We start from the raw sequence: 72,089 nt of genomic DNA, 5'->3' as shown, positions 1-72,089 counted from the left end.
GCTGTGGATTTAACCTGGGATCTGCGGCATGCAAAGCAGATGCTCTACCACTGAATAGTAGCCCTTCCCCTGTTCGTATCTGAAACAATGCCAGATCCAGAGGTTTCCTTTCAGGTACTCTGCAGGTCATACCCCACATGGAATAATAACTACTGACAAACAAATAATCGGGCAAAGAGGTGGCCAGGAGAACCTCCTAAGAAGCTACCCGTACATCACCTGAGGGATGCGGGTGGCGCTGTGGTCTAAACCACTGAGCCTAGGGCTTGCTGATCAGAAGGTTGGTGATTCGAATCCCCGTGATGGGGTGAGCTCCTGTTGCTCGGTCCCAGCTCCTGCCAACCTAGCAGTTCGAAAGCACGTCAAAGTGCAAGTAGATAAATAGGTCAACGGGAAGGTCAACGGCGTTTCCGTGTGCTGCTCTGGTTTCGCCAGAAGCGGCTTAGTCATGCTGGCCACATGACCCGGAAAAACTGTCTGTGGACAAACCTCAGCTCCCTCAGCCAGTAAAGTGAGATGAGCACTGCAACCCCAGAGTCATCCGCAATTGGACTTAACTGTCAGGGGTCCTTTACCTTTTTACCTTTACATCACCTGCAATCACATCTTCAGTGGTGGCAAAGCACAGAGCAGGGCATTGCCAAAAAAATAATGCAGCGTTGGTTTATAGAAGAGGATATGGGCCTTTAAATATCTTGCTGGCCCCAAACTGGTCAGAGCTTTAAAGATCTAGACTGAGAGTTTGAACAGGGCTCCAGAAGGTGGAAAAAATCACCCTGTTGTCTCTCTCCCTACCACCATCTAAGTTGTCCTAACTAACAAGGAATCTATCATTGCATGAGGACCAATATGTTCATAAATTATAGCTGTGGCAAAATCTTTGATCTCAGAAGTAAATCCCATAGTCTCCAAGATTCCATAAGTTGCTTTAGATGATATCCATGAGTTGCTAGCTGTTGCTGAACCAAATACAGTGTGGTGACTTTGTATTCCATAAATATATATCTATTTCTTCTCCTAGTCCTAGTGCTGATTTACTGTTTGTAATAGGAACATCTGCATTCTTTACACTTTTACTGTAGGTCAAACATTAGCAATTCACATAGGACCAGGACCTAGTATCACCAGCTGTTGTCAGAGAGCATGACTGCACACTGCAAAGTAACCTTATTGTTCTGGCAAAAAAGAAAAGAAAGAAAGGCAGATGCCAGGTACTTTGCTAGAGTGAACTGGGAAAAGATCAAATTTAGATATGGGTGAATTCTGTGATTTATAGATTTATTCTCTATAAAAAATAGCAACTTATAAAAATGCAAACAATACTGTAACTTCAAACAAAAGGCTTTAAACACACAGGCTTATATTTTCTAGATCTGTGATGCACTATTTTTTTGAGAATTAATATACTGTCTTTCTTCAGATACATTTTCCATGCTTGGTTAAAATAAAAGAATAGACACTAATGGCTTTTCTTTACAATATCAATGCAAAACAAAACTATAAAATTAGCAGCAGGAGCTCTGCACTTAATGGACAGAGATAAATCACATTAGAAGCATGTAAATTATCTGGGCGACATGTGGAGCAGTCATTTCATGCCAGAAATCCTAGTAACCAAATCTCAGGTCTCGTGAATACTTTTTTGACAACACTAACTATTTAAGTACAGTATATTATATGTTCAGCCATTCACAGGCCTGGTTTCCATTCACATGCCCTGAGATAGCATAACTTTTGAGAGCCTATTCAGATTCTGACTACAGAAGAGAAAGCATCCTGGACTATAATCAGCACTGCTTCTCCTTTCTTCAAAATGAAGCTTTGACTCACTTTTAATAGGCACAAATGTGGCTCAGCGGTGAGTCTCCCCCCTTTCCAAACTCCTACATTCATTGAGTTCTGCAAAATGGTACCATGTGATTGGAACCCTGTGCCCATTCTATTGAAGTAATTAAGCTTTTGTACATGTGTAGGCGACCGCCTCTGTGGATCATCTTTCAAAACTGGAAGCTAATGAATCTCAGCATCATGAAAGATGGGCTAAGTTTAGGTTATTGAGCCAGTATGAGGAAACTGACAGTTGAATGAGTTTATATTCAGATAAGCACTACAGGCACTGGCTCTCATTCTAATATCAAAGCACTGGTTGCTCATTCTTCCCGCTGGAAGATTTTTGTTCTCCTAACTATAAAGAAGCACCAGTACAGAAGTATTACACTGTAGTAAATCACCACTTTGTAAAGCTGCATTGTAGCTGATCTGCGCTTTCCACATATAGCCTGTATCCTGTACTCTCCTGCATTAATTTGTAACAGGTCTGTACAGTCATACCTCATGTTACGTTTGCTTCATGTTATGTTCTTTCAGGTTGCGTCCTGCGGTGACCCGGAAGTACCGGAAAGGGTTACTTCTGGGTTTCGCCGCTCGCGCATGCACAGAAGCGAAAAATGACATCACACGCATCCGCAGAAGAGGCAAATGGCAACCCGCGCATGCGCAAACACACAGCTGCGGGTTGCGCTCTTTTCATGTTGTGAACAGGCCTCTGGAATGGATCCAACCAGAAGTACCACTGTAATGCGCAATTAATCTTTGTTACTGAAACCAACACTAACTAAGACTCAACCAGTATATACCGTATTTTCCATGTATAAGATATTTCCCCCCAATTTTTTTAAGTTTCAAATTAGGGTCATCTTATACATGGAATGTTGCAATTAAATATATAAATACATGCCACCATCCATATTCTTTCTCCCCACCCCAATATTGGCCTCACGACAAACCCTGGTCTGGTACTCCCCCCCCAGCAGCCCCCACTCTGGACATTGTCCCTTCCACCTGATTCCCTCAGTCATCCCCTGGCTACCCAGACCCCCCCCCCCAATTCCTCACGTGCACTCACTCAGGCAGCTCTGGCAGTCGCAGTTCCTCACAGCAGTAGAGGCATACGCTCCGATGCCTGGGGCGGTGTGCGCCGCCCATAGGGCGCTGGGTGGGGGGAGGCAGCTCGGGGAGGAAGGCAGTGGGCAGACCGTTTGGGCCCAAGGGGCAGAGTGCAGTTCGCTCCCCTGGATGTTTGGAGCAGAAAAAAGCAATTTGACTTCTGCAGCTTATGAATTCCCTCTTAAAAGGTTCACTAGCTATGATTCTTGCATTGCGGTGCTGACCAGTTCCCGGCCGTCAGGGACACGCTCTCATTCCAGTTCAGCTGTCCGTCTCCATGCCAGCGCCGCCGCTGCTCCAGTTCTTATACTGCATGTTATAGTAATGCTGACTAACCCCCCAATTTTTTAATTTTTAAAAAAATTACCTGCTGTAATTACGACACTCAATATATTGGTAAAGTTGTTCTGTTTGATGTCTAAATATACAGTACTAAATATACCGGTGTTTTGAATAGTTAATAAAATATCAAAGTTGTTCTGTTTGGTGTTTAAAATATTTATTTCTTAATTTTGGGCTCAAAAAATAGGGGTCATCACATGGGGGCGTCTTAGACTCGGAAAAATATGGTACTTTGCCACTCCTATTGCACCCTTGATCCATGTGACTGGATCTGCCCTAAGTAAGGGACTCTTTGGGTGAGTCACTGTTGGTGGGGCTCCATGGCACAGTTGCACGGCTTGAATCCATCAGGAGCCTTATGTTCAAAATTGTGGGTCCAGTTTTACGGAACTTCTTTCAAGTTGAGGACAGACAGGCCCCCTCCCTGTTGAATTTCCAGTGCCTACTGATCTGTGATTTCAGTGCACATTTTGGATGAATTCTGATTTTTTAAAAACAATTTTAATGTTCATTATATTCCATTCCCTGAACACTGCTTAGAGATGATTGTAATTAAGATGTATACACTTCCAATAAATGAACTGAATCCATAAAATACATTTAAATCTATCCTCACAGTGCAGTTCTAATACGTACATGTCAACTCAGAAGAAACTCCCACTGAGTTCAATGGAACTTACTCCTGGTTGTGTGTACAGCATCACAGCATGCCTGATATTTACTGAATCAAGTACAGTTTTTATTTTCTTTGGGATTTGTTCATTTGACTGATAATAAACAAATGAAAAAAATGAACCCATGTGCCATGTTAATTCTGTTGAATCAAAAAGCAGCCTAAGAATGACTATTTTGCTCTTTTGAAAATAATAAATAGTTACTATAATTATTAGATGTTCCTCATAGGCCATCTGATCCAGAAAAGTTTTTGCTTCAAAAGCTGGAGAGCAATATTTGTTATGAAGGCACAGTGGCTCTCTGCTAGGAGCATGTAGCCAAATAAAAGTTAAACTATATGTGACCTCAATAGTAATTGCATTGTGAGAATCTGAGGCCTTCAGGGTAAAGGATATTTCTATGTCTTCTGAGGCAGAGTATACATTTATTGGTTTGTATATATGCATAACAGTAACAATTGTCTATGCCTTTGGGCGTATGACCTTGTAATTTAATCTTAACATTAAGCAGTGCTGCATCTCTGAAGTTGCCATTCTTCCTCATAAGAGGCAGTTTTTAAAATCTGATTTAATGGCTTGCCTTCAAAATATCCTCAAGCTATGTTTTTAAAGCTTTTGAATAATAAAAAAGAGAGATAAAGAAATCACATCCCAGAATAAAATTAAGAATTAAGGAGCATTTCTGAAACTGTTAATAAAGCTTCAACTCCCTTCCGGTACAGTAGAAAATGCGCTACACCTGCCCTGTTCCACAGATCCTTACACACGGTCAGAGGCCCCTGTTGTTGCACAGAATGGCATCCTTGACAATCTGAGTCATTTGCCCCAGCTTTTGGGGGCACTTCGGGAGGAGAAAATGTCTCTGAAGATTGGAGGGGGAAAGTAAACAAATTTTGCCAAAATCTTCAGGTGGGAGGAAACCTAACTTACTGTAATGGGTATGAGTTACTTGTGCGTAAACTGGTGCCTTTCTCGGTTAATTTGCCTTGTTAAACCTTTCTGACTGCACAGCCCCTTCTCATCGTGGCTGTCTCAGTCACTGGCAGAATCCGTCAGTGGGCGTTTCTTGAACCTCTTCCAACATAAAAGTTGTTTGACACCCAGTCTCCTCCTCCTCTCACTGCGCAGGAGTCTTCTGCACAGGGAAGGCGTGGGTAGCGGAGGACCTGGGCTCTCCTCACTGATGTCCAGTGAAGAGTCCTGGAGCCCTTTCTCCACTTCCCCCGTCTGCCTCCCTTTATCCCCGGCATTGCGCTGATTGGCTTCCCCCTCTACTGAGCTGTTTCTCCCCCTGCTGCTGGGTCCTTTGCCAGCATCGTCTGGGAGCCTCCCCTTCGCCTCTCGCTCCGATGTCAGTTCCCTGACACTTACCTTACTTTGGACAAGATGGCTAGGATTTTAAAGAATATTTTAAAAGCTCTGCAGCTAGCCATGTTTGCGGGATCAGAATGTCTACAGCCCTCAGGAATAATTCTGTGTCATTGTACGCCATCATTACTTGGGGCGTCCTAACCCAGGAAATGCAGCCAGCCGGGAAATGGAGAAACTCAGGCCTAGCTTCCAAATATGGCTGCTCATGCTTTTCTAACTGGTTTTCTGGACCCCTCCTGGGTGCACAACTCACCAGTTCTACTCCGCACCCTCTTTGAATGCTTTTGCCTGGCTGGGATATGAATTTGACCTGTGATAATGCCTCTTGCTTGAATGAATGGAAGATAGACTAATACAAGAGAGCAAGTAGAAACCTCGGACCATTTGGCAGCTGGAATATAATCTACTGTAGAAAAGTAATGGTCCCATCCATTGCTCCATCTATTTTTGGCTCTTGTGTCAACCACTTTTTATTTCTTTTCCTAGCCACCACTGGCATGCAGTCCCTAGAAGCTTGTCCATAAGGGGACATGGATCTCAGGCTAAAAAAGGGTATCCAGTCTTGGCTCATTTGATTATGTGTGCATGGACTCAATCTACAAAGGAGCACTTGAAGGGACATCCTTCCTGGATTTGAGCCCTGTACACCTCAGTGTATATGGATTGAATTCAGCATTTTGGAAGTGTGTGCAAAACATGTCAGAAATCTGCACACACACACCCAACTTAGCCTGTAATATTAAGCTTCTCTGGGTGCAAATAGAGGAGTTTGAAATTTCATAGAAGTGCTCGAGGCTAAAATTTGCCACTTTCACAGAAATATCTAATCATATTTGCATTAAAGTTACAGCTTTTGCCTGTGGAAATTGCCTTTTATTTTCAGATGAAAACATGTCACTTGAGAAGAAAAAAACATGTTCATTTTCACAAATGAGAAATTGTCGTTCATGTACAATACTTTCCCCCCAACAGTGATATTTCTCCACAAAGTCCTGTTCAAGAGCTTACAACATTCTTTTTCTAACCCATTAGAGTAGAATCCCTGGCCATCATTTATTATGTGAGAGAAAGCAAAGTTATCATGCACAGGAAATTAAATAGGGTAGTTGTATATTAGATGAAGCAAAATCTTCAGAGCTTTTGAGCGAACCAGGGGACAAAGAGAGCTGTGATCTTCTTTATCTTAAGAATGTGAGATATATACAAGGATTCGTCAGCATAGCAAATTCTCTTCTTGCGCTTGCAGCTAGCTTGAGCAGAGTGATATCTTGAGCTATCTTGTTCGACAGAAAGGCTATTCTGGGCAGGGGCGTGCGAAGTGGGGAGCGGAGGGGGCATAGCTGTCAACTGTCCCTTATTTGGTGGGAAAATCCCTTATCCCAGCGCCGTGTCCTGCTGCTGTCCCTTATTGATGATGTCCCTTAAATTGCCCGGGTTTCAAAGGAAGCAGCTCCTCTCCCTCCCTCCCTCCCTGCTGACCAAGGAGGAGGGAGGCTCCAACTGTGCTGCTTGGCTGCGTTGCTCACCCAATAAGGAGTCTAAGAATGAGTGGGGGGTGGAGCTTGCATGCCTTGTGCCGATCAAATGGGGACTCGCCTTTGCTCAGTGCTTCCCAGCGGAGAGGTGACAGTGGTTTTCCTTGCTGCATCCCCTTTGCCGGGTTGCTGTGCTGTGGGAACCACCGCTTGAGACTTCGTTTGGCTGCTGGCTGGGCTTTCTGCCTTTGGCTTGGAGGGGCTCAGAAGTTGAACATACTTGTGCTTAGAAAATCCCTTATTTTGGCTGCTGATCCCTTATTTTCAAGGCTGCTAGTCCCTTATTTTCAAATCTGTAAGTTGACAGCTATGGGAGGGGGTGGGCCACCCCAGGTGCCACTCTGGGGTGTGTGTGACAAGATGATACCTGTTTTCCCCCAGCTGTAGAGCGGCCAAGGGCATGCGCAATCAGTATGGGCGCCGCTCGTGTGGCGTCTGTACAGGCTGCCGCTTGTGCGTGCCATCCATACGAGCATCTGTACAGGCTGCCTCTCACACAGCAACTGTATGGGCTGCCGCTCTCACACGCCATCTGGGATGCCACACATATGCAGCCCATACAGGAAGCCACACATGCTCGGTCCGTACGGGATGCCGCTCGCTCAGTACAGGATGCCACACATGTGCAGTCCGTACGGGATGCTGCTTGCGTGGCAGCCCATACGGCCACCATAGAGAAGCAGCAGCCCATACGGACGCCGCATCCGCAGCAGCCTGTACAGTCGTCGGGTGTGCACACTCCGTACGGGATGACACAAATGCGTACTCCGTATAGGATGCTGCACATGTGCACTCCGTATGGACATCGCACATGTGTCACTGGGTGGTTCACCCTGCCCCTCGGCGCCCCGCCCTGGGTGCCGGATAGAGTTCCTCCACCACTGATTTCAGGTGTTGCCAATCTTTTGGGATTAGTGAGTGCATTTGAAATTTTGAGAAAGGAGCATGGGTGCCATGAGGATATAGCATATCACAAAATGTTTGCTGGTGCAAAATGTGCTGATGTGGACACATAGCCAGCAACAGGTGACACTATTGTTAAAGCATCTACACTGGCTGCTTAGCTACTGCCAAGTAGATTGTATTAATTTACAAAGCCCTGAACAGCTTAGGTCCAGGGCACCTTCAAGAGCACCTGGACTCTTCTATCCCTGGACTAGGATCATGTCCAGGAGCATCGTTGGTCATCCCTCGAGTTGGTGAGGCTCACCTGATAGTGACACAAACAGAGCCTTTATCTCATTGGCCCAGACCTGTGGAATTCTGTGGCAGAAAACCTTGCATCCTGATCATGAGAATTTCACCATTCATCTCTCTCCTCTTCTTTCTAGTGCAATTTCTTTTTTATTAATTGATAGAGAAAGGTAGCGGGGGGAACATAGGTCAGAGAATTTTTCATCACGGCACTGTTAATAATGTAAGAAAGGGGGAAATATGGGAAAATCACACATTGAAAATGTTGGCTGTAAGAATAAAAGAAAATTATTATAAATTAGTTTGGAGATGGTATTTAACACCAGTCAGATTAAATCAAATAAGGAATATTTGGTGTTATGTTGGAGGGGGTGCCAGGAAACTAGGAATTATGTTCGCATGTGGTAGGGGTGTAAATATGTACAATTTTTCTGGCAAAGTTTGTTTAAGGAGATAACAGAAACTACTCGGTTAAAGCTGACCGAAAGTCCAGAGGTAGCATTACAGTGGTACCTCGGGTATCAGACGCTTCAGGTTACAGACGCTTCAGGTTACAGTCTCTGCTAACCCAGAAATAGTACCTCTGGTTAAGAACTTTGCTTCAGGATGAGAACAGAAATTGGGCGGCGGCAGGAGGCCCCATTAGCGAAAGTGATACCTCAGGTTACGAATAGTTTCAGGTTAAGAACAGACCTCCAGAACGAATTAAGTTCTTAACCTGAGGTACCACTATATTATCAATTTACGATGAGGTGGAAGGTTTGCTCAGAAATTTATTGACAGCTGCACAAATTATGATAGCTAGGAAGTGGAAGGGGCAAGCAGAATATAAAATAGAAGAATGGTTTAAAGAGGCGTGGGATATAGCTATTAATGATAATTTAACATGTGGCATTAAGATGGGGAATACACAGGAGAAATGATTTTGAGGAGATACGGAAGGTGTAGAATTTGTACTGTTAAAACGGAAAGGGGTCATGCCATCACAATTTTGGGTGGTTGAATAGTTGTAATTGAATGGTCTCTGTGGTGGGGTGCACATTTTTATTCTTATTAATTTATGATTATTACTTTGTCAAAATCAAAATAAAATAGAAAAAAAGAATGTAAGAAAAACCCTGCAGGATTAGGCCAAAGGCCCAGCTAGTCCAATGTCCTGTTCTCATAGTGGCTAACAATATTCCTCTAGGAAGCCCACAAGCAGGATCTGAGTGCAGCAACACTCTCCTCATATGTGATTATCAGCAGCTGGTATTCAGAGGCATACTGCCTCCAACAGAGGAGGTAGGCATAACCATTGTGAATAGAACTCATGGCCACTTCCATTGCCTGTCTGTTCAGGACCAAGAGCAATGGTAGTTTCAGAAGTGCTTCCAAACTGCAGTGCAACTGGCCCATTGCACATCCAACTAATTCCTGGGCAAGGATGGTAGGATTTATTACTTCCTAGGAGGACCCCATCCCTCATTTGCACATCTCTGAAAGGAACATGAATGTGGTTAAGAGAGAGGTACCTATTATCTGGTGTTGGAGGAGACTCTTCAGAGTCCCATGGACTGCAAGAAGATCAAACCTCTCCATTCTTAAGGAAATCAGCCCTGAGTGCTCACTGGAGGGACAGATTCTGAAGCTGAGGCTCCAATACTTTGGCCACCTCATGAGAAGAGAAGACTCCCTGGAAAAGACCCTGATGTTGGGAAAGATGGAGGGCACAAGAAGAAGGGGACAACAGAGGACAAGATGGTTGGACAGTGTTCTCAAAGCTACCAACATGAGTCGGACCAAACTGCGGGAGGCAGTGGAAGACAGGAGTGCCTGGCGTGCTCTGGTCCATGGGGTCACGAAGAGTCGGACAAGACTAAACGACTAAACAACAACAACAACCTATTATCTTCAATGTTACCTTAAGAATACATCGAAATCAGGGGGAAATGGGGTGAGGAAAGAATAAAAGAAACAGGTCCTCAGAATCTGTTCTTGGTTGAGCAAACAAGGCAACATTCCACCACCACCCCTTTAAGTTCTACTTTCCCAGTTGGGAAAGCTGTTAAACTTTTCTCTCTTTTTTTGTCTGTGATGGCGTTAGAAGAACAGATGGCATTCAATTTGACTAGAGTGTTTATATGCTTGTTGAAAAGGGATTAGATTTAAGAGCTTACTAGCGTGTGCGAAAGATTATTCATAGTGTTCTGCTAAAATAATGCATGTGTTATGAAAGCAGAAAATATAGTTTTCATGCACTTTGGAATTGGCAGCCTCATCCTTTTCTAAATAGTTTTTTTGCGGGGAAGGGAGGGGGAACTGATACTTACATGAGCTCACTTGACTTGCTTGCTTCCTTAATTAAGACTGTGATTTTAAAACCACTTGTACTCAAATAGCCAAAAGTAAATTGCACCAAAATTTATTTATATATATTTAAAATGTTTATATACTACTATATCATAAAATATCAAAGCATTGATATACAGTCATGCCTCTTGTTACGTTTGCTTCAGGTTACGTTCTTTCAGGTTACGTCCTGTGGCGACCTGGAAGTTCCAGAAAGGGTTACTTCTGGGTTTCACCGCTTGCGCATGCGCAGAGGTGCAAAATGACACCACGTGCATGCGCAGAAGCGGCAAATCGCAACCTGCGTGTGCGTTGACGCGCCACTGCGGGTTGCGCTCTTTTCATGTTGCAAATGGGCCTCCAGAACGGATCCCATTCGCAACCAGAGGTACCACTGTACAATAAAAACTGAGTAAAAAAATAAAACCAGCGATCATCAACTAATTACTACAGAAGGATGTTTTACCAATTGCCTGCAGAAGCTTGCTGGATCAGAAAACTTTTCAGCCGACACTTAAAGCCTAAAACAGAAGGCACCTGCTGAATTTCTTACTTTTGCAGTGGCTGAGGGGTGTCTGTGAGTGACCTTGTTGTTGTTTAGTTGTTTAGTCCTGTCCGACTCTTCATGACCCCATGGACCAGAGCACGCCAGGCACTCCCGTCTTCCACTGCCGCCCGCAGTTTAGTCAAACTCATGCTGGTAGCTTTGAGAACACTATCCAAACATCTCATCCTCTGTCGTCCCCTTCTCCTTGTGCCCTCAATCTTTCCCAACATCAGGGTCTTTCCCAGGGAGTCTTCTCTTCTCATGAGGTGGCCAAAGTATTGGAGCCTCGTAGGATTTGTGGAAATAAATTTGGGAATTGGGATGCAGAAAGGGGAGGTATGGGGAAGTCGGTGAAGTAAGGTTTAAGAAAAAAGGATTTGAAATTATACATGTTTGTTTATGTGTGTGTTTGTTTGTTTTGTATTGTGTTATGTTTGTGTTTATAAAAATTGTGAAAAACTAATAAAAAATTTATATATATATAAAAAACAAAGTATTGGAGCCTCAACTTCACGATCTGTCCTTCCAGTGAGCACTCAGGGCTGATTTCCTTAAGACATCAATCTGGTGAAGAAAAACACAACCCACACTTGGCCACCTCACAAGGATAAGCTAAGCTCAAAACTCTACACTTACTAAAATTCTAAAGGAATTCTGAAGTGTTCTGAGAAGGAAGCAGAAAAATGGAAACTTATATTGCATGGGAAGAAAACTTTGGAGAATTTGAAGGGAAAATTTCAGCACAGCACTTAAGCTGGGGTACCTTCACATAGATGGAAATAAACTCAGATATTGCCATTGCCATACTTGCCTTGGTTACACCCAGACTGGATTACTGTAGCATAACAGTGTAACATACTGAATGTTGCTTTTGAAAGGATCTAGAACAGGTATAGGCAAACTCTGGCCCTCCAGATGTATGGGACTACAATTCCCACCATCCCTAGCTAACAGGACCAGTGGTCAGGGATGATGGGAATTGTAGTCCCAAACATCTGGAGGGCCGGAATTTGCCTATGCCTGGTCTAGAAAATCCCATTGGTACAAAATGCAATACTGTTTCACTAAACAAAGAAAAAAGGAAGGATAATAATTCTATCAAACTAAAACACCGTAAGGCAAACTAATGGCCTCCCTGAAATGTTTCAATGTGGTTGGGATTCAAACGGGAGCATCATAAGAGACTCCCTGGTGCTGTGAATAAAACAATGAAGTGCTCGCATTCTTAGAGAGCTGTGAACTATGACTATAATCTACACATCCCTCACTAACCCCACCACATATCTATTCATCAATCACCTCATGTGCCTTAAGTGCACATCTGAAAAGTAGAACATAATTGAGAGGAAGGGGGAAATAAGTAGTCCATTGAAATCCTCCCTCTGTTTGAGCATTTGTCTCCCTCTGAAGCAAACCTGGCCTTTCTAAGTGGGAGAAGAGAGCTGCAGAGGGAAGCAAAGGCTGTTCCCAACTGGATTGACGTAGTTGCTATACAACACTTGTCCTGCATCGTCATGGTTTCGTTAGTCACTGATTGCATTATTATCTATGAATTGTATTTTGTCAAATGCTGTGACCTTCCCTGGGGCTTTAGGGAGAAGTGGGAGGCAAAAATCAAATAAATACATAAATAAATTAAAAAAATATAATGTCTAAACCCATTTTTACGTCAAACCAGTTAGTGGTGATTACTACATCTCATGGTAGGGTATTCTTCAGTTTAAATGTGTGCCATGTGAAGAGCTGCTTACCTTTGTCTGCCTTCATTCTTCCAGACTTCACCTTCATTAGACGATCCCAGGTTCTAATATTATGTGACATAATATTTTTTTAGAAAAAAATCTCTCAGAAAGTTCTTCTATATACATAATAATCTGAAGAAGTGTGCATGCACACGAAAGCTCATACCAAGAACTAACTTAGTTGGTCTTTAAGGTGCTACTGGAAGGAATTTTTTTATTTAAATTCCTGAATGCCTCCCCAACTCCTCCCCTCCAATCCATTAAAAATAATAATAATGTTTCATTGGCAACTTTCCAGTGCTTGAGTATGGAAGTTAGAGACAAGTTAGAGACAAGCTATATATTTGTGTTAGATCAGTAATTTCACTTTTGAGTTCTTTAAGAACTCTTTGGCGGGTGCCACCTAGACCTCAATTTCCCTCAGTTCTTCAGACTGCCTTTACATTTTCTTTAGTGAAGACAGATGCAAGGAATTTCCTGCAACCACCTTTGCCTCCTTTAGCACACCTTTGACCCCCTTGTTGCCCAAAGGTCCAACCGGCTCCCTAGCCAGTTTCCTGCCTCTACTGTATTTAAAGGGTATCTCTATTGTTAGTCCTACTGTTTTTAGCATTGTGCTCCTTGAATTCTTTTATTGCATCTCATATTGTCTATTTCCATTCCTTTCACCAAAATCTGTGTTCTTTTTGTCCTCATTTGGAATAGAATTCCATTTTCTAAAGCAAACCTCCTGTTCTATTATTGTGGTTTGGTGGGGTATGGGACCCCAAGCATTGTGGAGACATTTGAGCCTCTTGACTTTCCTTTTCAGTTTTCTTTTTAAAATTAATCTCCCCATTTTTCCCTCTTATAAAGTAAAATGTGCCTTTTTCAACTTCCTTAGCAATTGTTGACTCACATATATGTTGTATGAATTAGCACTGTGTTCACTGATCCATCATTTCAATAATACATCTCACATCAGGATCTAGGCCAGTGTTTCCCAACCTTTTTTGGGCAAAGGCACACTTGTTTCATGAAAAAAATCTCGAGGCACACCACCATTACAGCCCTGTGACGTCAGCGCGCAGCGTCACGCCGGGAGGGACATGAATTGCTAGCAAATTACATAATCACCTCCTTGAGGGCTGGCTCATCTTCTCCAAAGGCAGAACCCCATTAATTAACAGCACAGACTCACACCATAGCCAAGACGAGGGGGGAAAACCTCAGTCATGCACAGTCATGCACATGTGGGGGCTAAATGAGGACGAAGACCGGGCAGAGAGCAGGGTTCAAATCACCCCACCTGGCCAGGACAATCCCTGGGTGCTCCCTTGGGCCACTCGCCTGACCCACCTCGCAGGGCTGTTGTTGCGAGGATAACACGGGGAGAACCACGCGCGCCCCCGGGAGCTCCTTGGAGGAGAAAGCGGGCGATGAATGCAATGCACGAAATATATGAGAGGCGACCAGGTTTTGCAGGTGAGGGGCCCCCGCCAGCCTCCACTTCCAACACCCGGCGCAACAACGCCGAAGTTTTCCCCCGGGCTCGGCTCGGGGAGCAGCGCTGCTCCCCCCCGGCTCCCCTTCGCCCTCCCGGCTCTCTCTGCCGCCCACTGGGGACCCCCCTCACCTGCCAAGTCCGGAGCGGCGGTGATCTAGTGACGGCGCCCCAATCGAAAATTTGACTTAAAAAAAAAATCTTTCAAATTTTTTAATTTTTCCCGCGGCACACCAGGCAACATCTCGCGGCACACTAGTGTGCCGCGGAACAGTGGTTGGGAAACACTGATCTAGGCAACACTTAAGATTAAATCCAAGGTCAGCTATCCTCTGATCAGTTCCATGATCAACTGTTTGAGGGCATTTTCATTTAGCGTATCTAGATTTTTTACCTCTTTTAATGACAAGAACATGACTATGTTAAGGTAACTGATCTATTAACACAGCATTTATTTCTTTGGATGCCTCCTTGACTTCATTCTCTATTTCAAGACTACCCTGCGCATTTTGATCAGGAGGGCAAAAGAGAATTTCCAGTACTAAAATACTCTTGGAGCTCACAGCAACCCTGTAATTTCTAGCTTGTTGGAAGCTCTTTGATGTACAGAATGACAGCACCTCCAATACACCTTCCCTTTCCTTCCTATAGGGCTTGTATTCAAAAATAACGGTGTCCCATTGGTTCTCTTCAAGTTTCCATTCTGCTATAATGATGTTCTCCTTTAAAACTAAGCTCTCCAGCTCACCATCTTGGTTTGGAGGCTTCAACATATAAATACCTATACTAATTCCTTAGGGATGATATATCCCAAACCAGATATTGCTCCAGTCCTGTTGGCTTTGCCCCAGTGATCAACTTGAAAACTGCTATGCCACACCACATTCTTTATTTTAAGGAAAAGCTGTCTGGTTCCATACTGGTTCAAGTAGCACATTTGGAAGGTCACTTTCGTTGAATAGGTTATTTGCAGTGCTACTCATCTCCCACACTCTCATGTTTCCCTGCCAGAAGCATTGTAACCCCTCCTTCCTATCCTGCAGCCATCTTCTTTCCACTACATGTTTGGTTCACTATTCTGCTTAGTTAGGTGGCCAACCTCCCAGACTTCTCTTGGGTTAAACAAAGTGTTTCTTGATGGAGTTTCTCATCATCATCATCATCATTTTATTTTTTTATACCCTGCTCATCTGGCTGGAACACATAACATAATTGTAAAACATTAGACATAAAAAAATTCCCAATACAGGGTTGCCTTCAGATGTCTTCTAAAAGGTAGTTCTTTATTTCCCTGACATGGTGGGCGGGCGCCACTACTGAGAAGGCCCTCTGCCTGGTTCCCTGTAACTTCACTTCTCACAGTGCGGGGACCACCAGAAGGCCCCCAAGTTGGACCTCAGTATCCAGGCCGAACGATGGAGGTGGAGACACTCCTTCAGGTAGAGAAATGCACCCCAGAGGACTTAGAAGCCACTCTCTAGTTCAGCTGGGACCACATACAAAGGAATCCTTGGGTGTGATAGTACAGAGAATGCAGCTCAATACACCATCATTTTTCTAAATCTGTTCTTGATGGTAGGGCGCTTTGCCTTTGATTTGCTGCTGCTGTCACAACACTTCACACTCGTATTAACAACATTAACAAATTCAAAGCTCCATAGGAACTCTCCAGTACTCTCAGTGAAGAGAGCAGCAATACACATTCATCACTTGGGGGATAGATGTGCATTTGGGAGGAGTTTCTCATTGCACAAGAAGCCACTGGACTGGAGTGTGGGAATGGCAATGTAGACAGGCTTCCTGTCCCTGCTGTTACTGCGCTTGCCGTATCACTGAAGCCTAGAAGGTATGCAAGGAACTTGCTCGAAAACTCTAAAGGACCTCTCAGTAATTAATATAATTGCACCCAAAATTGTTCATAATTGTTGAACTGCTCAGAAATGTGCATTTCAGAGGAAATCCTGCTAGTGTTATTGCATTACTGCCTCGCAGGATCAATATTATATTAGTTCCTGCACATGGTTGCCCTGGGCAGAACAGCAAGCTATTAGCATTTTATTAACATTATTCCACAGCTCATGAGTTTCACTCTAGTGATTGATGACCCAGCCAGTACACATACTAAAATGTTTATAAAGACACTGGCTGCAGACTGAGAGTATTGAAGACCCACAGAAAAAGGGAAGTCAATGGAAGCAAGAAGGGACATCACCCCAGGCTAGTCTGATTTAGTGTGTCTTAGGAACAGAGTCCATTTTTGTCACATCCAATTTTTGCATGTAATAATCTAATTTTTGTCACATCCAATTTTTGCATGTAATAATCTACCACACTTTTTGCCCGTGTTGAAACTTTATTTCTCCCCTGCCCCTTGATGGTGCTCCTGAACCAGATGAGGGTTTTTTAACTTGGTGTGTAAATGGCCAAGTGACAGTCACTGACACTAGCATTAATTTCTGAAGGGGTGAAGAAGGGCACGGCAAAGTGGTGGCGCCTGTATGGAGCACAGGTTGGCTGCTGACACAAAAATCAAAGGAAGAGGATGAAAGAAGTCATGAATTTGCATAAAAGTTCCAAAATTGCTTGTTTATATGAATAGGTGCATATCTAGAAATAAGTACTGCAATTTAAAGAGAAAAGAAATCATGGAGAAGGCTGTGAAGAAGTAAACAAGGTGCTTCCTCAGTTTGCTTTCCAGGTACTAACTGTTGAGCCCCTGCTTCCCCTTCTTATGTTTCTTTATCTTCATCTAGAGGGCTGTCTCTTGTGAAGAAGGGTGCAAGGTCACCCTAGCAGAAGACTTCTACATGCGTACATTGGTACATACATAGGGACTCTTCTCATGCTTGCCAAATATGTGGCTGGCCCTGGTGGGTTATGACTAAGCCCCCACAGCACCCTTGTGCCTGCGTTGAATGCACAAAAGGATTGGTTTGAACCCTGCCATGCTGTTTCCCAAATGGAGCCAATATTCAATTTCATATCTTTCCCCACTCTGCATTTGGTAGAAGCAGATGTGCAACATCCTGCACACTGAGAATGCAACTGCTTTGGGGGGGGGGGGCGTGTGTGGTTTTTTTGGGGGGGGCATCTCTCCTCCTTCCCCAGTCTGGCTGCATGGCTCTACAGTAACTGTCTGGAACTGTTATTTCGTTAACTTTGCTTATCACTAGCTGCAAATCTGCTACAGTGGTACCTCAGGTTACAGACGCTTCAGGTTACAGACTCCACTAACCCAGAAATAGTGCTTCGGATTAAGAACTTTGCTTCAGGATGAGAAAAGAAATTGTGCCGCCGCAGCGTGGCAGCAGCGGAAGGTCCCATTAGCTAAAGTGGTACCTCGGGTTAAGAACAGTTTCAGGTTAAGAACGGACCTCCAGAACGAATTAAGTTCTTAAACCAAGGTACCACTGTATTTTTGTTTCAGGTTCTAAAAACACACACAAAAACCAACCCTAATGGGTTGGATCTAGTGCTGCACCCATGGGGTTCTGCTGGTGTAATGTGACTTCAATCCACTCCCCTCCTCCCATACTCCCACAGAAACTGCTGTGGTGGGTCCTCCTCCCCTCCTATGTTGATTTTGATGGTTTGTGGGAGCTGGGGGGAACCAAAGAGGAAGGGGAAGGCCAATTGTGCTGTAGCACCAGAGAAGCCACAACATTGGATCCAGCCCTCTTATCCACAAACAACCACATGGGAACTGCTATGATGTGTAAATCAGTCCTAGGTCAGAATGACTTCCAAGTATTGATGATAAAATGTTGGCTTCACAACAGCTTCCAGCAAGGATTCTTTTCAGTTCCTACGGGTTTACTAGTTCATTAGTGCTCCACACTCTACAGGTTTCCCGATTACTATCTGGAGCTTAAAACTTTCTGTTCCAATTTGACTATTCATAGCATGCTTTAAAAGCTCAGGACATATGGATCAGGTTAGAGATTAAAGTCATATTTTCTCCCTAGGGACATTGGAGCCCAGGAGGTTAATGTAAACTGTGATGCAGCTGCTATAGCTCAGTTTTCTTCATTTTACAACTGGAGATAATAAAGCTTTATAATGCATTGCGTGTTCCTGCTTTATGCAGATATTTAAAATAGCCTGGAGTTACCAGAAAAGGAAGTTTTATATATATATAAAAGTTGTTAAAGTTTCCTTATTTAGGAATGGAGGAAAAATCATATGAGTAAGAATGGAGAAAGGCCATGGCTCAATGGCAGAGCATCTGCTTTGCATACAGAGGTCCCGGGTTCAATCCTCAGCGCCACTGCCTGTCAGTGTAGGCAATATTCAGCTACATGGACTAGTGGTCTGACTCAGAATAAGACAGCTTCCTATGTTCAATTATTTTTAAAGGATTAATATGTAGAACTTGCAGTTCCACCTTGACCAAACTTTGCTTGCATTGGACCCCCATTGCATTAAGCACTCACTTATTGCTCAGCCACTTGTGTGTTGTCAGATTCTTTTTAAAAGAACTTGACTAATCATGTGGAGAATTATTGGTGGAACCCCTATATTATATGAATAATACATCTCCATTTTTACTTGTGATATACCAGAAACACCAGAGTTAGTTAACTCATTTTGCTTCGTATTTATATACTTGAAGCTATATTGGTAATATTTTTTTGTAATATTGTAATATTGAATTTATTTTGTGTTTGTTAAATTGTTAACTTTTGTCATTTTTTAATTTACTGACATGCTCTGTACTTTGTATATTTGTATTTCCAATGTTCTGTATTTTGATGTTTTGAATGTTTACCTGAAGCCCCTTTGGGCGCAGCTCATTGTGCAAAAGTGGCACAGTATATACCACTGTAAGTAAACTGATCAATCAATCAATCATCATTGTCCTTTGTTTTTATCATTGGTTTTAGTGTCTGGTGTATGTATGTGTGTGTGTATATATATATATATATATATATATATTTGCTTTCGTAGATTTTCACGGGTATAGGAATGCAGGTTTTGGTGTCTTCGGGTGTCTTCCCGTGTAAGAGTCGGGGTGTCTGTGCGACGTTTCGACGAGGTCTCACTCGTCATCTTCAGGCTGGTGCTTTCGGCTTCTTGTTACTGGAACGTTCCAGTAACAAGAAGCCGAAAGCACCAGCCTGAAGATGACGAGTGAGACCTCGTCGAAACGTCGCACAGACACCCCGACTCTTACACGGGAAGACACCCGAAGACACCAAAACCTGCATATATATATATATATATATATATATATATATATATATATATATGAATACAGCTGTAAAGTCAATAAGAATTAAATGAATCAAAGAGAGGAAATTAAAAAATTGTAACTGTAACCATGACTGTAATCCTTTCTTGCAGGAAACTCTCAGAATTACAACTCTGTGAGAAGACTAGGAATCTCCTAACCACACTCAGCACCCTTAACACCAGCTCCCATAATTCTTTGTGGGAAGCCATGACTGTTTAAAATGGCATCATAGTGCTTTAAATGTATAGTGTGAATGTAGTCAATGCCTTGTCTGCATGTATGAAGAATCAATTTTAATTCCCCCCAAGATTTCCCTCTGACCCACCACAGTGGTTCTCCAACCACTGACCATTGGCAGTCCTCATTGAGCTGTTTTGAGGGGTGGTTTCCAAAAACTTTTCTTTTGTGTGTACTTCTGTAAACCTTGAGATTCCCCTGGCTTTTGATACCTCCTTTCAGAGGCAAATTTAGGGGAGGACGACCAGCTTGGTCATTCTGGGCACAGAGCCTCCGGGGTGCTGTAGGGGATTCCACAACTATGATCAAGATTGGAACATGAGAGCTGGGTGTGTGTGTGTGTGTGCCAAATTTTGGCATCACACAGGGCGCTGCTGAAATTTGAAACCCCAAAGTCTGCCACTGCTCCTTTTTTGTGTGGATAGAAGTTGTATCCCAGCATCTGGAGAAAACTGACACCAGTTGACAGGCAATGGCCAATATTATTCCTTTTGAGGCTGAGAACAAACTAACAGAAGTCCAAAACTCCTGGTTTTTTACACCTGGAGCAGATGTCACTCAAATCCTATATGTTTCTAGGATGACTGTATTTGAAAGGAAGGAGGACATTCCAGATAGCATTTTAGAACTCTGCAGGACAACATTACAAAAAGCAATTAATGTAGCCTAGAGCCAAACACCTTTATGATGCATTTTATGCAAATAGCTTGCAGCTAATTATATTGCTGGAAATTCATACATGCTGTGAACTTCTCTTCCATCAGTGAAGCTATCCAGAAAAATGATAGCTATGATAAAGTGTTTACATGACCAATGGTTTTTAAATCCCACTTAGTACTGTTTGTTAATCACGGCTTTAGATCTTGTAAAAATATATATAAATAATCAGGAATTATTAAGATAAAATTACCCACAACAATTAAACAAAATGCATTATTAAGTATAGGCTGGACTGATTTTGAAAGGAATGATTCAATACTAACAGTTTTCAAGTTTGCCGTGTGTTTACTGCTTTTTGATGGTCTTTTGTTTATCATATGAGCACCTTTCACTTCCAGCTGTCCTTTCTCTTCTTCCTCTTGATTTTGTTTGCTTCCCCGCACTTTCCTTGTTCTTCATCTCTTTCTCAGACATCAGTAGTAATGTGTGTGGTTTACTTGCTCTTAAGAAAATATATTCAGGACAAGGCTGGCACACAGATATATTGAGCTTGAATAAAATATTGATAGGAGTGTTTTAATGGTCTTTCTCTCTCTCTCCAAGTGGGTAATAGAAGTAGAGATGAAAGGCCACAATATTAATCATCAAGGTACTTCTGTTAATGCTAGATGTACCATAAGCCTAGAGTTTAATCTTTCATTGGTGCATAAGGGTACCCAGTTGTGTGAGAGTCACTTTTAACGTGTCTTCATCTCACAGCATTGCTACATTTAAACATGACATGCTGCATGGACAGGAGCAATTGAGCAGAGCCTCCCAACTTGGTCACCACCCCCAGTTCCAGATGGGCACGATCACATGGTAAGTATAAAGAAAGAGGGGTGGTCAGGAGAGCCTTCACTTCTTGGCCTCACTGCTGCACAACAACCCTGCAGTGTTTTTCTATCTAGTATAGTGCTACCTCAGGTTACAGACTACACAAACCCAGAAATAGTGCTTCAGGTTAAGAACTTTGCTTCAGGATGAGAACAGAAATCGTGTTCCGGTGGCGCAGCAGCAGCAGGAGGCCCCATTAGCTAAAGTGGTGCTTCAGGTTAAGAACAGTTTCAGGTTAAATATGGACCTCCGGAACGAATTAAGTACTTAACCTGAGGGACCACTGTAGTTTCTGTCACCACCCAAGAAAGGACAGAAGGGGAGATCCTGGACCAGCACATTTCCAGCCAATCCCTTGCATAAAGCCAGCTCTCCAGAGCATAAAGCCAGCTCTCCAGCTCTTGGCTTCTCCCCAAGAATACAGAAAATTTATACCTTTAGCAACTCTAGTTTTAGACTTCCAATAGCATGAAGCGCCAAGCAATGTAGAGGCATGGGGATTTCTGAATCCTGAGACTGGCAAACGTACACAGACTTCAACAGTCTGAACTTACTGAAACTCTAGCATGCAAACTTTGATTTATTTATTTTTATTTTCACTCACATATTTTACATATCTCACCTATGATGCTATTCCACTTCTTCCGGTAAGAGAGTCACACACCTGTCAAGGGTGGGTTTTTTATTATTGCAAAAAGGAGGGGGGAAAACATAAATCATTAAGAAAGTTGGAGTTGATAATTATTTAAGTCTGTGACCTTTTGCTTTCTTCTTCTGACAGGGAAAGTCTCTAATGTATATCATCAGGATATTTGGCGTGAAGTGAAAATGGCCACAGATTTAATTAAAATGTAAGTTATTGTTAGCAAGAAAGGTCATGGTTTTGAAAAGAAAGAAAAAAGATGTAATTTCAGGAGTATATTAGCAGCCACCCTCCAGAGTTATTTGCATGTAAAATATATATTTTGTACTTGACATTTAGAAAGGAAATTGGAACTGTTTATAATGGATGCTTGAAACACTTTTGTGTTCTCCTGCTCCTTTTGTCCGCATTTGGTATAATTGGTTAGATGGTACATACAGCAGTTGTTACATTTCATTCTTTATGCCTGAGTGCCTAACTGAGCTGGGAATTAGTCCACAAAGATTTCTGCAGCACTGAATGAAAGGCACAGTGCCCAATATTTCTTACAGAGCTGGAGAGAATAAATATCCACAGGGAATCCTTAGCTGGAGGGCTGCTGATTGCACATGACAGATGCATTTTGGGGGGCATTCGCTTTCTGAAACTTCGCAAATGGCCAAGGGATGAGCCCATTATTATAAGGGAAACACAGAAGGATCCCCACAAAATTTCTGTACCACTTTGCATGAGGGTGGTAAAATATGGGTGGGCATTTAGAGGCTCTCCAGACAAACAGTTTATCAGGTAGCAAAACTGTTCCTGAACAGGCTGTATTCAGACTGTAAGATCATAAGAGTCTGCTGGATGAAGCCAGTGGCCCATCTAGTCCATCATCCTGTTCTCATAGGTGCCTATGAGAAGCCTATATCCATCAGGGTTAATAGTCCCTGATAGCCTCCATGCATGTGTGCCATCCACTTTTAAAGCCACCCACAGTGTCTGCATTTCTGTGCTTTTGTTGTTGTTTGTCATTTACATGGACTTGAATATCACCTCACTCCTTTCCTCTAAGAGAGAGGCATTGATTATTACAGGCATCAATATTGTAGACTGTTTGTGAAATATACTCAGAGTCGCAAAGTGATTTCATGCTCTTTATTCAGCTCATAGTGGTGAGGAGGAATGAATGAAAGTCCCCTCACAGTATCTGCTTTATATACATTATTTACACAATGGGTTGCACATGATTGGCTAATTCCGGAATTCTACTGTAAGCCAATCAGGTTGTGGATTCACTTCAATCTGGAGCAGGATTGGGTGGTTCCTGCCAACCAATCATACTGCTGCATTGTTCTAGGACCAATCAGACTGCTGCATTCTGAATCCTATTGTTCTAGGACTAATCAGACTGCTGCAATTTGGATCCTATTGTTCTCAGTACATAACACCCCTCCCCTCTAAGTTCCAGTCCTGCCCGGGAGGTCGCATTCATAGTCCTCAAGGTATGCCGGCGGCCTACGTGTGCGTTGCGGCCTGGGGTGTTCCCTGGTCCGGGCTCCAGGTTCTGGCTCGTGTTCCAAGGATGCTGGCTGTGATGGGGTTGTTTGGTCTGGCGCAACAGGCTCGCTCAGTCGTGGTTCTGGTTCTGGTGTCCTTTCGGCCTCACGGGTCCTCTCTGTATTTACTGATTCTGCCTCTCCTGCTGGCCCCTCCTGCTCTATGGGCCTCACTGCCCCGCTGTTCCCTTGGGACTCCTCTGACCTGTCCTCCTCCTGGGTTTCTCCCGGGAATCGTCGCCGTATCTGGTCGCAGTGGCGGCGCCAGCATTGCCCCCCATCCGTTAGCACCTCGTACGACACTGGGCCAGTGACCCTGGTGACCGTGGCGGGTACCCATGCTGGGCCTGCCCCAAAATTCTTTGCATACACTGGGTCCTGGGCTTCGAAGGTCCGGGGGTTCCTGCCTTCCCCCACCACTACCTCATCCTGAGCTCTATCGGGGTGAAGGCGGTCCAATCTGATTGCAAGGCGCCGACCCATTAGTAGTTCAGCGGGGCTCCGGCCAGTCGTTGAGCTGGGGGTGCTGTGCTGTGCTAGCAGGAATGTGGCAAGGCGGTACTCCCAGTCCCCTTGCGTCATGCGGCGAAGGGTGTCCTTGGTGGTCCGCACCATGCGTTCTGCTTGGCCATTGGTGGCAGGGTGGAATGGCGCCGAACGGATGTGGCGGATGGCGTTCTGTGCTGTGAAGGTTTGGAATTCTCCTGACGTAAATGCAGTCCCGTTGTCTGAGACGAGAGTGTCAGGGAGCCCGTGGGTTGCAAACAGCCTGCGTAGTACCCGGATGGCTGCGGACGTGGAAGTGGACGGTACCAGTGCGACTTCCAGCCATTTGGTGTAGGAGTCCACCACTATGAAGAATGTTTTCCCCTGAAAGGGGCCAGCGAAATCCACATGCAGGCGTGACCATGGTGCTCGGGCGGACTCCCAGGTCTGGACTGGGGCCCTTGGGGGATCTGGGCGGGATTCTTGGCAGGCCTGGCAGTGTTTGACCCAGGCCTCTATCTCTCCGTCGATCCCTGGCCACCACACATAACTCCTGGCAAGGGCCTTCATTCTTACTACCCCTGGGTGTGTCTCATGTAGGGCTGTGAGGACCCTTTTGCGGAGGGGCTGGGGAACAACGACTCTGCTTCCCCATAACAGGCACCCCTTGTGGGCCGACAGTTCATGTTTGCGGGTTGTGTAGCCGGCGAATTCTGGCCCGGGGCTGCTGCTGGGCCATCCCCTCCACACCCAGTCCAGGACCCGGGAGATGACCCTATCCTTCTTGGAATGGTGTGCAACTTCTTGTGCCTGAATGGGGCGGTCGGGAAGCAGCTCCAGGCTCATAACCTCTTGTGCAGGTGCTGGGTCAGGGCCTGTTTCCGGTAGTGGTAGCCTGCTGAGGGCGTCCGCATGGCCCATCGCCTTCCCAGGTCGGTGAATCAGTGCATACTGGTAGCTGGCAAGGAAAATTGACCACCTGAGGACGCGAGGAGACAGCACTTGGGGGGTCTGCTTTTCGGGGGCAAACAAGCCAAGCAACGGCTTGTGGTCAGTCACCACGGTGAAGGGCCGCCCGTACAAGAAATCATGGAATTTTTTTACTCCCTTCACGATTGCCAGACCCTCCTTGTCAATTTGCGAGTAGTTCCGCTCGGTTGCGTTGAGTGTCTGGGAAAAGTACGCCACCGGCACCTCTCTTCCATCCGGGAGTTGGTGCCCCAGGACAGCGCCAATGCCATAGGGTGAGGCGTCGCATGCTAGCACCACCGGCAGCCTCTCGTCGAAGTGTGCCAAGACAGAGTTTGAGACAAGCAAGTCCTTGACTGCCTGGAATGCGGCCTCCTGGCGCTGGCCCCACACCCAAGGGGCCCGCTTGTCTAGGAGTCTGTGTAGGGGCTCCGCTACCGCCGCCTTGTGGGGAAGGAAGGAATGGTAAAAGTTCAATAGTCCTAAGAAGGCCTGAAGTTCAGTCTTGCTCTTGGGCGCTGGGGCATCACAAATAGCCCGTACCTTGTCCCCAGTCGGGTGGACCCCTTCTGCGTCCACCATAAATCCCAGAAAGTCCACCTGAGGCACTCCTAGTAGACATTTTTCCCGCTTCACCTTGAGACCCGCCGTCTGGAAACGGTGTAGAACAGTGCAGAGGCGGTCCTCAAACTCCTCTGGTGTGGGCCCAGCAATCAACACATCATCGAAGAAGGGGGTGACACCAGGAATCCCTTTAAGGAGAGAGTCCATTAGATTCTGGAATATGCCTGGTGCCACGCTGACCCCGAATTGCAGCCGCTTTACCCTGAACGCTCCTCTGTGCGTCACAATCGTCTGTGCCTCTGCTGTGGCCTCATCTACTGGCAGCTGTTGATATGCTTGGGCCAAGTCCAGCTTGCCAAAAATTTTCGACCCAGCCAGGGTGGCAAGGACATGGCTGACCACTGGCACTGGGTATGCGTGGGCCGTGAGGGCCTTGTTTATGGTACATTTGTAGTCTGCGCAGATGCGGACCGAACCATTAGGCTTGACGGGTGTAACGATTGGAGTTTCCCAGGGGGCATTAGGCACCGGCTCCAGCACTCCTTGCTCCACGAGTCGGTCCAATTCCTCGTCTATACGGGGTTTCAAGGCGAACGGGACCCGGCGGGCCTTGAGCCTGACCGGTCGTACTGCGGGGTCAAGCTGTAGCGCAATGGGGGGCCCCGTATACTGTCCCAATTTCCCATCGAAAACGCCTGGAAATTCCTTGCATATGGCGTCCACGTCCACTTGTAAGCTAGTGTGGTTCACCCCGGTGACAGCTAGCCCCAGTGGTCCAAACCATGCCAATCCCAGTAAGCTAATGTAGGGGCCCTTGACCACAAGCAAGTCCAGTTGCCGCGTCCGCCCTCGGTATTGCACCCTGAAGGTCCCCACCCCCATTGTGGGGACCTTACGTTTCTGGAAGTCCCATAGGGTGAATGGGGCCGGCCTGAGTTTGGGACCCCCAGTAGGACACAGTCCCCTTAAGGTCTTTGCCGAGATTATGGATAGAGTTGAACCCGTGTCAAGCTCCATGCGGCATGGGGCCCCCTCTATCTGTACCTCTACATAAATTTTCTCTACGTTGGGGTGGGGCAACTGGTATACCTGGCAGTCCGTGAGCTCCGTCGAGTTGCCTTGGTGCGTTGGGCCCCGGGACCTGGGGCTCTTGGGTTGGTCATCTGATGCCTGGTGTCGGGTGGGCCGAGCCCGACACACCCGGGCGATGTGTCCCGATTTTCTGCACTGCCTGCACTCTGCGTTGCGGAAACGGCAGGTCCTCCTCTCGTGACTCTCCCCGCAGCTTGCGCAGTTTCCTCCTTCTCGCTGAGGCAGCTGTGGTCTGTGCGCTGCTTGAGTGCGCTGCTGTACTCGGTGCACCTCCTCCCTGTCGGATCCTGAGTCGTCAGTGAGGTCTTCGTGGTGGACCCTCGGTTGGGATGGCAGGCTCGGCCGTGCCTCTTGCGTCGACCTCTCGGCAGCTTCCGTTGCCAGGGCCTCCTCCAGAGCGACCTGGAACGTTAGGTCCTTCTTAGTGTAGAGGCGTCGTTGCAGCTTCTCATCCTTCAGGCCACCGACGAGGCGGTCACGAAGCATGTTCTCCAGCTCTGAGAAGTTGCAGAACCGGGCGGCTTGGCGGAGAGAGGTCACAAACCCAGTTATGGTTTCCCCAGGGGCTTGTCGCTTTGCGTAGAAGGCATTTCGACGAGCCACCACTGAGGGCTGCGGCGAAAAGTGCCCCTTCAGCTGTTCCATTATTGTTTTGTATGGAACAGTAGCAACATCTTCAGGCGCAAGGAGAGCCCGGGCGATTTCAAACGTCTCCTCTCCGCAGACGCTGAAGAATATCGCCCTCTTCTTGGCGTCTTCTTCGTCGGTGACCCCTTTGGCTTCTAGGAGGAAGGTGAAACGGGAGGCGTATGCTTCCCAGTCTCCAGATGCTGGGTTGAATGGCGAGAAGCTGCTGTTGGCTGCCATTCTGAGTTCCTTGTGTCCCGGAGCTGAAGCCTGGATACACGGTGCGAGGCAGCGGTGCGGCAGGTGGCGGTGCTGCGGTGCTGTGTGTGGCAGTCAGCTCAGCGGGATCCCACCTTCGTCGCCAGTGAAATATACTCAGAGTCGCAAAGTGATTTCATGCTCTTTATTCAGCTCATAGTGGTGAGGAGGAATGAATGAAAGTCCCCTCACAGTATCTGCTTTATATACATTATTTACACAATGGGTTGCACATGATTGGCTAATTCCGGAATTCTACTGTAAGCCAATCAGGTTGTGGATTCACTTCAATCTGGAGCAGGATTGGGTGGTTCCTGCCAACCAATCATACTGCTGCATTGTTCTAGGACCAATCAGACTGCTGCATTCTGAATCCTATTGTTCTAGGACTAATCAGACTGCTGCAATTTGGATCCTATTGTTCTCAGTACATAACAGTTTGGCAGCATATAAAATGAAGCCAAACGCTTGGCAATTATCGGCTATATTGCTTTTTATGTGTGGAGTTCCAAATTTAGTCTGAGCAACTTCTCAGGCAGTGCAATCCAATTCTCACGTTAACCCATGCAGGGAAGAGCTTGGGATACGCTAAAGTTGTATCCAAAGCACGCTCGGTCCAGGAAGGGAGAAACGTGAATAAAAAAATAGTAATGGCATTAAATGGCAGACATGTCCCCAGCATACCTAAAAACTCTGGTAACCACCACCATCCCTGCACAATCAGGAACCATGTAAGTGACTTTCCCCACATGCCACAAAGACACATTCAGACATGGGGAATATTGTTTTAGTTCTGTTTTTAACTGGATCTGCCAATTAGGAACCAAGTGATAGGTCAGTGATACTAACCAATAAGCAAGGCATGACCAAAAGACAAACCAGGAGCAAGTCAAGCCCTGGTAACAAGCGAGAAGTCAGGACTAAAGAACAGCCAAATATAAGGTACATGCCAGTGCTTAAGAAAATCTCATTGCTTGGGTAAGAGTCAGCAAGAAAAGGAAGCCCCCAATATTCCACCCTGCCCAGAAAATCCAGTGATGAACCTGGGGTGGACAGGTTCAAACTGGAAGGATCTGCAGTGGTAGAGCTGTAACATTCCGGTCAACAAATAACAATGATGAAAGATTAAAAAAACATTATTGAAAGATGTTCCAGTAGCCCCTAAAAGACCAACTTTCTAGGTATGAGCTTTTGTGTATATACACACTTCTTCAGATACTCTGAAGCAGAGGTCACTACAACCTTATGGCTGTTGATGACTGTTAATGATGGCAGTTGGTTCCACAGGGAAGGGCAAGGGATTTTTAAAGGCATAGATGACCATGCTTTAGCATGTATAATGGGACATGAATCCAATATCTCTATTCAGACCAGGTCTCTCCATAGTTTTTAGTTTGGTAATGAGTTGTAATTCTCTTTCAAGGAATCAGGGGCTAACTATTGCTTGTCCACCCTGTCAAGGGGGCCCGGGCCATTTCAAGAGCTCCTGGTTGCATTTGGGGAGGGCTGAGGGCAGGTTCCCTGCTCTGTCACTACCCCCAAGTGTATTCCCCTTTTCTGACTTTTGCAGGCGTGCGGAATGTCAGTCTGTCCCCCATGGGGGGGGGCAGATAGTCGCAACCAATGCCTAAGCAACCACTCACATTTTTGTATTTCAATAAAGTTGTGGCCAAAATTGTGCCAAAAACCTTAAACAAAAATTTCTGTGTGATGTGTGAGTTATTGGGGTGGCCCTGGGGACCTCGACACGCAATGTCATTTTGGACTGAACTAGGCACCATATTCTGAAACAGAAGATATTAATTAAATAAGTAGTATCAGAGGGTGGAACTCAAAATATAACTCAGTACTCATATTTGGAACTATGGTTGGCATTAGACTTAGTCATACTCAGAGTACGACTAATTTAACTCACATTCAATGGACTTTGAATATAACTTCATCAGATACTATTCTATAGTTTGTTAATTAAAACAAACTGTTGGTGAATATGACACACATAAATCTACAAGGATTTTTTGATAGCACCACTCAGAGTACTGTACTGCAACAAATGCAATTTAGATGTCTTTTGCAGAAACTTTTTCTTCTGTGGGTTTTAACAGCAGAATGCAACACATATTAGCCATGAGACTTCTTCTGTGCAAGACTCCCTGAGATGAGAGGGATTTTGGCCACAATACAGGTGGGCACTTGCTCAATTTCACTTCCCACTCATTTCAATTGCACAAAAGTTCCCAGTGGCTTTCTGTCCAATGACTTATAATACCATGGATGTACCTGCAAAGTGAAAATCTTCTTGCTGTGAAGCTTATTTGAGAGCAGCAGGAACAGAAGCATCCTGTAAATCTAACAGCATTCCATTTGTGCTATTTAATACTACAGCAAGATTCTCAGAGAAGAATATTACCTAGTGAGAAAAGATTAGTTGGGGCCTTGGATCTGGATACCCAGGGAGCATATTCCAATTTAGAGACTTCAAGTATATTGAACTCAGTAATTGTTAGACGTATTGGCATTTACTCTTTTGAGGGAAATTGGCTGGCTTCTTTGCTTGTTATGCAAAATGTTATAGTTTGAGCCAGCGTTGAGCACAATGAAATCTCAAATCTGCCAGCCATGCAAATAGCTGCAAACATTCTTCAAGAAGTAACTGGTAGTTTTTCCAATGACTTTAAGGCAGTAGGTTGCAAGCCCTGATAATGGATAGGTACATGCATTACTGAGGGGGGTGGGGAGTCTAGCTTAGATCACCTCGGCAGAATGGTTATAAAATGTATACATTACTGTAGTCTAATTAAATTTTATCACCAGTCAATATTTGGTATGCAGCCATTTTGCTACAGCGATCTAAGATATACATGCTTGGAGATTCTTTGCCTCTCAGGGAGGTTTTCATACACAAAATTCTCCAAATAATCAGAAATATTATTTACAGAACAATCCTTAGGAAAACAGAAAGATGGTCACTTACATGTGCTCACCAAGTTAGTTGCAAGTTTAGCAACTATGGACCAGTTCAAGGCAAACTAAGCTCTACGTACCCCACAGTTGTCCACAACTCACATTCCCTTTCCTCTAGAAGGACACATAGTCTGACCTGCAAGTGTCCACAGTTCCTATGGAGACAGGTCCAAGAGGAAATGTTAAATCAATTCTGGATTTGATCCAGCTTCTTGAAGACCCATTAGGGAAATGATCTGTTTCAACAGGATACAGCAACAGACTGCTCACAGGAACAGGTTAACCTCTGCTAAAAAAAACACCCTCTAAGGACTCTCCTTCCTTGGAGGTTTATAAGCAGAGGTTGACTGGCCAACCGATCTTGTATGATCTAGCTGAGATTCCTGCATTGCCGACTCTACAATTCTACGTTAGTCCTCTGCTGAGAGAGCTAAACAGGTTGCTTATTTGCTACCAGGTCAAGTTCAAGGTTATTGTGTAAATTCTTGTGGGCCACAAGTACCTTAAGAGCTACCTTATACTATGATCCTCTGACTACATGGTTCCTTATGCTCCACCTCAATCACTGAGATTTTCTAATCAGCCACTTTGGATGGTCAAGCACGCTCCTAGGGTTAAAGTAGTCTTTATTAGGGACTGAGCCTTTAGTATGGTGGATCCTGCCCTGTAAAACTCCTTGCCAATACAATGCCAGTAGGAGTTGTCCCTGCTTTCTTTTAGACATCTTTGGATGTCTTTGGATGATTTGAACCAACAGTTTTTATTGATATCCCATTGAGGTGTTTACTGAGGTTAAACAAGCTACTCTGAGCATCTGTTCTTTTTCAATAACCAGGTAAACTTACTTGCTACTTATAGAAGGGAAACCTTGGGACCAGGGAAACTTTCTTGTAGTTAAAACATGACTGCACAAACCCCATAAGCCTTTGCCTGACTTTTGTTTCAGCGGCTGGCCAACAATTCCTTACCATTTCAGGATGGTGATGTTTCATCAGCAGAAACTAGATTAAATGTGCCATGTTCAAGAACTCAGGCTTTATTCAGTTTGGGGGTTGACTTTAAGTTTCCATTTAAGAGTAGTAGTAGTAGTAGTAGTAGTAGTTACACCTACTATAAAAGGTGGGGTTAAGAAAACATTAAATAAATGAATTTAAATGAATAGACTAACAGGAGATGATATCTTAATAACTGGGGATCTCTCTTGAATACTCTGGCTGAGATGCTGAAAGCCACATCCTTCTCCATTGAGTGGAGATAGTGAGACAGTAGAAAGATCAGTCAGTTGTTTTGAGATTATCAGCTGAATTTCTAGATAGAAGAAGGGCCACAGTCTTAGGAGGCTGTATAGGTGGTTGTCTGGAGACCTGCTGTAAGAGTGTTTATTTGCTTCCACTATGTTCTGTTCGTAGAGTCATAAATAAAACAAATATTTAAAAGGCACCATGAGTCTCCAGAGCTTTCTCATCTAAAAGAAACTAACCCTATAGCACTGTCCCTGGAACTTCTTACTAATCGGGAAAGTGGGAAGCACATAACAAGCAAATTGCTTCCTCTATCCACCCACCACTGACTTTTCATCCATAGAGAATCCTTGAATTCACCTTTACACTAAAGGGAGGGAACTGCTTTAAGCCATTATTATGGAAAGAGAACTGATTAACTGATTAACATTCTGGGCTAGAAGGTTAGAAAGTGAATTTTCCGTTATAGAGCGATTGCTATTGAGAAGAAACCCTGTTTATTAACTGTGCTTTTATCTTCTCTAGAGGTTTGCTTGACATAAGATAATGGAATTTTTTCCCCTTTTTATTGTTTAAAACTATAATCATATCAAGAAAAGTAAGCATTTACTGTACCATTACATGAAGGCAGGGAGGGATGACTTGAAAAGATCTGCATATCCTATAAACTATTTTATCATTTCAATTAGCATTGGCAAATGTCTTGTTTTATATTACAGTCATAAATGTAGTTTTACAGTCCTTCTAGGTGTGTTTATATCCTAATTAATTTGAGTAATTGTGATTAGTAACAGAACAAGGTTGTGCAGGGAGAACAATTACAAAAAAGCCATTCCTCAAGCAGGAACGCTTCGAATGCAGAGTCGATAGGAGTGCCACAGAGTCAAAAGGTCAGTGGCAACATCCAGTGAAAACACACATTACACCAATCATAAATTTATAATTCTCAAATATTGATTTGGAGATGGATTTACTCTCCTTTTTGTCCTTTGGAAACAAACACAGAAACTACTTTCAAGGCACTGTTCTGATTTCCTGTATGACACGGATAGTGAATTATGTCACATCAATAAGTTATGCTAGCTCAGTGAGTTATGGCCTATCAACATCTCCTCCACCAGATGGATCTGCCGGCCATATGGCAAATGTTCTCCTTGAACTGGTCTGTGAAGCATCAAACCTGCAAGATGGCATATATCTAACCTAGGGAGAATGTGATGACACTTCTCCACTTTTGCCTCTCAATCTATCCAAAAGCCTTTCAGCAATTAACGTTTAACAGTTATGATCATCAACATGGATCTGCAATTGCAATGCAGTACTTTACATGTATATCCTGAAGTAAATTTTATTTTAATTCATTGGGACTTACTCCTTAGTAAGTGTTAGAATTGCAGCCTTAATGTGGAAACTTTTTACACTGAAGCATTGAGAACTAGATCCATATATGCCCTTGAAAGTAACACAGCTTTGCATAGCCCATTTTTTTCCACTAGAAGATAAATGTAAAAAAAATAATATTAACACTGGATTCTGAATTTTTTATTTTCCCTTCCCCTCCAAAAATATAAATTTTAGTTACTAGTTTCCAAAAGGAATTCCTGTATTTCAACTGTACATTCTTAGACATACCTAATGCATGTCTATAGAAATACCTAAAATCATATAAATATTGTAAATTATATAAAACTACACATATGCTAATACTATATATATGCTAATACTATATATATATGCTACTTACATATATGCTACTATATATTCACTGTATATTATATAAAAAAGTGAAAATACTACATGCTGCAAATCCTCCAAACAGCCCCCTCTTTTCTTATGTTTCTTATAAGACCTAGAGCTGACTGTAAGAAATTTATCAGTGGCTGTAGCTCAGTTGCAGAGAAGGCCTAGCATTTTTGAAGTCAGTGAAGTAATATACACTTTAATGCAAGGGCATTAAGACTACAATCTAAAACAGAGGTGGATTTGGGGCAGCACGGCTGGTTCTGCTTATGGTAAAGGTAAAGGACCTCTAGATGGTTAAGTCCAATCAAAGGCGACTCTTGGGTTGCGGCGCTCATTTCACTTTCAGGCTGAGGGAGCTGGCGTTTGTCCACAGACATCTTTCCGGGTCATGTGGCCAGCATGAGTAAACCACTTCTGGAGCACCATGATGCAAGCCAGAGCACATGGAAACGCCATTTACCTTCCCGCCACCACAGTACCTATTTACTTGCACCGGCGTGCTTTCAAACCACTAGGTTGGCAGAAGCTGGGACAGAGCAACAGGAGCTCACTCCATCACATGGATTTGAACCACTAACCTTCCTATCAGCAAGTCCAAGAAGCTCTGTGGTTTAGGCCACAGCACCACCCATGTCCCTATGGTTCTGCCATACTGGACGCCAAGCTAGGGAGTGCCACAGAGTGTTGCAACTATGATGTAGTGAACTGAGCAGAACAGAATTTGAGGTGCCAAATGTTGGCCTCACACGGGGCACCATTGAAATTTGGAAGACCAAAGTTTGTCTCTGTCTAAAGTGACCTGGCTAAATCACTCCTCAATCCTAGCCCATTCCAGCTGCAAAACTTGCTGTTTCTCACACATAGCCTGCTGGCAGATCCCATTCAGGGAACACACACAGCCATCCATTAAAGAACATTTGTTACTTTTGCTTAAAATCCCTTGCTTCCATCTGGAGTCACTGTAGTGACAGAGCCATTGGCAGTAAACAGGCAGCCCAAAGGAATGTCGCTATTTTGGGGGTGGGATTTGATCCTATGCTGGCAAATTCAGGTTGCACAATTAAAGTTGATTAGGCATCCTTGTGCAACGAAACTGTTTCTCCCCAAACATGTCCTTTTTCCAGTGAGAAAGTGGCAGGAAAAATGTTAGAGAACACCTCTTTGATGCAGCATCCTCTAACCTCCCCACAAAGAAACCTCAATAAAGAGCTGACGTCATCTAACCTCCCTGAAAACTTTGCACAAACAAATCACAATGAATGCATCTGGAAGCAACCCTTGGCACTGTTCTAAATCTGTTCTACTTCATCCTGCTACAGCTTTATTCTGCTTTGTACACTGGCTTGAAGGCGGGAGGGTGCTCTGCATATATTGCATTAGTAGGTTTGATTGTTTGGATTTAAGTTCAGTCTGAAAAAGAAGGGTGATTGATCTTAACATATTGGTAAGCCCTGGCTTTGGGCTAGGAATACAAACAGTATTTCTCAAGTCAGGCATTATTACTTCTCATTTGTTGCTCATTGATTAGCTGTCAACGATAAGATCTTGGGTTTTTCAGACTGTGGCAGCTGCTGGTGGTCATTTTAATTTATTTATTTCTTTGCTAGAGTCTAGCCTACAGAAACTAGAAAACACAGCAGCAAAATAGAAAGTGCAGCAGCACCGGGTAAAATTTTGAAAACTCCTTCAACAGCATAGGAATTGGACTGGATTAACAGACATGAGCAACAACACAACTCAGAAAACTTCTTGAAAAGCATAGGGCTAGGGCTGGATTAAAAGACAACAATTCAGAAAGCAATTCTGTCCAGGAGCAAACCAAGGGCACTCAGTCGCCCACACAAGACCTCTTGGTTTTGTTTGTTTTCTTTAAATGGCAGCTCCTATGATCTTAAACATGGTGCAAAGCCAGTTTTCATAGGCAATGGGTGTTGTAGTCCAGCAACATCAGGAGAGCATTGTGGTGCTTACCCCTGCATTACACAGGGTGCGAGTCTTTATTTCTTATATCAATAATAATAATAATAATATTCTGGAAGAAAATTCCCACTGGAGTTCAGTACGGAGGTTCACAAGTTCCTGTCTTCCACTGCCTCCCGCAGTTTGGTCAAGTCCATGTTTGCAGCTTCGAGAACCCTGTCCAACCATCTCATCCTCTGTCGTCCCCTTCTCCTTGTGCCCTCAATCTTTCCCAACATCAGGGTCTTTTCCAGGGAGTCTTCTCTTCTCATGAGGTGGCCAACGTATTGGAGCCTCAGCCTCAGGATCTGTCCTTCCAGTGAGCACTCAGGGCTGATTTCCTTAATAATAGAGAGGTTTGATCTTCTTGCAGTCCATGGGACTCTCAAGAGTCTCCTCCAGCACCATAATTCAAAAGCATCAATTCTTCGGCGATCAGCCTTCTTTATGGTCCAGCTCTCACTTCCATACATCACTACTGGGAAAACCATAACTTTTACTATACGGACCTTTTTTGGCAAGGTGATGTCTCTGCTTTTTAAGATGCTGTCTAGGTTTGTCATTGCTTTTCTCCCAAGAAGCAGGCGTCTTTTAATTTTGTGGCTGCTGTCACCATCTGCAGTGATCATGGAATCCAAGAAAATAAAATCTCTCACTGCCTCCATTTCTTCCCCTTCTATTTGCCAGGAGGTGATGGGACCAGTGGCCATGATCTTCGTTTTTTTGATGTTGAGCTTCAGACCATATTTTGTGCTCTCCTCTTTCACCTTCATTAAGAGGTTCTTTAATTCCTCCTCACTTTCTGCCATCAAAGTTGTGTCATCTGCATATCTGAGGTTGTTGATATTTCTTCTGGCAATCTTCCGGCCTGGGATTCATCCAGCCCAGCCTTTTGCATGATGAATTCTGCATATAAGTTAAACAAACAGGGAGACAATATACAGCCTTGTTGTACTCCTTTCCCAATTTTGAACCAATCAGTTGTTCTATATCCAGTTCTAACTTCTTGTCCCCCATAGAGATTTCTCAGCAGACAGATGAGAAATCAATCTGATTTCGATGCTGCCCATCTGGTGATGTCCATGTGTAGAGTCATCTCTTGTGTTGTTGGAAAAGTTTGTGATGACCAGCTTGTTCTCTTGACAGAACTCTATTAGCCTTTGCCCTGCTTCATTTTGAACTCCAAGGCCATACTTCCCAGTTTTTCCTTTTATCTCTTGACTCCCTACTTTAGCATTCCAATCCCCTATAATGCAAAGAACATCCTTCTTTAGTGTCATTTTTGAAGGTGTTGTAAGTCTTCATAGAATTGATCAATTTCAGTTTCTTCAGCACTGGTAGTCGGTGCATGAACTTGGATTACTGTGATGTTCAAAGGTCTGCCTTGGATTCATATTGAGATCATTCTATCATTTTTGAGTATTGCATCCCAGTACAGCTTTCACCACTCTTTTGTTAACTATGAGGGCCACTCCATTTCTTTTATGGGATTCTTGCCCACAGTAGTAGATACAATGGTCATCCAAACTGAATTCATCCATTCCCATCCATTTTAGTTCACTGATGCCCAGGATGTCAATATTTATTCTCGCCATCTCATTTTTGACCACATCCAACTTACCCAGGTTCATGGTTCTTACATTTCAGGTTCCTATGCAATATTTTTCTTTACAGCATTGGACTTTCCTTTCGCTTCCAGGAATATCCACAACTGAGCGTCCTTTTGGCTTTGGCCCAGCCGCTTCATCAGCTCTGAATCTACTTGTACTTGTCCTCCGCTCTTCCCCAGTAGCATGTTGGACACCTTCCGACCTGAGGGGCTCATCTTTCAGTGTCATAACTTTTATATGCCTGTTGTCTTTGTCCATGGAGTTTTCTTGGCAGGGATACTGGAGTGGCTTGCCGGTTCCTGCTCCAGGTGGATCACATTTGGTCAAAACTCTCCACTATGTCCTGTCCGTCGTGGGTGGCCCTGCATGGCATAGCTCATAGCTTCTCTGAGTTATTCAAGCCCCTTCACCACGACAAGGCAGTGATCCATGAAGGAGAAGTTCCCAAGTAGTCAGTCCAGAAAGTCCGTGAGAGCTTTCCATTATGACACATGCTATACAGACAGTGACCATTTTAGGCACATCCAATATGTGTGCAACTGCACATGTGCACATTGTGCCAAACCCAGAAGTTACCCAGAAGCATCGTTAAAATGTCACAAAAAGGGGTGGAACGAGACAGAACAGAGTGTTTGCAGGCTTTCTCAATGGATGTTCTGATTCACTGGTCAACAACAAATTTGTTGTCTGCGTTTTTTCAGATGATTTAGGACGGATCTGATGCGCTGAATCCAAAAATCACACTGGTTTTGCTCAATCAGGTCAAGTTTTTGAGCTATGGCCACATGTCATTTTTTTTACGTTCTTGTTCACATGTATGCCATGTTGAATATTTTTTTTGATTGGAAATGATTATTTTAATGACAAGAAGTATTCAGGTCCAATAGTTCTGGGTGATTATGGATGATTAAGTGGAACTGGAAGCTTGGAAGGCATTTGTTCTGGTAGTGAAGAACTTTCTTGGCAACAGTAAGGCCAGAAACTACGCAGAACTTGTCAACAGCATGTTGACTGCTTTCGGAAACCTGGGCTGCAACACGAGCGTCAAGATGCACTACCTATTTTCACATATGGACCGGTTTCCTGAGAACTTGGGTTCAATGAGTGATGAGCAGGGGGAGAGATTCCATCAGGACATGAAAGAGATGGAGACCAGGTATCAGGGTCGCTGGGACGCAGTCATGATGGCTGACTACTGTTGGACTCTGAAGAGAGACCTCCCTGCCGCTGAGCATTCCAGGAGTTCCAAGAAACAGAAGTTCAAGCCCTGAAGTTTGAAAAATGGTGAAGCAACATGCAATTTACGTGTACTTACCTTTATCAATGCCCACCATTCAGTTTACAGTAATCAATGTTTCTATCAGGTAATCAATATATGTTGTTGGAAAAACATTTTTTTTTATCTTAAAAACATATTTAGGATGATATGTGTTGACAAAAAAAAAGCTGATAATGCCACAAAAATGTAATCGATTTTGTCACAAGATCTGATTTTTTTTCAAATCAACATAGCCAAAAACCTGACCTGATGGAGAGAAACAGATGCCATTTCCTGATTCAGCAGTGCAAAAATATCCTAAATCAGTTGTAGAAATCTAGACATTCAAAAAGTAAAAAATTGTTGCCCAGTGTTATATGCAATTTTACACTCTCCACATGTAAATGGAGGGTTGTCTGTATATGGGGAGAATGCATCACCTAGGCTGCTTTGTCTTCTCCCCAACCACAGGAGGCCCCAGGAGGCCTGACATGACCAGCAAGCTAGGTGAGATGACATGCCACCTGGAATTGCAGCACAAGGCAGACCTCCATGGATAAGGAAGAGGCAATAAAGTACAATTAGGAAAGGAGGAATGAAGAGAGGAAGTGCCAAGGAAATCAAAGGAGAAAAACTAACTTGTGACAGGAAGGAGGATTGCGGGCTCTGAATTCAGCTACAACACATCTCAACATATGGTGAGCATCTTTGCTCACGCGATGTTAAACTCCAGTGATCAGCAGGGGAATTAGCTACTTGAGAAGTTCCCTCCCCCTCATTCCCCACCTTAAAATTAGATGCAATTACAAAAGTTACAAGAACTTTATAAAGCAGAAATCAATATGAAACTATATTCTCTATATTTAGTTAATCTAGGTAGGAGAGCAGACATTTGTGTAATTTAATTATAAAACAAATGTGTGCTTCGAAATAGCCATAAGCAACTTAGCAGGAGCTGTGAAAACCTAATTGATGATAACTTCTATTTTATCCGCGGGGGATGAAAATATAACTGTATTTGTTTTCCATCAAGCTGCTTAACAGTATAACATTAATGGAAACTACTACCTAGTCTTTCGAGGGAGCATATTCCTGAATGGCCAGGCCACTATGGCCCTGATCCAATGTTGGTTAATCATGACCAAGGCACACTAACGAGAAAGTGCACTTACTAGGTAGTAAGTCTCATTGAACGCTGTGAGTTGGTTCCAAGTGAGTTCCACTCAAAGTAAACCCATTGAAATCAATGGAATTAAGTTTACCATGACCACTGATTTCAGTGGGTCTACTCTGACTAGAACTAGCATTTGGATATAACCCTAGGGGACTCATCTCTGAGTGAATACATTTAGGATTGTGCTGTCAGACTCTTTGAACACAACAAAACAAGTTTGTCACAACTTAATTTGTTCATAGGACGTATCATGGCAAACTTCAGCTGGATTGTCTCAACCCTTTCAGAGTCAGGGTGTCTGTAATAATAATAATAATAATAATAATAATAATAATAATAATAATATCTTTATTGTCATTGCCCCCTCTCGGGGACAACGAAATTGCAGATGCTTGAACTTTGTTAACATTTTTGTATGTCCATCAGCATCCCAAGTGTGTCCCAAGCACAAGACTAATGTGAATATTTATTGAAGTATTCTGCATGTGCCAGAAAAGAAGCTGGCAGATACACCAATGCCTGCAGGCACCACATTAATGACCTCTAGTGTATGCCCGGCACTGCCTCCTCTTCTTCCTTTCCTGGCCCTTCCTCTTCTTGTTCCTAGGCTGATGAACAGCCTACAGCTGTTCCTACAGCTGCCTTATGCTGAGCCATACCAACCACACTGGCAGGCAGCAGCCCTCCAGTGTTTCAGAGAGGGGACTTTTTCTAGTCCTACCTGGAGATGTGGGAACCTGGAGTCTTCTGTGTAGAAAGCAGATGTTGTACCAGTCAGCTGTGGCACTATCACAAGCCATATAATCATAGAATTGTAGAGTTTGAAGGTACCCCGCCCCCAGGTTCATCTAGTACCAGGCCCTGCAATGCAGGAATCTCAGCTTAAGCATCCAGGACAGACGACCATCCAACTTCTGCTTTAAAATCTCCAAGGAAGGAGAGTCCACCACCTCCGAAGGGAGACCATTCCACTTTATTTTCCCACTTTGTTTTCTTTTGAGGGAAAGGGATATGGAGGAGGAAGTGGTGGTTTTCCAAGTGTTCCAGCTGAACAGTCAAAAAGAAATTGCAAACCCTGGTGGTTTAAGTGGGAAGTCTGTCCTTAGTTGGCACTGGGTCCTTGATGTTGCAGAGGACGGCAGGGCTGTAAGCAACTGCTAATGTCAGCACTGTTTCTAATGTCTTGAAATGGAATCTGCCATTTAGCAATTGCTTCTTTACCCATAAAGAGATATTCTAGGCACAAGGAAGATTAGACATTTCGGGGGGGGGGGAGGAAAGAAAATGTCCCTTATTCCCAAAGGAAGCTGTACAAGAGATTTAATCAACACATTTTTGTGTTTTCACAGAATTTATGAGACCCCCAGATTCACTCCTCCTCGACTGAAGCAGTGATGTGACAAACATTATAGCAAAAAAATTAATTAAAAATAAAAGCTACAACCAGCCCTTAAAATATTAACAAGAGCATTGTTTTTCCAGTTATAATTGGATGTGGATTTTGAGGTGGTGATTAAAAAAATTATTACACTATATTATATCTGATGGGAACGCTTCTAGGGTCAGTGTAAGGCAAAAACAAATTATTCCATTTCTTATTTTATGCCAGTCCACGCTGCAGCAAAAGCAATCTTTCAGTTCCTGTATGATTGCTATTGCTATTGCTATGAGTTAGGAGGGGCAATGGTAGGCTGCATGCTTGAATCCCCTTCTAATTCCTGAATCCAGCATGGATTCAATTCCTGGCATAACCAGCCTAGCTTCCTGGTGAGGTGATGACCCACTAAGTGTGGGCCACTAAGGCAACAAAGGAAGTGGCTCTGTGCCCTCAACTTGCTGGTAGCAAGACAAAGGCCAGAGTTGGGGTTATGTGAGCTAGAAGCTGGAAGCTGGCCGGCTGCAGGCTGGGTAGCTGGGAGACAGAGCTATGCCTGGTTTCTGTTGGAATCCAAGGCTATAGCCATGTGAGAAGCAAGACCCACTTGGGGTGTTAGTGCTGTGAACCGTTCCATCATAGGCTCAGGTTGTAGATATGTGTAAATAAACCATATATAATAAAGACGCTACTGTCTCCTCTGTACCTCATTGCAAAGGAAACAAACCATGGGTAAGCTCCTGCAACCCCTGGAATCTCACACCACTCAGAGATTGGGGTGACATGCAACATAGAGAGCACAGACAGTGATACCTCGGGTTAAGAACATAATTCATTCTGGAGGTCCATTCTTAACCTGAAACTGTTCTTAACCAGAGGTACCACTTTAGCTAATGGGGCGTCCTGCTGCCACCGTGCTGCTGACGAGCAATTTCTGTTCTCATCTTGAAGCAAAGTTCTTAACCCGAGGTACTATTTCTGGGTTAGTGGAGTCTGTAACCTGAAGCGTCTGTAACCCGAGGTACCACTTTATTGTATTGCTAGGCTGTACTCACATATCCTCTTGGGCTCTCTGCCCAGGGAAAGGTTCGTAGAGATATATTAGGGCCCTCAGGGTGATTCCACTTTCCTTATCTGAAGTTTCAGCTCTCATGTTGCTTTTTGAAGTATTTTTATTTAGGATATTTATTTGGGGACTTAACGCCAGCTGAGCCTGACTGAAACAGGAATCAGCCAACAGAATCATCCCAAGATGCTCATCCCAGCTGAGATTCCCATGGGGTCACCCTATTAAAAAATGTAAGCCTATTTAATGTGTAACTTATTGGTGTTTCCCATTAATTCTCTTATCCCCAATCTCTTGCACCCTTAGGCTTCCTCACTATGGGCCTGGGGACAGAGCTAAAATATGAGCAGCATGTGCAATTGTGGGGGATAGCACACTACCAAATGGAGAGGTTCTTTTTATAGTGAGGGTTTACGTATGTGTGAGCACACATGCCCACCTTGCCAGTATGAACTTGAACTTGAGGTCATCCTTCCAGGATCCTCTCCCTGCCTGTGGGGATTTTTCTTTTCATGTGAGCTTCTCTGCCTCTGTTATCATTCCACATCAAAGAGCCCACCGACTGACCTTTATATAGCTCTTTGTATCCTTTCCTGATAAGCTACAGGAAATTTGTTTTACATTGCAATTTAAGCCCCATCTCCCCCCCTGAGAGGAAAGATTTGTACTGAGTGTGATTAAGTCCAAAGACAATACCTTTCATGTGTGCTAGGCATTCTGAGGCACTGCAATATTATTTAACATTTTAATGGACAATGAGTGATGAATACACAATGCATATTCTGCCCTTGATTTCCTGTATCCTGCAGACTGTGAGGCCTGTCGACTGCCGTTCATCAAAATGGTGAAATGTATGCTTTCTTTTCTTCTCGTTCAGTAGGAAATAACTGAATCACCAATGACTTTTTTTCTTGCCTTCCAGTTTGGAACGTTTTACAATACTTCCCCACAGTTTCAACTCCTATTCAAAAAAAGGGGGGGAAGCAGCAACATGACATAATGACTATTAATTTTAAGACTGTGCCCCTGTGAACTAAAATGTACCATTTCCCAACCTTTGACTGCTTTATTATCTTGAAATGACAAAATTACACTTGCCAAGCCTTTCAAATGAGTGGGAATCTGGAATTAATGCTACTACAAATAAGGTAATGTGAACTCTGTAGCTTTCATGCTCCAGTTTTCATTGTAAAAGTTGTAGTCACATTGTAAAGTCTGCAAAGTAAACACCAGGATTTTCAAAAGTTGTGGAGCAGAGTGGAATTGATATGATGCAGTTTATTGGACTCTTGTGGGTAAAAACATTGGGCACAACTTAAATCTCAACATGGCCCCCATTCTTTCATGAGGGAAAATGTTCCTTGAGTGTAAAGGTTCCATGCGCATGTAGAAAAGTACTTTGGTCTTGGAAGAGAATAAAGAAGCCATAATCTATCTGGATTTCTTTAAAGCTCCCTGTACACATTGAAGCCAGTACCCAACTTCCATCCCATTTCTGTTTTGCTGGAACACAGTCAAAGGTCTGTTACATCTAATTTTGTGCAGGTTTTTTAAAAGAAGAAGACATAATAAGACTTTTCAGTGCATTTTCTTGTACATGCAGATCTCACTTTCCGAACACCATGGATTCCCAGGAAAATGTTCATTAGGCGAGTGTTTGCAAAACAAACTGCCAATTTCCATTCCTCCCTATGGGAAAATTTCTAAACCATGATTTGCCCATACTCTCTCACACTTCTCTCCAAGGTTTATTGGAAATGGCTTCAGCCAACTGGCACAAGAGAAACAAAGGAAAAACTGATTTATCTGAACTTTCCTGTTCCCTAATTTCTTCAAGCTCCATCCCTCCTTCCCTCCCTACATAGTTTATTATTATTATTATTTCTTCTTCTTCTTCTTCTTCTTCTTCTTCTTCTTCTTATTATTATTATTATTATTATTATTATTATTATTATTATTACATAGTTTCTGTCCGAAAATGGCTGCCACCAACCAACAAAACACAAACAAGTGGATTTTGAAGGAGAGTTGCTTCTCAGTTTGCATATCATTTCAAAAAGTATGAATTAGGTACGTTTTCTTTTAAATTCAAACTGAATCAGATTTCTTCCCCATCCCTCATTGCTAGTTTAGAAGAAGAGGAAGTTGTAAAAAAACAAACAAACCCATCAACCCTCACAGCACTCATGGTCTTGTATTGTTTGAGGTTTCAGTGTATGTACCGTATGTTTTGCTCAATTGGAAATACTTTCAGGAAATAATAGTATTAGATTCTGTATGAAACTCTGGAAGTTCTTGGACTATGGGCATATTCTCTTGGCTTTTTTGGCATTACAATGGTACCTAAATCAGCTGCTTAAGTCATTTGCTCTCATTATTATTTTCAGCTAAGTGGCCTAAAATAAATGAACTCTTCAATTAATGCAGTTTTGTGAGTTCATTACAAATGTGAAATTAACCTATGATCCGTGACTAAATTAGGTGGTTTTAAAAAGAGAAAAACAGAACTTATTAGATTAATTTTGTTTTCCTATAAGACAATTCATTAATATTTATAGGGAAGAGTTATGCCCATATTATGATTTAAATTCCAATTTAAATTTTAGATCAGATTTTGAGTTGAATTTTAACTAGATCTGTATTGTATTGGTGGTAGGATTCTGTTGATTATTAGGTTCCCACATACATCTGCCTGAGCAAGTTTAACTATTTCAGGGAAGCTTCTAGACAAAACATTTCATGATATTAGTTTAGCATACAGTTTTTAATGTATTTCCCCTAAGTTGGGAAGGCAACATTTGGTCTCTGCTTCAGGCAGCAAAAGATATTAGGCCAGCATTGTTCATTGATACCTAAAGTTGAATGAGTTCGGTAGAATCAGGAAAAAATGTTTCAATCACAGCACTACTATACGCAAAGTTAAGTTTTATTACATATGTCAAGTAAAGAGTTATTGGATCTGTCTTCAATCGCAATGCTAAATTATCTGTGTACAATGTGGGACTGTTGCAAAAGTTATCATCACTGTGTGAAGTACTGTCTTCTCTTCCCCATAATGTACAGTGGTACCTCGGGTTAAGTACTTAATTCGTTCCGGAGGTCCGTTCTTAACCTGAAACTGTTCTTAACCTGAAGCACCACTTTAGCTAATGGGGCCTCCCACTGCCAGAGCATGATTTCTGTTCTCATCTGAAGCAAAGTTATTAACCCAAGGTACTATTTCTGGGTTAGCGGAGTCTGTAACCTGAAGCGTATGTAACCCGAGGTACCACTGTATAGCAATGTAACCCGAGGTACCACTGTATAGCAATACTAATCCATATACAGAAATTGTCACAGCACAACTTAGCCTCCATCAGCCAACAGGGGCCAAAAATTCACAGTGCAAGGAAGAGTACTCCTCAGCAGCAGCCCTGTGTGTGGTATGTTGTTCAGCTTCCCCATGGTTGCATAGCTCTCTTTTTGAATGCTATTTGAATTGGTATGACTTAGATTGCAAGTGCTTCCAACAGCACAAGTTAAGTTCCCCAGTTTTGACAAGATCCTCTTACCTGATATAGTCCTCCATCCCATATTCCGTAGCATCTCAGAGGTTTGCCCAAACCTCAAGAGCATCTTGGGGAGTGGGACACAGGCGGCTCAGTGGAGGGACCAGCAACAATGGCCATCACAGTATGCCAGTGCAATGGCAGAACCATCAGAATAGCACACTGCCATATCCAGGCATTCCAGTGAGATTTTTTATCATGCCATACCTGTGCAGAATTTCAGTTTCGAGCAGTCAATCACTCCCCCCCCCACCTGTTCCTCTTCTACTGCAGTAGAACTGTGGCCTCGCCAGAGGCAAAAGTGTGGGGATATTTCCCCCTTAATCCCCCTCCTGTGCATATGCTCAGTTGTGTTTATATCTGTGTGCAGAGGTAGGTACTTATTAATTTGTAGATTGTTTCATCCCTCCTCATTTGTGACCATAAGTACTGGAACATAAAATATGCCTTTAGCAGTCTGGAAGCTGCCTCAAAACAATGAGAGCTTGTTCTTAGCCACAGCAGTCTGGCAGAGCAATGTTCTCTATAAATTGCACATTTTAATCAGAGAGGATCTCATTCAGATATTTGGAAATAATAGGAGGGAGGTACTGTTAATAGCTGCACACACCATCCACCACAGCAGATGGGCGAGACACCTGTCTTGCTGGTAGTAATGAGCTGATAGATACCTTAAACTGTCAACAAAACAATGGCATTATAAATGCATAAAGGGGGGGAGAGATCGACCATAATTTTGCACTCCTTATCACTCCTTATGCACTCCTTAAATACTCATATCAGTATTTAAAGATAGGAAGAATGTTGCTTTTACTGTGTGTGAAACACAACCACTAGACATGTTGCATTACCTATGTATTTCTACATTTTATTGGTGGCAACAGCAAGGGCAGTCAAGGCTGCTACATATTGTTAGAGCGAATGGCTGACAATATCCTTCACTAGGAGGATCACTAATTAATAGTCAGTTGATGTCTCTTCAAGGGGAGCAAGTGATGAGGGGATATTTGGGAACACTTCTGTGGTTTTGAAAGAAAATAAATAACCATCAGAGTTTTGGAAGGTAATTACTATACTCCCCTCCCAATAAAGAGAGAAGTCTGGTGGGTAGATATATGTGCAGACCCTCCAAGTCCAGGGACGCCCCTGATTTAGAGAAGCCATCCCGGTTTCTGATTTGATCCTGGAATGTCCCACTTTTCCTTCAGGTGTCCCTATTTTCATTGGAAAAATGTTGGAGAGTATGGAGTTATCCAACCCCCGAGCCATCTGAAGGCAATCCTGTATACGGAAGATTTTAATGTTTAATGTTTTATTATGTTTTTATATATGCTGGAAGCTGCCCAGAGTGGCTGGGGCAACCCAGTAAGATGTGTGGGGTATAAATAGTAAAATTATCATTATGGAATGGGACGTCTCTATTTTCATCGGAGAAATGTTGGTGTGTGTGTGTGTGTGTGTGTGTGAGAGAGAGAGAGAAACAAAAGTCAGATGTAGGGGCAGATGATCTGCTATCTTGTAGGCATTCCTACAATTGAATCATAGAATCATAGAGTTGGAATAGACCACAAGGGCCATCGAGTCCAACCCCCTGCCAAGCAGGAAACACCATCAGAGCACTCCTGACATATGGTTGTCAAGCCTCTGCTTAAAGACCTCCAAAAAAGGAGACTCCACCACACTCCTTGGCAGCAAATTTCACTGTCGAACAGCTCTTACTGTCAGGAAGTTCTTCCTAAAGTTTAGGTGGAATCTTCTTTCTTGTAGTTTGGATCCATTGCTCCGTGTCCGCTTCTCTGGAGCAGCAGAAAACAACCTTTCTCCCTCCTCTATATGACATCCTTTTATATATTTGAACATGGCTATCATATCACCCCTTAACCTCCTCTTCTCCAGGCTAAACATGCCCAGCTCCCTTAGCCGTTCCTCATAAGGCATCGTTTCCAGGCCTTTGACCATTTTGGTTGCCCTCCTCTGGACATGTTCCAGTTTGTCAGTGTCCTTTTTGAACTGTGGTGCCCAGAACTGGACACAGTACTCCAGGTGAGGTCTGACCAGAGCAGAATACAGTGGCACTATTGCTTCCCTTGATCTAGATGCTATACTCCTATTGATGCAGCCCAGAATTGCATTGGCTATTTTAGCTGCCGCATCACACTGTTGGCTTATGTCAAGTTTGTGGTCAACCAAGACTCCTAGATCATTTTCACATGTACTGCTCTCAAGCCAGGTGTCACCCATCTTGTATTTGTGCCTCTCATTTTTTTTGCCCAAGTGCAATACTTTACATTTCTCCCTGTTAAAGTTCATCTTGTTTGTTTTGGCCCAGTTCTCTTATCTGTCAAGGTCGTTTTGAAGTGTGATCCTGTCCTCTGTGGTGTTAGCCACCCCTCCCAGTTTGGTGTCATCTGCAAATTTGATCAGGATGCCCTTGAGTCCATCATCCAAGTCGTTGATAAAGATGTTGAATAAGACCGGGCCCAAGACAGAACCCTGTGGCACCCCACTAGTCACTCTTCTCCAGGATGAAGAGGAACCATTGATGAGCACCCTTTGGGTTTGGTCAGTCCGCCAGTTACAAATCCTCTGAGTGGTACCATAGTCAAGACCGCATTTTACCAGCTTCTTTACAAGAATATCATGGGGCACCTTGTTGAATGCCTTGCTGAAATCAAGGTAGGCTACATCCACTGCGTTCCCTTCATCTACCAGGCTTGTAATTCTGTCAAAAAACGAGATCAGGTTAGTCTGAAATGACTTATTTTTCAGAAATCCATGCTGACTATTGGTGATCACAGCATTCCTTTCTAGGTGCTCACAGACTGTTTGCTTAATGATCTGCTCCAGAATCTTCCCTGGTATTGATGTCACACTGACTGGGCAATAATGATTTGGGTTCTCTCTTTCCCCCTTTTTGAAAATAGGGACAACATTTGCCCTCCTCCAGTCTGCCGGGACTTCGCCTGTTCTCCAGGAATTCTCAAAGATCACATCTGCCAGTTCTTTTAATACTCTTGGATGCAGTTCGTCTGGCCCTGGAGACTTGAATACATCTAAACTAGCCAAGTATTCTTGTACTATCTCCTTAGTTATTCTGGGCTGTGTTCCTCTGCTGAATCATTTGCTCCAAATTCTTCAGGTCGGGCATTGTTTTCTTTATCGGAGAAGACTGAGGCAAAGAAGGCATTGAGGAGTTCAGCCCTTTCTGTGTCCCCTGTTGCATTTCACCATCTTCTCCTCTGAGTGACCCCACTGTTTCTTTGTTCTTCCTTTTGCTACGGACATACCCATAAAAGCCTTTTTTGTTGCTTTTAACCTCTCTAGCAAGCCTGAGTTCATTCTGTGCTTTAGCTTTTCTGACTTTGTGTCTACATGTGCTGGCTATTTGTTTGAATTCCTCTTTGGTGGTTATGAAAAAGAATCTACATGGGATGGGGGTAGGCCAAGGCTTTGAAAATGGTATAGGTGCAATATACTCTGAACAAAAGGCTAAATTAATTGTAAATAATGTGGTTCCAACTCTATGATTCTATGATTCTATGATCTATATATGGAAATAATGTAAAATTAATGAATGTTAGAAAAATGTTGGAAGGAAATTATATGGCTTTAGTAGAAATGTTTTAAGGAATTAAGTATAAATAAGTATTATAGTTTTAATGGAAAATAAGGTTAAAATATGTTAAGATAATCATATGACAGAAAATAGAGAAAGATAGAAAGGATTTGCTGAAACAATTAATAGAAATGGAATACAAAAAGGGAGGTGAAAGGAGGTCGATGAAACAAGGGAATGAAAGAGAGGATATTGAGATGGTATGATGTGTGTTTTTTGAACTGTTTTTGCTTTTGTTTTGTTTAATGTGTTAATGTTGTGTATTGTTTATATATTGTACTGTATGTTTTTTCTTCTTTTTTCTTCTTTTCTTCTTTTTTTTCTCTTCTTTCCTTTTTGTAAGGTTTAAAAGTAATAAATATTATTTTTTTAAAAAAAGAAATCATTCACATTAACCTGCAGGTCTTCCCATGCACTGAAACTCTGATTACCCATCATAGAACCTAAGTTCTATCCTCACTGAAAATGCCCTATGTTTTCCAGCTGGACACAGGTAAATGAAGCTGGTTGCAAGCCTGTTTAGTATTTCCCACATTATTTCAGCTTTAAATACAATATCCTGAATTATTCTTCCAATGCACCAGCATACTAATAGCAGAGCCTAACATGTCGTCAACGTTCATCAATTTGTCCATAGATTTTCCCATTAGAAAATGACTGAGTTAGCAGTACTGCAGCAAAGTGCAAGGGAAATTATTAATCAAGCAGTTGAATGAATGTCAGGTTTAGGAACAACTCTCAAACAGTACATTTTCACCCCATACACTTTCCTCCACAAACATTTTGAATCTAACATTTCTCTCCACTGTTAGAACAGGAAAACAAATGCTGCTCACAGAGGTATGTTTTTAAAGTTAATGTATTGTTAAACCACAGTAAATTATATGGTTCATTTGATGTCTATTTACTTGTAAAATGAGCCTGGTTTTTTATATTATATACTTATATATAAGCCTTCTTTCACATTTCAATTTCCGGCATCGTGGCGTATTTTGAAGCACAGTGCATGGTATAAGGTGGAACTTTTAATATGCGTTAAGCTCTTGGGAGGAGCATATCTCCCGGGGTCATGCTAAAATAAGAAGAGTTCATTGTAAGAATGCACTCGATGCACACATTTTAGAGAATGTAAATAGCCGTCACAGAGGAGGGGGGTCCAAGCAGCAACAGCAGCAGCAGAAGAAGAAGAGTTTGGATTTGATATCCCGCTTTATCACTACCCTAAAGAGTCTCAAAGCGACTAACAATCTCCTTTCCCCTCCTGCCCCACAACAAACACTCTGTGAGGTGAGTGGGGCTGAGAGACATCAGAGAGAAGTGTGACTAGCCCAAGGTCACCCAGCAGCTGCATGTGGAGGAGCAGGGAAGTGAACCTGGTTCACCAGCTTACGAGTCCACCGCTCTTAATTACCACACCATGCTGGCTCTCAGAAAGATCACAGGGAGAAGATTAGACACATTCTTAAGAAAGATAGGAATTTCTTTATGTATGCTACGACAGCAGCAAGAATACTCATCGCAAAGTATTGGAAGACACAAGATCTACCCACTCTGGAAGAATGGCAGATGAAAGTGATGGACTATATGACACTGGCGGAGATGACCGGCAGAATCCGCGACCAGGGGAAAGAGACGGCGGAAGAAAACTGGAAGAAATTTAAAATTTATCTTAAGGACTGTTACAAACTTGATGAAGGGTAAAATGTCAAGGCTTTTAGAATGAAAGGGTTACAGCGAGATAATATTAGATTGAAAGAAATGCTAGTAAGACATACCTTTGACAGAATTGTTAGAAGTTGCTGAAAAACTTTGGGCATTGGGATGCAGAAAGGGGAGGTATGGGGAAGTCTGAGAAACGAAGTTCATGAAAACTTGTTTATGAAATTATACATGTTTGTATGTCTTTTTATATGTTAGTATTGTCTTAAATTTTTTTTTTGTAAAACTAATAATATATATATATATATATATATATATATATATATATATATATATATGAATGATTAGACACATTCTTGGTGAAGAGGGCTATTGATGGTTGCTAGCCATGATGGCTGTGCTCTGCCTCCCTGGGCCCTTGTGCTTATGTCCTGCTTGCTGGTTTCCCACAGTCATCTGGTTGGCCATTGTGAGATCAGGATGCTGAACTAGATTGGCCATTGGCCTAATCCAGCAGGCTCTTAGGTTCTTCTGAAAGAGAGGGTTGTATTTAGAATGCAGGACAGAACTCACCAAATGGAATAGGAATGCCACTGGACAGCAATTGTAAGCATAACCTTTCTTACATGTAGAGTGTCATAGTTATCTAGTTATCTCCCATGCAGTCATAGTATCTTTTTGTAGGTAGGGTTGAGGAAGGAATTTGCTTAATGGCCCAATTCAATACTCTCAAACTTATTTGTGGATCAGAACACTACTTGTGGCTGGATTACACACTTTTCATTTTGCAATGTATTTTCAATGCAAAAGTGTGTTTATTATTTTATGTAAGAGGTATGTAGAAAAAATGGATTTTCCTGGTGAACTTATTGAAAAGGGTGTGTCTTACATGAAGAATGTGCACAAAATGAAAACAACAGGATACAACAGCACAACATGGAATGGAACAGTATGGACCTATAACTGAGTACAAGGAACAACAAAGTGGGATGAAACCAGCCTCTCAGCCCATCCCATCCTTATTTGTAGACTTGCTTGGAGGCAGTTTTAGATTAACAGGTTATAAAGTTATGCTGAAAGAACCTGGTTTATAGCAAGAGCTCTCCAGATCCAAGAGTGCATATTCTTACACATTCTCCAATTATATTTTGGTTCAATAACATGCTTGTTCTTAATTGGTCTCCTCATCTTTAAGAACAAAGCAAAGTAACGCGGGGTTAAAATAGCAAATATCTTTTGAAACTGAGGCCTCATCAAATCAAAATGAAATTTGCTGCCACAGACTTTTAAAAACCATGGCACAAGGGACTGAAGTGAGGATCAAACCATTTTTCCCTAGTTACACTTCGCAACCATTTCTAAAGCCACAGTGATGGCTGCTCTCAGTTTCAAGTCTCTGTTGGTGTTTTCTTCTAAGCTGCTTCCCGCCAAACACCTACTCAGAGAACACTTTTGATGCCTGCCACCATTATACAGAAGACTCAGGGTTCCTGGATTTTTCTGCTAAGATTACATTTCTTTCTACAAGCTGGGTTCTTAAAATAAGGGGAGAACTGCACATTGATTTTGCCTGCCTCCCTCTCTTCATGGGCAGTAACAAATAGTCAACTCCTAATTTTGTTATGAACTGAAGGTTCATAAAACTCACGATTATATTGCTCTGAAAATTCACTGTAGGCCCGAGGCACTAACAGGAGAGTGTATTAGATTAGGCTTCCCTTTTGTAACTGTTTGTTTGTATTATTGCTATTGGTCACAGGGTTTTTAAGCCATCAGGCACACAAAATTCATTTTTAATTGCTTTTGTTTTGCTTTTCTGTTGTTGTTTTCTGCCCCCTTGGTGTGATGTGAATCAATTCTGCTATCATAAAGTTGGCAATCAAAGTGGGAATATCCATTATTTTAGTTTACAAAGAATCATTATTCTTCCAAGACTATGAAGCACAGTTGCTAGTAAAACAGCTTTGATTTAGAAAAGGTAAATAGTAATAAATCTTTTATATTTACACAGGTGACAGAGTATTAAAAGTAGCATTTTTGCAGTCCTGGCGGGATTATGTGGATAGAAATCTGAGCAGGATGAAACTGGTCATTTGCTTTCTTGATGTTGTTATTTATATTATATTTCCATTGTTTGTGCTGGGTGTTTTGTTTTTGTTTTTGATAATAGTAGTTTCAGCACAGAGATACCCATTTTCAAGTAAGTTCTATGCATAATGTACGTACGGATAGGTCACTTAGATGAAATTTAGGCTCACAGGTCTCAGACCTTCACAAACTAAGGCTGTGTAGAAAGAGAGTTACCTCAATGGTAGGCCATCTGCTTTGCATGAGAAAGGTTCTATGTTCAATCTCCAACATCTCCTGCTGGCTGAAAGAGCAGTCAGTCTGAAACACTGGAGAAACAATTCCAGTCAGATTAGATAATATTGAGCTAGATGGACCAAAGGTCTGTCTCACTATAAGGCGGCATCCCTTTTTGGGGGCTCAAATTGTGTAGAAATAAATGTGTGAGTGAGGCAAGAATCACATATTCTGGCCCTACTTCACCCAACATTAGCTGATTAGAAGATACATGTCTATGCATGTACACTCCAACACATACATGCTCTGATGATGCAATTTTTACATGCCAGACCTTCAGAGCATACATGTGTTGGAGTATATGCAGTTAGGCCCTTGTCACATCTTCCAGACAATGTGTGGGGGTGGAGAAGAGGGCAAAAGGTACAATTCTGCCCTCTCACTCTAAGCATCCATTTCAGCAGTCCGCTTAAATGGGCTATCAGCTCTGAACCAGGACTAACAGAATGCATGCTGGTTAAGTCCCAAATTGCATTCTGAATCCACCTCGAAGATTTGGTAGGAAAGAGGAAGCAAACTCAATTTTTAGTGACGTAATTGCTACAGCTTAAGATAAAAATAAAATAAAACTACAAAAATTACCCATATATACTCTGGAAGAGAATCTTGAATATGGGATTAAGCCATACTAAGCTCTTCCCCCAATTTCCTGCTATAAGGAGATCTTTTTCCAGTTGGGGCATGTCAAATGGGAGATATCTGCTTCAATCAGAAACTAATTTGGGCTAGCATTTCAGCTCCGTTTAGCAGAGAGATGAGATAGCATAGGCATTTTGTAATAGGTCCCAAGGCAGGATGTGACAGTTGCTCTTGGCGAAATTGATAAAATAAAAAAATCATTACTGATTAGTATTACTGAACGGCATGAATTATTATCACTATGGTGTAATGTTAATTATTGTAAGTCAAGCTGACAGAGTGCTGTGTACTGGCTAACAAACTGATGGGTCAGTATTGGTGTAGTGGTAAGTTCTGAAATGCAGGAGCTTCTTATAACAGCCTCCATAGCCAGACTCCCAAGAAAATTCCAAAGATACAGAATGTGAATGTGTTCATCCATTTTAAAAATAGTATTTGTATACACCTACACAACAAAGAGCAGTAATGCACAGCTTAATACTCAATTCATCAGGACTTTTCAGAGGTGCTTAAAAGTATTCAATCTTTGTGAATTCCAATAAGAATGGACTGTGAAAGACATGCTTAGCTAACTTACTGCTGCCACCAACTCTCAGTTTTCTCTAGCTCATGAGAACAAGGAACTCCACGAGCTGTGAGTTAATTTTCCACTTGGAAGGGGGAAATGACCAACTAAATTCTCAATCACTCCCTTCTAAGGAAATTCAGCCTGTTTCCCCTGCTTTTTCTCCCCTTGATTGAAGCATATAACATTTTTAAAAAACCAACCAGAATCTGGCATTCAGGGAGAAAATCCTTGGACTGTCCAGAATCTGTACAGTCAAATCCCAGGTTCCAGTATGAAGACGTTTTGTTAAGATTAGGGAGAGGTCAGACAGAACTGAATAAGGGGAAATTGCCATCCTTTATTTCTGAGATATGCTTGAGATGTATAAAAGGTTCATTAGAAATTGGGACAGAAGCACTAGCATTATACTGTAACCAGTAAATCTAAGACAACAGATTCTATGTGTGAATGCAGCCCTTCTGTGAAACCTACCATTTTTGACATGGCCCAATTTCCAACTGACTAGCCAATGCACTTTTTTATTAGTTTTTATACATTCATATTCTTAATTGCTTTAATTATTTTTATTATGTCTTTTGGACTTTTATTTTGTAACTTTGTGTTGTGGCTTGGTCTAAGACCTATGAGTATAGGGCAGTATACAAATCTAATTAGTGATGATGATGATAACTTTACTGAAAGTACCCATTGCATATTAGATACCTTCTCTATTTTATTTATGGTACCTGCTAAAGACATTCCTCTTTCCACAAGCTTTCTAAGATAGGCATCATGGTTGGTACCTGTTTTAGATTTGAATTAATTTTATAGATGTGCTGTTGATGTTTTAAACTGTTTTTATATTTTTAATTGTGGGTTGTTGTTTTTTTCAAAAAATGTTTTTATAGTTGAAATTGTTTTAACTTTTTAAAAAACAAACAAACTATATGAATGTGTTTACATATGTGATTCATAAATGAATTGAATGACTAATATGTTATACTTAATATGTTCTTCTTCTCTTTGCAGCTCTGAAGAACTACATTTCCTTTTAAAGAAAAGAAAAAAGTAGGCTATTCTTGTCCTTGGCTTCTTGCCTGGGACTTTGGTTTTGAAAAATGATTAAAATAAAATTGTTTCTCCATGGATATATTTTGGAAAAATGATACACTTTATCTTGCCTTGTCTTCTCATGTCGTTATATAACATTGCTACTTGTAAATGTTCTCTTTTGGGAGGAGGAAAAAAGCATAGAAACTATATGTGTGTCTGTTGGAATGGAGGAGGCTACTGCTTTTTGGCCTGAGTAAAAACAAGAGGAATTTCTAAATATTCTTGGATGGTGATTATTCTAATGTATTCATCTAATCCCAGTCACATTTTCAAGGTGTTTGCATCTTATTAGTAATTCCCTCACTTCTCCCTTGCATCTCAAAGTGCCTTTCATGATAAGTTACATGAACATCTCATAACTTTGCCCAGCTTATTTATTCCACCCCACCTTCCTTAATGAATGGTATTGATCAAAGAATGGGCACCGAGACAGGAGGGATGAGGAAACAAGTAGAAAGAAACAGAAATGGGAACATTTCAAGAGCCACCTTGTCATAGTGGTTGGTTAGAATGTTGGACTATGCCATGGCAGACCAAGGCTCAAATCCCTACTCAGCCATGAAGCTGAGTGACCTTGAGCCCTTCAAAGTCTCTCAGCTTAACCTAACCCACAAGGTTGATTGAGGGAAAGAACGAATGACCCATATATGCTACCTTGAGCTCCTTCGAGAAAAGGTGGAACATTAAAAAAAAAACCAACCAAATAAATTTAGTGTCTAATATCTGTGATATGTATGACTTTGATACAGTCAACCACTTCAAATTTGCTTTGTTTGGTGGCACAACTCTGTGACAAATTGTGTGTGCATTAAAGACATGAAGCAGTGGAAAATTCCAAAGGTATCAATGACATTTGTGGGAACAAGAGAAAATTCTAAACTCTGGAGAAATTTGGGTGAATCTAGTTAAGATTAGTATTGCTTCAGATTTTATCTTAAAGCAAACACAAATATATCTTATTGGGGGGATATGAGGGATTTTGATGGAATTCAGCTGATTTTGACAAGATGAGTGAAGCTGAGAGGCTCTTTATCTTCTTTATAATACAGTATTGTGTTTCTGACTGAAGGCCTGACAGTTGGAAGTAATTTAAGGATTAATTTCCACTATGGTATAACTAAACATTTGGTACTAAAGTAGCAGACATTGTGTCTAATAATGTTCATGTATTGCATTTAACCAAGTTTCTTACAAAGGCAGTGCATATGGTCCTCTCCACTATAGTCACCACCACCTTTTTATCCTTGTAACAACCCTGTGAGGTAGAAAGACAGTAACAGACAGTGGACTTCATGTCTGAGCGGGGATTTCAATCCAGCACTCTGATAGGGTGAGGAACCTATGGCCCTCCAGATACTGATGGCCTACAACTCCTACCACCTCTGGCCATTGAACATGTTGGCCAAGGCTGATGCAAGTAGGAAGTCGAACAACATCTGCAGGGCCATGGGTTCCTAATCTTTACTCCAACCACTCCACCGTATTCCACACATTATGCAACTACATGTATGAACAACGCTAACCTTTGCATATTTACTCTCTGATTTCAATAGAACTTATTCCTTGGTAGGTTTGCATAGGATTGCAGCTTAAGGTAACAAGAATGGTAGATACAGCTCCAGGCAAGCGGACAAGAAGAATTACTTTAATTTATAAATAAAGCAAGAGAACTAATCTAAGCTTCAAATGGGCCTCACAACTGAAGACCCGGTTCAGAAAGTCAAAAGCATTTCTCTTTCCTTGGTCAGCTAACTTGAATGCTGAAAGGAATTGTGCTGAATCAGGGTGCTGAGCTATTGCTCGGGAAAGCACTCTAGGGGTTAAATACATATAACAGGAACCTTCTGATTAGATGTGGGAAAATGAAATCCCTGTGCAGAGCTTGATAATTTTAATTATGAGGAGCTAGATTCAAAGGCCATAAGTAGCTTCTGGATTATTTCCTGCTGTTCTTGTTGTTGCAGTAGCCAGGGGAATGTGGAAATGTTGCTATTTTTCAATTCTGCTAATTTATTTGTAATTAAATTAACTGCTTCAAGCTGGTTGCCTCCTCCGACGCAGAATGCACAAAGTGAGATAAATATGCAAACAGATCACTACGGAAACCTGCCACGGCAGGGGAACAGTGCATCGGTGTATAATAGAGCCCTCATTATACTAATGTCAATTGAGAGCACATGCAGAACAGTGGTTAGGATTCTAAGCTATGAGCTGGAAGCCCCTGGGTCAGGTTTTAGCTTTGCAGTGAACTCACAAGGAAAAGCCCTAAGCATGTCACTATGTTTCAGTAATCCATCTTCAGTGTGAGGATAGTAATATAGAACTGCCTACAGGGTAGGTGTAAGCATTACTGAAATAATGTTATACCTTAGGTCTGAATTAATGAGCTTGGAACTCTCTTCCTTAAAAGTACCCAGAGCAACCATAGTGAATATGAATACTATCTCAGTTTCTTCAATATGGAACCAGGGTTTTAGTGTGCACATGGAGCCCCAAACACACACAGATCTTGCCCCTGCCCCCGCCCGTTCTTTTCTTCAAAATAAGGATCCCTGGCTTTGTAAATCACTTTTAGCAACTGGACCATTTCCCAGTCACAGTACACCATGAGAATCCTCAATGTATGTGGACCTCTGTGTTTGCTTTAGAGAACTTGCAGAGCTTTGGCATATGCTGAGAGTGTTCAGTTCTCAATTTAGATAAGAGGTTGGGAAAAAAAGATTTGACCATATGTTTAAATTTTCAAGGAGTGTTGACTCTACTCATACAAAGTTTGGGCTTTATATTCGTCCCATGCTGTTCTTCAAAGAATGTAAACCTCATGCATTGATGACACTTGATCAGGACAGGCCATTTTACATTCTAGTGATTTATTTAAAAAACATGTTTCTTTTTTTAATCTGAAAAGCAATTGACTGCTGCCTTTTATGGCAGGAAGAAGGGTGAAAGAATATACTATGCAGCTGATTTTATTTTCTCTTACTAATTCATTGGAACATGTAGTGTACTGAAGAGAAGCAGCCTCAAGTCCAAGTAGATTTCATTACTCGTCCCCAACACAAAAATAAGTTATAGCTTCTGACCTTTGATGCATAAAAGTATATTCTCTTCCTTCCTTCCATCAAATCATGGGTAGAAAGTGCCAGAGCTCCACTAGCTCTTTAACATTCCATAAAATAAGATAAGATAAGATAAGATAAGATAAGATAAGATAAGATAAGATAAGATAAGATAAAATAAAATAAAATAAAATAAAAACAAAACACCCTGAGCTTATATGACTGCACTCTGCTTTCAGTGATCAGACATATGGGCATGAATCTACCATCATATCCACTTGGCCAGCAGATCCCAGAGACGTCATTATAGCTGCCAATAAGGAATAAGCTCTCCTTATGTGCTTATGGTGAGAAAGCAAGCTTGATCTCTAGAAGTGAAATGAAAGCAACTGCATAGGACTGGGGCTGATGGAGATAGATTACAAAAATTCACACCACCTCCCTGGTGTAATTTTTTGTTTTGTTTTAATTTCTGTAATAGTTGTATTTATGATGCTGTACAAGCACCCTGGACTCCTTTGGGAGGAAGGCTGGGCTAGAAATAGGAAGAATAAATAAATAAAAACACAACACATACCATACAATCAAATGGAATGTACAAGATGAATAAATCAATGTCACTGGTGTCTTCAGCTGGTCCTAATGCCAGAAATACCAGCTGTTACTATGGTGTGTAGTTCTTGGAATTAAGATCTCTCGGTCAAAAAGTGTATTGTGAATTTTCAAATGCTTTTTGAGAAGTCATCTTTAAGATCTCCTTTGTGCTGTCACCAGTGTGCACAGCCGTGTGCCTTACCTCGAAGAGCACATGAGTTTCTTTTTTACAACCTTTCAGAACTTGGTGATGGTTATATTGGAAGCAGTCAACGCCTAGTTGGGAAAAAACCCAGCAGGAATCCATCTGCATTCAAGCAACATATCATTGTTGGACCACATTCTCATCTGTGTAAATCAACATAGCTCTGTTGACTTCAATGGATCTATGCCCATCGCAACAAGCTGAAGATCTAGCCCAATTTGTTCCCTTGGCACAACATGTTTGCTATACTATTTAGATAGAATGAAATATTCTGTTTTGCGCAGCCAAACTAAATCCAGAAGCTATGGCATGAGTTATGACATAATGAGTCATAAAGTGGTGGAGAGAATGAGCAAAGCAAAGGGATGTGCCATCTGTTCTGCAGAATGAATTGGCTACGGAGTACACTACTATGTTTTCTTTTCCCAGTGGAGTACCTAGAGCACCTGCACCGGAACCTCAGTAATCTATCTGTTTCATCCTGTTCTTCATATATATGTATCTTTTTCTCAGCCAACCATAATTCAGAAAGTTAAGTTGGATATGATATCCAATAGGTGCTTAGTGAAGCCAGAGACATCATTACTGAGTACGAATTCTCTAAGATTGCTAGCCTTTCCTTTTTTCAGAAATCATTTCTGACTGGCGACATAGTGAAACTCAGGTTGAATTTGTTTTTATTGCCCCACTGATTATGATGGAGGGGTAAGTGACATATGGCAAACTGTTTGCATCCGGTCATAGTAACCTATCCTTTCTTCTGGAAGACCAAATAGATGGTACTATGCAAGCCAATGGTCTAGATGGAGACCCATGTTGTGATAGAACACTGATATTGCCCAGCCTTTTTAATTTTAAGGCTGAACCACATATCCAGGAAAGCACATATTGACAGCTTGGCTCTTTTTTTTTTTTTAACAAACATCATTTATACAGCACCCTTGAAAATTTCCAGGTGGTTTAAAACAATTGCCATAAGAACAATACAATAAAACTAGAAGCATACAAAATCTACAGCACCAAACTATATGTTACCATTTCAGATCACAGGTGAGGAGACCACACATTTGGGAATCCATTATTGGCAGTGTAAAAAAACAAAAACACTTCCCCACATATAGAGAGCTAGCATGCTGTCAAGAAGGCTAGCTCTTTTCCATTACATGCTAAGCATTTTATTATATAGGGTAGCATGCAGATATAAAATATACCACATTCCAAAGTCATGTAGATGTGATTTGCTGAAGGGTTGTACTAGTCATTTTCCCCAAACAAACTGCAGTCTAGCTATTTTTCAAAAGCAAAACACAGGGCCAATCTAGAAGATTCATTTATTGAATGAATGACATGGTTGTTTTGGGGCTCAAAGGGTATAACAAGAGGGTATCTTACATTAAGTACTTCTTGTGACTCTTATACATTTTGCACCCAATCAACATAAATCTATTTTATAGAATTAGGCAGTTTTATCATTCTTTCTGTTTTTAGTAAACATTTTATCTGTTTTATACACCCTAATTAGTAAGGATTTGTATTTTGTATTGTTCCTGTAATCATGTCCTATAACATCTCCCGAAGCAAATGTTTGTTATATGCACATGTATTTCTATCTATCATCTATCTATCTATCTATCTATCATCTATCTATCTATCTATCTATCTATCTATCTATCTATCTATCATCTATCTATCTATCATCTATCTCAAAGGAGCACTTCACACCAGAAGATGGCACCAAAAAACATCACTTCAAAATGTCCTGTTGTAGTCTGGCAAAGGTTTAAAATTATATCATTCTTAGGTGATGAGATAGGCCAACTGAATCTCCCATCACTATTCTCAAGAGTACACCCATTTGTTTGCCACCCTGGACTCCTTTGGAAGGAAGCATATTATTACAGTAAATGTGGAAAAATAGATGTACATATGAAACTGTATCAAAGCAATACATTTTGGCTCATCTGGAACTGAAAGAACAGAGTGGTTTTCAAGCATCTGATAGATGGTCAACCTTAGGTGGTTGCTGGACTGCATTTAGCAAGGTAGGTCACTATTTCTGCCTTAGGCTGAGCAGCCAATTCCATCTCACTTTGGTGTTAATGGCACTTAACCATAGGTCCATTCTGTGCTAGACGTGTAGGATGTTGGCATGTGTTTCAATATGGGTTTTGTTTATTGATTTAAATTATTTTTAATGCTTTGAATAGCTGTTTTAAGCTTTTTTTACTGATAATTTTATTGTTTTATTTCTTTTTGTCATAAGAATCCATTCAAGCAGTTCGTTTCCCATGTAGGGATACTGAATAGAAGAGTGGACCAAGAAATATAAAGCAAAGCAGTCAGTAGGCACGCTACTTTATTTTCTACTGTGCAGTAGGACAGAGCAAGTTTGAAAAGAACTGCCCTGGGCAAAGGGTCTCCACAACTTCTATATATCTTTATAACAAATTGAAATAAGGCACATACACACATTGGTTCTCTTTGTATTTGTCATGTGGCCAAAGCCCAAGCTAACAACCTTTGTTCAACTTCAAGGTGTGCCTACAACCAAGCAGTTTATAAAAGCAGCTTATAAATTGTGTGAAATAAAATACTGTAATAAACATTTGAAGGGCACCAGATTAGCATAGGCTGCTTTATAAAGGGACAGACCCAGCTGTGGAGGAGCAATATGCCTTTGCTACCTCTCTAATGGCCTTCTAGCTTCCTTTTTAGAAAGATTTTTGGTTAAATGTTTTAAATTGAATGGAAACTCATTTTATGTGTTTTATTGAATGGTCTTTGACTATTGTATTAATCTTTGCTACTTCAAAATTTCTGAAGTTTTTTATGATCCTCTTTTAACTTGTTGTTGTTGGCAGCTTTGAAGTTTCCTGGGGGACAGTAATGTTTTAAATTTTAAAAATGTTATTATCAATGGCAAGGTCAAGATTCAGCATGAAGGAATCTCATTAACTTCAATGAGGAAGTCAAATGTATCTTTAAATCTTTTCTACTGAATTCGATGGGATTTAAATGTGTTCAACGTTGCCTGTACCATACCCAAAACTAAAATCATAAAAAGAAGAATATATCTGTGTTGATTTTGCTGCAATACAATTTGACCTCACTAGGAAAGTTTACAATAAACTGACAATATATGTCATGTCACTGAAACTTTGCTAAGAGCAAGTATTCAGCTTAAACTGGGCTAGAGGAGATCATGGTGGACATATGGACATCACTTTGCCAACACAAATCTGATAGAAAATTGCTTGTCAGAGAGAGATGACAATGATAGCAGCCAAAGGATTAAGCAGAGTCATCCATAAAAGGTAGAATTTATTAAAAGACTGAGCTGATGCTTCCAGCTGGTTATCAAAACAGAAAATCCCCAGTCTTTCAAGGTTCCTGAACAACATCACAATCAGTAGATTTAATTAAAGGCATCATACCAGAATTGGCCATGATCTTGTTCAGGATTAATGACAATAAGCCAAACTACTTCAAAGCTTCTGGCAATATCTGGCAAAATAAGTTAGGGCTGAAAGTCTTTAACAGGAGGTTGCTGAGGTAAGTCCTTCAGTTTTTATTTTGTATCCTTCTTTCCCATTCTTTTGAAAATTCTTCTTTCTAGGAGCAGATTTTTATGGGTGCTCTGCTGTTCTTCCATCCAGGTGGTGATCAATAGTTTACTCTTCAAAGAGCTTCAGTTCCCAGCACCCTTAACAAAGTAAAGCTCCCAGGATACCTTGGGGAGAGAGAAAGGAGCTTTCAATGTATGGTATGTATGCAACCATTATGTAAAAGGAAAGAAAGGACACTCACAAAACTCACCCACCTCAAATGTAAGGTCAGTGATGGTGGGGACCCACAAGAATTTCTCAGAAATTTAATCTTTCTTTCAAGAATTCTCAAACACAATTCTTTTCTCATTAACAGAGTGTGGTTGGGAAAAACGCCGAAAGGAATTTTGGCACAGCATTACTTGTCTACAATACCTCACGTCACACAAAATGTGTGTGGGGTGTTTTTTTGTTTTTTTTAATAAAAAGTCTAATTGATTTACATTTTGTGCACTATCCATCAAATATGCTCTTTCCTGTCAAGAAATAAACAGTTGTTGTTTTTCTGCCTTGCTACTCAAGTATGGGGAGAAGGAGACAGTCTAATTTGCAAATGAGAAAAAGTAAAAATTATATTTGCAAGGACGTTTAGATACCTTATTGATAGTCAACTTCAAAACATTTAAAGTAAATAAGATAAAGGCTTTGTTGAAAAGTCACAAAACAAACCTGACAAATATTTTTCATGGTTTCTTCTAAGGCACGTTTCTTTCACATAAAATGCATATAAATCTGAGGAGCAACATTTGTAGCTAGAATAAGTGAGGGCTGGTTCTACTGTCCCTTTTTGTCACACTTGTTGTTTGGCTGGAAACCATTGTTCAGTAATGGATCCAGGTTTTGGCAGGCCCTTGGGCCAGTCTCAAGTGCCAGTCTGAACTGGCATCTGCCTGCACCTCATCAGGGAGCACACTGACAAGAGCTGCAATAAATGCATAAACTCTCTGAGGGAGGGTCTATGAAGCCAAGGGCCCCCCAAAAAGCCTTGAGGCAACCCTGACAAGATACCCTTAGTGGTGCCCCTGAGAAACTTCCTCTTCCCTTCTGTTGCTGCTGTCTATTCATTTTTCCTCTCTGGGCCCAATTTATACAACCACCTAGAGGGAAAGCATGCAGAAATTCTCTCCTTCCTCTACATATGGTTTGCATGCTCAAAAAAAGCAAATAAACAGGCTGTGGCAGGAACGAGCAGGGAGGATAGGGACAGAAGACTCCCCTGTAGGAGTGTGGGCCTTGGTGGGTGTGCCACAATGCCTACCCTGATGCCTGCTACCATGAGGGAGCCAGTAAGAAATGGGAAAGCTAGGGCTTGTGGCATCCTGAACCATTTCTTGACTTGGTAGTGGTGTGTGGAGTTCTGGAATCGAATAGAAAGGATATATGTGGCATTGAGTTTATGCCAGTGTTTCCCAACCTTTTTTGGGCAAAGGCACACTTGTTTCATGAAAAAAATCTCGAGGCACACCACCATTACAGCCCCGTGACGTCAGCGCGCAGCGTCACGCCGGGAGGGACATGAATTGCTAGCAAATTACATAATCACCTCCTTGAGGGCTGGCTCATCTTCTCCGAAGGCAGAACCCCATTAATTAACAGCACAGACTCACACCATAGCCAAGACGAGGGGGGAAAACCTCAGTCATGCACAGTCATGCACATGTGAGGGCTAAATGAGGACGAAGACCGGGCAGAGAGCAGGGTTCAAATCACCCCACCTGGACAGGACAATCCCTGAGTGCTCCCTTGGGCCACTCGCCTGACCCACCTCACAGGGCTGTTGTTGCGAGGATAACACGGGGAGAACCATGCGTGCCCCCGGGAGCTCCTTGGAGGAGAAAGCGGGCGATGAATGCAATGCACGAAATATATGAGAGGCGACCAGGTTTTGCAGGTGAGGGGCCCCCGCCAGCCTCCGCTTCCAACACCCGGCGCAACGACGCCGAAGTTTCCCCCCGGGCTCGGCTCGGGGAGCAGCGCTGCTCCCCCCCGGCTCCCCTTCGCCCTCCCGGCTCTCTCTGCCGCCCACTGGGGACCCCCCTCACCTGCCAAGTCCGGAGCGCCGGTGGAAGTTGCATGCATGCACGCAGGGCGCCGCGTTGCCTTTGCATTGCACTGCACTCCATGCAACGCCTGCACGCATGCATTGCCTTGCACGCACGCCAAGGGGTCTCCCCGCGGTCCGATGCATCCCCTCCGGCGCGGATGCAGCATTGCAAAAATAAACCCCCACCGATGCAGCCCTACCTGGGGGGCAGCCTCCGCCTCCACCGCTCCGCCTCCGCGGGGATCCCCGGGCTCCATCCTGCCGCCCGATCTCCGCGGGGGTGCAGGCAGGCTGCGCGGGGTCTGTGCGGAAGAGCCCCTGCCCACCCGCCCGCCGCCGCTGCGCTCATTCCATGGCCGGGAGAAGAGCGCTTCAAACAAAACGCCCGGCCCACCAGGCCACGCTGGGAAACGTAGTTCGCGCACCCCGCGCGGGCGCGGAGCCCAAGGGCGAGGGGACTACGGATCCCAGCAGCCCCCGCGCCGGGGACAGAGGGGGAGAGGCCGGGTGCAGGGATGGAGGGACGGGTGGGCGAGCGAGTGAGTGAGTGGCAGCCGCCAAGCCTTGGCCGAGAGCCAGGAAGGGCCTCCCTGGAGGAGGAGGAGGAGGAGGGGGGAGGCGCAGAGCGGGAGGGAGGGAGGGAACCCCAGGGGTCATCTAGTGACGGCGCCCCAATCGAAAATTTGACTTTAAAAAAAAAATCTTTCAATTTTTTTAATTTTTCCCGCGGCACACCAGGCAACATCTCGCGGCACACTAGTGTGCCGCGGAACAGTGGTTGGGAAACACTGGTTTATGCTAAGGAGTCACCATCTGTTCCCACCATCTGAAACCATTTTATTATGTTGTCTTCAGAAGACCAGTAAGAAAGGAGATGGTTTTGAAATCCTCATAGCTACCCGGTGAGGTTACTTCATGTGATCTCATCATGAGAGAAAGCAAAGTGTGAAAAGTATGTGGTGAAATCCTACTGGAATTTGAGACTCAAGCAGAAATGTAAGCCTGTACAACACAAGTCCCACAAAACAGGTACAAAACCTATATGTACAATGAATATTATCCACCACAGTGCTAAATTTTGCCATTTTTTCTGCTTCTCACAAGCATAACAGTAACCACTCTATATAGTAACCTTCCAAAAGGGTTACATTAAATTGTCATCAATCAAATATATAAGACACTGGAAAGAGAAACTGATGTTTGTCCCCAGAACAATAATATAATCTGTTAGCATGGATTAGGGGAAGTAGGATGCTTTATAATGAAAATAACAATAAATAAATGATTCGTTTTGTATTATCCATGTGGTGTCCTAATTAAATTTCCCCTCTGTATCAGTGCACTCCAGTGACATAAAATAGGTTGACCTTGTCCCTTTCCTCCTTTGAAACAACAACAACAATGTGATTTGTAATTGCAGGTGATGTTTTCACCTTCAGCAGCAGGTTTTCTATTTTTAATGAAGTTCAAGTTCTGAGCCCTGTTAAAAACAGCAGCACCATTTTCCTCTTGGAAAGGCGAATTGGTTGAGATGCATTGCCTTGTCTAGAATCTCGTGCAGCCCAATCCCAAGTATGTTTAATAGGAAGGAAGCCTCAATGAGAGTTCAAAGGGACTAACTCTCCCAAGAAGGTGCACTCAGAATGGCAGCATTAGTGAAAATGCTACAGCTGTACCTTCCTTGCTAGGAAGGCTTACATCTCTTCTAACTGTCATCCTTCCAAGGACCTAGCCTCATCCATCAAAGAGTGCCCCTCCATCATTTTAACCTTTGTAGGATAGTTTTACAAGCCTTGATACAGCAGAAATCATTTCCAGGAAGGGTAGAGTCCTGTTAGTCTGTTAGGCAAAAAACATCTAACAAATTTATTGTGACATCAGTGTTCATGGACTAGAGCCTATACCAGTATTATCCTCAGATTTTTTTTAAAAAATGTTACATTTATATCCTGCCTTTCCTGCAGGGAGTTCCAAGTATGACACATGATTCTATCTCTCCCCGTTTTATCATTACACCATAACTCTCGTTGGTAGGTCAGGCCAAGAGAAGGTTACTGGTCCATGGTCACCTAGTGAGCTTCATGGCAAAGTGGGGAAATAAACCCAGTTCTCCTATAGTCCAGCACTCTTACAGAGACTCTACCACTGGGAACTACACACACACACACACAGAGAGAGAGAGAGAGAGAGAGGAGTAGAGCAACAAGGCAAGCAGAAGTAGTGGGCACAACATCCAAGAGATAGTCTTGTACAAATCTATGAGGGCTTAAAGCAGGATTAAAGGACCCCAGGCCTGCAGGAATCTCCCTATCCTATGATCTCAGACTATACTCCTTCCTTGAGTGCTTATCCGTGTCAGGCATGAAGAATCCTCTCCTTCCCTGGTAGCATCAAAGACAAGAAGAACAAGCTACAGTGGTACCTTGGGTTACAGACACTTCAGGTAACAGACTCCGCTAACCCAGAAATAGTGCCTTGGGTTAAGAACTTTGCTTCAGAATGAGAACAGAAATTGTGGCATGGGCAGCAGCGAGAGGCCCCATTAGCTAAAGTGGTACCTCAGGTTAAGAACAGCTTCAGGTTAAGAACGGACCTCCAGAACAAATTAAGCTCTTAACCCGAGGTACCACTGTAGTTCATATTTATGGTTTTTATTCAGTAATCTGGGTGCAAGACAAAGAATCCATGTCTCCACACAAAGAAGATATTGCCTGCTCTGAGTCCCTCCTCTTCCATCCCCTATAACATCCTAAGTACCTACAGAACATTCCAGGAGTCATACCCCTCTGCATTCTCTGTTCTTAAATGTGAAGGGACCTATGAGCCCTTGGAGAAGGAGGATCTCCCAAACTCTCTAGGGAGGTCTCTTCTGGCTGCTCTCTCACTCCTTCCTCCTCCTCCTCCTCCTCCTCTTCTGTCTTGAAACTTGGCAGCTCTGCATTCAGCTGTAATTCTCCCATCTCCTAGCTTTCCAACATTAATTGGCCACATACTAGGAGAGGAAACCAGAATCTTGATTAAGTCATAAACAAATAAAACCACATTTTCAGATAGATTATGGGAGCAGGGGAGAATTGATTCACACTGCTTTGTGGGTGGGGGATACTACTGTGGTTCTTGCAATGTGAGACAGGTGGCACTAGCACAATGGGCTCACTTGTTCTTAGTCTCAGGGTCAAATTAAAACATGCTTAATGGTAACCCTACTGCCCTTTCCATGAAAAAAAAGTTCATCTTCTTGCTATGAACAAAGCCTGTAAATAAGACAAAACATACTGTTTATTTCTCCTCATATTATATACAGTTATTGTTCAGTTTACCCAGGTTTATTTTCTGTCTGGACTCCATCCCTCAAAATGCATGTACAAGCTTCAGGAAACAGATTTTGTAGAGACCTTGGACTCGGCTACATTGGTAAAGAAAAAGTGTTGAATGTGCAATATAACACTGTCACACCAGATGGCATTGTGAAGTCTCGTCTTTCCCAACCGGATTTCAACGTGTTTAATTGAAACGCTTCCTTGATGTGTCTAGATGCAGCCTTTGTCAGGGAGAGAGAAACATTGAATTCCCCTCCTCATTCCTGTTTTCTGAAGGCACAACTCTGTGCAAGGATAACTGTGTGGATCTCGTTTGACACAAACATATAGTCCAGCCTTCCACAATGTGGCATCCTCCAGATGTTTTGACTGTAACCCCCATCAGCCCTAAACAGTTTATGGGAGTTGTAATTCAATACATTTGAGGGTGGCAGGTTGGGACATGCTGACTTTGGCCATTGTTCAGCTGTGTTATCGTGGCATCTGTATAAATATTTGCCAGAGCGAAAAGAGGTGGTTGAAAGCATTCATATATAATTTACATTTTAAAACATGAGTCTTTGATTATTTTCCAATGTTGAGATTATTTTCATAACCAAGATATCGTCTGTTCAGAATGCTCCCTTTCAAAGCAATAAGGCTAAAATAGACTTTGTTTACACTCACATCTCTTTAGGATACATATGATGGCTTCTCATTATTTATTCCACCTTTAGCATTTCTTTCCCTTGTCAGTGCTACCGTGGAATTGGTAATGCAGCAATCTCAATAATTAATGCCTTGTTGACTTGATGAGGGTTTCAAATGTTGCCTTTCGCACAACAATGCCATAACTTCACAGCAGAAACTGAACAGTTAACACTATTTCTTCCATCCCAGGCAACTTAAATTCACAGGCAAGCCGATGAAAGTCTATGATGCTCTTGAGAGTATTGCAGCAGTATCAGTGCCAGAAAATGTGAGCCCCAACCATTATAAACCCACAGACAGAGATTTGACCTGGAACGTTACATACTTCCTCAAGATAGAATTGTGTCTGTGAGTCACTGTTTGGGGCTTACAAAAATAAAAAAGCAAGAAGGCTGACAAATATTTCCTGTTTCTGCTCCTCATTGGTGAGAAGCAGTCATGATAGTTTCCAACAGCTCCATGGGTCACACACACTGCTTTGGCCTGAATAAGATGAAGATCTCCTCTTTGTTGTACAGTGGTACCTCGGCTTACAGACGCTTCAGGTTACAGACTCCGCTAACCCAGAAATAGTACCTCGGGTTAAGAACTTTACTTCAGGATGAGATCAGAAATCGTGGCGCGGTGGCAGCGGGAGGCCCCATTAGCTAAAGTAGTACCTCAGGTTAATAACAGTTTCAGGTTAAGAACAGACCTCCAGAACGAATTAAGTTCTTAACTTGAGGTGCCACTGTAGTGGCAATAGCTCATTATACCCAATGATCCTAGCTCCCTTCCATTCCCATTTGAATCTTTTGCCTGCTGGCCTTTCCTCTTGACTTATCTGAAAGTGATCATTTTGAGTTCTGATCTTAACCCTCTAAGACTCACCCCAGAGCAGATACATCTTTGTACTGATAGCCTGACTTCTGGTCCTCCTGAACCATTTTTTTGAACTTTGTAATCCTGAAGAGGAGTTTTCCGGGAGGTAAGGCTGATACCTTTAATTGGACAAACTTCTGTGAATTGTGGAGACTATTTCCCCCCCTATTCCAACTCTACAGGTGAAGAGAGGTGAAGCAGAGCCTGAGGTTTAATTGGCAGAGGGGATTATGCAGTCATGTCAGATTGACAGATTCATTCGTAATGGGACTGGGCAGCTCTGGCAGCTAGTCTGATGACAACCATGTGTATATTGTTCTAATTCAAACTGAACTCAAACAACACCCCCATTTTTGTGCCTGTGTAAAATAGCAAAACAACCTGAATGAAAACGGAAAGTATTTATCTGTTTCTTTTGTCAAAGTTCTGCATATGAATAGCTGTTCACAATATGGTCGACCCTATCCTTAGGCAGAATGAAGCAACTACTTCAGGTGACAGATGTTTGGGACTCAGCTATACAGCTGCAAATAAAATGTTTGGAATGTATTGTAAAGTACTGCTGTTATCCTGACCTGCCAAGCCATTCCATTTGTTGGAGGACAGAACTATGTGTGTCCTCTGGCCTGTCTTGCACCTCTGATTAGTATCAGTTGGGTTTTATACCAGAATTAGACCCCCTGGTATGATGGTTTTGTTTTTTAAAAATCCAGCTACATTAACTGAAATGGAACAAAAAACAGTATCAGTAGACTTGCGGTCTGAAAAATAAGTGAAGCTTTCTTATATTTAACATTTTTAGACACCTTTACTCCTCAAATGAATATACATTACTTAATCCAAGAGACTATGATACATATGTGTGCTGCACACACAGACACACACACACACACACACTCATGCATGCTAATATGAAATATGACTTTGGAATGTCATAGTTAAAACACTTTCTGTTTGATATGTTTTCTTCATATAATCAAGCTTGATAATTGTCTAAGACAAGAATTAGATTCCTTTTTAAAGGTAAAGGTAAAGGACCCCTGACAGTTAAGTCCAGTCATGAACGACTCTGGGGTTGCGGCATTCATCTTACTTTACTGCCCGAGGGAGCCAACGTTTGTCCGCAGACAGTTTTTCCAGGTTGTGTGGCCAGCATGACTAAGACGCTTCTGGCGAAACCAGAGCAGTGCACGGAAATGCCATTTACCTTCCCGCCGGAGTGGTACCTATTTATCTACTTGCACTTTGACGTGCTTTTGAACTGCTAGGTTGGCAGGAGCTGGAATCGAGCAACGGGAGCTCACCCCGTTGTGTGGATTTGAACCGCCAACCTTCCAATCAGTAAGGAGAGATCAAATCAAGTAGAATTTTTGTATCTGATTTAATGCAGTTTTGTAGAGCTACAAGCTACATCTGAGTCACTTTGATGGAAAGAAACCAGAATTTAAAATGCTTTTAAAATTGGGAATTTGCTAGAACAGAAACACAACTGACCCTAAATTCTCTGTACAAGGCATCAACTGAAATGGGCTGGGCAGTGCGGTAACTTTTGTATAAGTCGTATCATTTCCAATTGAGTTAATACAGAAGAAGATCTTGAAGAATTTCACACAAGGGTTAACTTCCTATCCCTCTTTGTTTCATCCAGCCTGTAGGAGCACACTTTGGAAACTGAGAAAATTCTATCTACATGCATTTCAAACTACATTAAAGTGGTACCTCAGGTTAAGAAGTTAATTCGTTCTGGAGGTCCGTTCTTAACCTGAAACTGTTCTTAACCTGAGGTACCACTTTAGCTAACGGGGCCTCCTGCTGCTGCTGCTGCACTGCCACCACACAATTTCTGTTCTCATCCTGAAACAAAGTTTTTAACCCGAGGTACTATTTCTGGGTTAGCAGAGTCTGTAACCTGAAGCATCTGTAACCTGAAGCTTCTGTAACCCGAGGTACCACTGTACTAACTATTAGGTGTATACAGATCTGTGTAATATTAACCTTGAATAAAGTTGCTTAAATCTTAATTTAACTGTGGGAAAAGAGCTACTGCACTTGAGTAAGTTATACACCACCACGAGCTCAATCATTTGTCATGATTTCTGAGTAGCAATGCCACATAGGAATTTAAGTGGGACGTAGTCCTGCTGTCCTGTTTGTCGACCAATGAACTGCAATGTGGCTGCAAACCCACACACAGATTGGAGAGCTCTTCCACCATGTAAGAAGCAACGATTACAGATAATGTAATTCAGTCCTTGAATTAAATTACATATATTTGTTAAATTGAGGTGAGCACGGAATCCATGCTTTCTGTGAAATTTTCAGTCTCAATCTGTTATTCTGCACTTCCCTTTCAACGCATAATATACTGCTGAGATTCTGACAGTTTAAATGAATTTAGTTAATGGATGCAGTGCTTTCCCCAATGCTTACTCTAGAGTAGTGGATTAGATTCCATACTCTGACCAGCCACAGAACAAATTCTGCAAA

The 72,089-nt window shown here is 42.5% G+C and overlaps 1 long non-coding RNA gene across 1 annotated transcript; it reads left to right on the top strand.

Moving 5' to 3' along the window:
* The first annotated feature begins 31,053 nt into the window (after nucleotides 1-31,053).
* LOC309540586 lies at nucleotides 31,054-40,702 on the top strand. Its single transcript, XR_014223368.1, has 4 exons — nucleotides 31,054-31,147; nucleotides 32,342-32,443; nucleotides 38,595-38,821; nucleotides 40,647-40,702. It is a non-coding gene; the product is annotated as an uncharacterized lncRNA (long non-coding RNA).
* The last annotated feature ends 31,387 nt before the right edge of the window (nucleotides 40,703-72,089 follow it).

Source organism: Podarcis vaucheri (assembly GCF_965113315.1).
Source record: "Podarcis vaucheri genome assembly, chromosome: 9".
In the NCBI taxonomy this organism is placed as follows: Eukaryota; Metazoa; Chordata; class Lepidosauria; order Squamata; family Lacertidae; genus Podarcis; species Podarcis vaucheri.
This window is presented reverse-complemented; position numbering and strand designations above follow the sequence as displayed.